This window comes from Nicotiana tomentosiformis, chromosome 10 (genome assembly GCF_000390325.3).
Source record: "Nicotiana tomentosiformis chromosome 10, ASM39032v3, whole genome shotgun sequence".
NCBI lineage: Eukaryota > Viridiplantae > Streptophyta > Magnoliopsida > Solanales > Solanaceae > Nicotiana > Nicotiana tomentosiformis.
The window spans coordinates 14,693,877-14,765,965 of NC_090821.1; the positions used below are offsets into that span (position 1 = coordinate 14,693,877).

General features: G+C 39.4%; 1 non-coding gene across 1 annotated transcript; it reads right to left on the reverse strand.

Annotated features, from left to right (window-relative positions):
• Positions 1 to 25,868: 25,868 nt before the first annotated feature.
• On the reverse strand, positions 25,869 to 25,975 carry LOC117275748 (small nucleolar RNA R71). The gene has a single exon (XR_004505946.1). It is a non-coding gene; the product is annotated as a small nucleolar RNA R71 (small nucleolar RNA).
• Between the last annotated feature and the right edge of the window lie 46,114 nt (positions 25,976 to 72,089).

Here is a 72,089-nt window from a genome sequence, read left to right on the forward strand (position 1 = left end):
TTGGGGAATCTAAATTTATACATTGTAATTGATTTCTTTAGCAATATTTGATATTATTGAGTCGTTTGTGGATAGATATGAGTGGTTTGGAGGTGGATTATAGAGGAAAGGCGGTAATTGAGCATTGAGTGGCCTTTGGAGCGAGGTAAGTGTTGTGTCTAATCCTGACTTGAGGGAATATGACTTGTTTGTCTATTTGCTACATGTTTAGATGTTGGGGAACAACGTATATGTGAGGTTACGAGTACTTATGCGTTATAGTCGGGTTAAAGCATGCAGGTGGGGGCTTGATTTCTTGCAATTATAGCTTCCTTTATTCATATTATCCATGTTTAGACTAGTATTGTTAAATTGATCATTCTTATCATGTTTACGGATCTTCTGGTGATAATTGAGTATTGATTTCGAAGTTGAGGTTGGTATTGTGGAACCAAATATTGAAGTAAGGCTTGTACTTGTTATTCTATCTCCCTGTTGTTATTTGTTGATTGCATTATAGTAGGGGAGAGTGTTAATATACGAAGGGTGATGCCGTGCCATATTGTGAGTGTTAATGCACGAAGGGTGATGCCATGCCATGTTGTGAGTGTTAATGCACGAAGGGTGATGCCGTGCCATATTGTGAGTGTTAATGCACGAAGGGTGATGTCATGCCATATTATGAGTGTTAATGAACGAAGGGTGATGCCATGTCACGTTATGAGAGTTAATGCATAAAAGTTGATGCTGTGCCGTATCTATTGATTTATATTGTGAGGCTGAGAGTAAAAGCACGAAGGGTGATATCGTGCAATTTTCTTCATTGTGTTTAGTTGTTTTCACTGGTGAAAAGCATGTTGACTGTTCTGATTATCATTTCCACTGTATCTCATATATTTGTGTCCCTTTAGCATGTTCCCCCCCAATAGTACATGTTTAGCTGTTACTGTTGTTTTCTTGTACATATACTGTTATCTGTACAGGTTTATTATGTAGGTGTCTTGTCTTAGCCTCGTCACTACTTCGTCGAGGTTAGGCTCGCCACTTACCAATACATGGGGTCGGTTGTACTGATACTGCACTCTGCACTTCTTGTGCAGATTTTGGTACCGGTCCTATGTCACGACCCAAAATCCAACTAGTCGTGATGGCACCTAACCCAACCCGCTAGGAAAGCCAATTAACAACTATCCAATTCCAATATTATTAATAAGACAACTATTCAAAAGAAATTATATGAAACTAATACATTTTTTCCAAGAACTGATAGTACAAATCATGAGCTTCTAAGAATAGAGTTTACAAAGCGGAAATGAAATAAATACACCTTATGTTTGAAAAGTACATAAACAGAGTTTTTTATAAATCTAAGGCTACCATGAACAAGAGGCAGTTACAATAGGAACGCAGGTACATCCTCAAGTCCGGCAACCATCGAGCACAGCAACAACAATAGCCAACATCTGCACGCAATGTGCAGAAGTATAATATCAGTACATCCGACCCCATCTACTGAGTAAGTAACAAACCTAACCTTAGGTTGAAAGTAGTAACAAGCTTGTACCAAGGTCGGGTCCACACCAATAGCCAACAACAGTTCATAACAATGTAAGGCATATAAATAAGAAAGCAATTCAGAAATACAATGCTCAGCTTTATCACAATTTCCCCAAAATAGTTCCACTTTTCAAGAATAACAGTGAAAACCCAAATCCTTTACCGAAGTCGTCGAAAAGTATGAGATAGTTTGAAAACTGTAAATTTTTCCAAAACTCCTTTCCAAAATAAGTAAGATGTTTCATTTCCTTTCCAGATAGCAAGTGTGAAATACCTCTCTATGCTCACATATCAATGTGTGTAAAAGTCATAAATGATGTGATACCGTACAACATGAGAAAAAATGCATCTCTATGCCTGTATGTCATGTGTGCATGCCAATGCCATGTATTTTAGAAATGAATCATGTACTCACACTCTCAGAGTACTTAATCTCACTGTCTCACACTTTTCACTCATCATGCTCAACCACTCGGTACTATATATGGCCCATACGGCCCAAGGAAGATCCATCCCGGAATATATACATCACTGACCATCAGTCACTCAGTACCGAGGAAGGCCAATCCGGCCCCATGGAGAAGATCCATCTCCAAGTATATAATGCTTTGGATAAATCCATGTCCAGGGAAATCCATCCCTCAATAATATCATCCGCGCTCACTGGGGGTGTGTGCAGACTCCGGAGGGGCTCCTACAGCCTATGCGCTATCATAAGCCAGATCCAGGCATAAATCAATATAGCATGCTGCGACGTGTAGTCCGATCCCATAACTGTCACTCATAATCAGGCTCTCGACCTCACTCATTCATCAATCTCTCCAATCTCACTCACGTGCTCACAATCTCATAAAACTAGCCTAACAACAATGATATGATGTATTAATAAACAACAACTGAGACTGAGAAATGACATGAATACATGAATATGACTGAGTATGAAATATCAATGAAATCAGTGAAATGACAGCAAGAAACGACCATTATGGGTCCCAACAGTATCAGCATAAAGCCTAAACATGATATCTAGCATGAGTGACAGCTCAATTACTTTATCACATAGTGAAAACACGGATATCAATAAAATAAGACCACCATACAGTGCCATGGAAGCAACAGAGTCCCAATTCACATGGTGCACGCTCACACGCTCGTCACCTAGCATGTTCGTCACCTCAACACAAATCACATAACACGTATTTCAGGGTTTCATACCCTGAGCTCCAAGATTAGAAGAGTTACTTACCTCGAACAAGCCAATCCAATACCGAGCAAGCCAAGCGATGCTCCAAAATGCCATCCCGCACGTTCCGACCTCCGAACGGCTCAAAACAAACCAAAAATAACTCAAATACATCAGACAATGCTAAAGGAACTAATCCCAATCGAAAAAGTTTGAATCTTTAATCAAAAGCCAAAAATCGGCCAAAACTCATACCGAGGCCCACGCCTAGAAACTCGACAAAACTCATAAATTCTGACAACCCATTCAATTATGAATCCAACCATACTAGTTTCACTTAAATACGACTCCAAATCGGTGTTCAAAACTCAAAAATTCATATTATGAAACTTAGGCCAAAACCCCCAAATTTCCTCTTTAAATTCATCAACCAATTGCTAAAAACGAAGATGGATTCATGAAATGTAATCAAAACCGAGTAGAGAACACTTACCCCAATCCTTATGATGAAATTTGCTCCAAATATCGCCCCATTCCGAAGTCCATAGCTCAATATGTGATAAAAATGACCAACCCTCGAACCTATGACATTCCGCCCAGCGAATCCGCATTTGCGGATAGATCGTCGCATCTGCGACCTCTGCTTTTGCGGATGATGCCTCGCATCTGCGAAGCCCATGGAGACTAGACCTTCTGCACCTGCGGATAACCCTCACTTCTGCGCACGCGCAGGTGCGCCAACAACCTTCACTTTTGCGCCACTCGCTGCTTCTGTGGCCCCACTGTCGCTTCTGCGACACCGCACCTGTGCAAACCAGCCGCAAGTGCGGTCACACCAGAACCAACAGCAATGAACCTTAGCCAAAATTTCCAAAATGCTCCGAAATAAATTCGAAACACGCCCTCGCCCCTCGGGACCATGTCCAAATATACCAACAAGTCCCATAACATAACACGGACATACTCGAGGCCTTAAAACACACATAATAACAACGAAACGACGAATCATACCTCAATTCGAAATCATTGAACTTTGAACTTCAACTTCCATAACCGATGCCGAAACCTATCAAATCACGTCCGATTGACCTCATATTTTGCACACAAGTCACATTCAACATTACGGACTTGCTCCAACTTCCAAAATCGGAATCCGACCCCGATATCAAAAAGTCCTCTCCCAGTCAAACTTTCCAAAATTCCAACTTTCGCCATTTTGAGCCAAATTCAACCATGAACCTCCAAATCACAATCCGGACGGGCTCCTAAGTCCAAAATCACACAACCGAGCTAACGAAACCATCAAAATTCCAATCCGAGGTCAAATTCTAAAAAGTTAAACTTGGTGAACTCTCCCAATTTAAAGCTTTAACAATGAAATTCTTTCTTCCAATTCGATTCCGAATAACTTGAAAGTCAAAATCGATGATTCACACAAGTTAAAATACATCATACGGAGCTACTCATGCCCTCAAACAACCGAGCGAAGGGTAAATGCTCAAAATGACCGGTTGGGTCGTTACATCCTCCCCCACTTAAACATACGTTCGTCCTCGAACGTGCCCAGAGTTGTTCCAAAAGCCATCAAATCGTCATGTAACCTTCCATGCATATACCCCGGGGTAATCCCAAGTCACCCTATCCCATATAGGCCTGATAACACAACATCACTGAAATTTCATAATTCAACCTTGCCCATAAGCCTTAGAACCAAATTTCCACATCTGAAATTTTTGATAAGATCAGAATCTCGCATCTACACACTGTATAGGTCTGAACAAATTGAATCCGGTCATAGCCATAACTCAAGAAGAAATCACATGATATACCATATAACTCAAACACTCCTAGCAAAAATTTCAAATCACAGTAGCTGCTCAAAACAACCCAATGCCGGTAATAAACCTCTTATCAGACAAAGCCTCGTCCTAACACATTCATATACTGCCAACGATGAAAGAAATACGCAGAAACTCATAACCATTCGCCAGATCAACAAGTTGTGGAACTCCTTCTCCTTCGATAGGAACTATAGCAAATTTCTAAGCCGATCAACATCAATATCCTTCCAAATATTCCACAATCAGATCCGATAGCACCCATTCTAGTACGATGACCTCATCCCATCTAACATAATCACTCTAGTGACATGACACATCAACAGAATCTAAAGCCACAAACCATGAAATCCGTGCACCAATAAGCAACAATCCAAATGTACTCAAATCATGAAAAAATGACTCAAACGAGAGAACTGTCCCGCAAGCTTAACAAGTACTGCCACAACGAAATACTGAAAATCCATCACACCTCGTAGGACCATCATACGAATCTAACACAAAGGTTCATACCTCAACATAATTTCGCTGCAATGCATGCCCCATCCAAACACTGATCCATGGCATATACCTCAAGCCACCCTGCTCAAAATCAATAACCACGCGAAAGTCGACATTAAGTACCCAAAGTGCATTACCATAACCACAAAGAGCAAATAACCTAATACCACAATCCGGAAAGAACATAGCCAACGCGCAATCAATCATGTAATACCCAAATACTCATCTCGCTCGAATTCTGCTATAAAGCTCAAATAGAACCGCACCATATGTGCGTATAACCAACAAATCACAACTCCTCGTGGCATAGAAGAGTAATTCACAAGTCATTTCATAACACGAATAAGCTTAACAATAACCGAATGGAACATCCCTCAACAATGGCAGTATGGAGCCAACCAATCCGACTCGGTGCAGAACACACATCCATACTGGCCTATCGATGAACCCCAAATCAACTCTCGTCAATCACAATAGATAAATAACCCTCTGAACATCCACAATAACTGAATCACAACACATACTATCCTCTGACTAACATTGGCTACGTTTTCACAGTCCACAACCACGAAACAATCTACTCATGAGAACTCCCAGTCTCCAAATCCATAGAACGCATGAATCACCATATCTGATCTCAACTCCACCACCTGAATGTATAACACTTCTTCAATACACGATCATCCCACGAGGAATACTTCTATAATTCTTTTGTGCCACAAAGAAAAATTTGAACATCATTAGTCGATCAAACAAGAAAAGTGCCATAATACCAATGAAGTATCCATAAATCAAAACACATTGCCCCTTCTGGAATGTATACCCTCATCAAGCCATACCAGATAGTAATATCATTTGCCTAGTCGTCCGAAACTGTCCATGCTGCCTAAGGAATCATGATATTCCCTTCAAAATTGAATAGTGACCTTACACATACAATTCTCAATCCTACACAACACACCGCACATACCATGCCACCATTCAAAAAAATATGAGAGCTTCGTAATCCACTCCGAGTCACAAGCAACTGCATGCTTAATTATCCAAGAACTTTCCATTTGATCCCATCCAGGAGAAAATCACTATACATCACATGCTCCTCACGCCAGTAGGAAATATACATCTCTAACCGTGGTAGAAACCATCAAGAACTCTCCAAATTCCATTTGCACAAAACCAAACTGTCAGGACTGAACCCCTCTAACTCAACCAGGTTACGCAGGCCGTCAAAACCCAAGAGTATCGCCACAAAACACCTGTAGAAACTCACTACATCATAAGCACCAAAAGAGCCAATCACATCCGTTACCATGCTGATCCAACCCGTTACTAAACTGTACTAATTCTCCGAGTTCCTTCTGAATTACCTTTAAATTGATACTCCTCATTGCCATAATACTTAAATCTTCAACCCATGACTCACCACACGAGACCCTAGCATAAAAACACACCGCCCTAAGGCTCATAAGTCGCTGAATGCTCTCTCAAGCACCACAAAAGTACCACAATCAAGATACCCACTCTGAAGAGACCTTCTGTGAATTTCAAGCTATTCATCTTACCTTCCTGATACTGAAATATAGAATCCACAATGATGTAGAAATACTGCGAGTCTCGACACCATCCAGTGTAACCCTCTGATCTTAGCCATGCACAAATCCGCAAAATTCTCAACTGCCACATTTAAACCTTATATCCATTAGAACCATTATTGAGAGTCTTCCACTCTACTCAGGTCTCAATTAAACCGACCAAAATGACCGAACGTGTCACGCCCCAAAATCGAGGAGCCCGACCGACGCTCAACCGAGTGAACCTGACCGAGCAAGCCTGTTAGATTTTCTTCTACCCAAACTCATCCACAAATGGAGATAATGTATATTTTCATTAATTAGACACAACATGACCATGTCTACAATACAAATTCATTACCAATAGTTTTCATCATTTTTAAAGTCTCAAATGGAACAAGTAAATCAACCACAATATAACATAGTTTGTCTTTCCCAGCACTAATACACAACCCACACTATATCTACGAAACCTCTATAGATAAGGAAGAGTACAATGATAATGCCGGCAACAAGGCCCCGGCTATACCTCAAACAGTATACACAAGGAACAAATAATACATGACTCCGTAATGAAGTAGGGCTCACCAAGTTAGCTGGGAAGAAGGTGTGCTGCTATCACTGATTAATACCTCATACTATGGAACCACCTGCATCCATTTAAAGATGCAGCGCCACCGTCAAAAGGGATGTTAGTACCGTCGAATAGTACTAGTATGAAAACCAAACACCAATTTAAGAATTTAGAAATACAATATGAATATGATGAATTAGGGCGACAATAACATGATATAGCTAACCGTTTAAACCAGAGCAAGCTTATTAAGAGCTATCAATATCATTTATAGGATTTAAGATGAGATCCTCTGTAACCATCCTCATACAAAGAGGCCCCGCCGCCTCACCCGATGTATGCAGGTGGAGGTGTAAGTACAATATCACAACTCTACTCAAGCGGCCATGCCGCCTCACCCCAATATATGCGGGTGGATGTATAACCACAGTACCAAGAACCTATACAAAGAGGCTATACCGCCTCACCCCAATGTATGCGGGTGAAAATACATCAACGATACCAATACCAACACAAAGCGGCTATGCCGCCTCACCCCAATGTATGCGGGTGGTGGTGCCATAACAATACCAAAACTATATACAAAGCGGTCGTACCGCCTCACCCCAATGTATGCGGGTGGAGGTGTATCATAATAACCATCTCTATACCATAATCCCCACACAAAACGGTCATGCCGCCTCACCCCAATATATATATGCGGGTGGAGGTGTATCACAATCACAATCTCTACACAACTTGGCATAATAACTTTCACATAATTCACGACTTGAAATTATAACATGTGGATACACAATCTATAGTTTGAAACACATCCTCAATTTATAATGCAATATGATAAAAGCATTTGAAACACAAATTGAACACATATCTTTATAACAAAACTTATCGGAATACTCGATTTGTAATCAACATCTTGGAACTTACAAGGATAATGGGAATTCTAATTCTTAAAGAAGAGTTTAGCCAACATATCTCACTTGAGCTTCCTTACACTCTAAATATTCCGGAATTCTTAGCAACTTTAATCTATTTTAGAAATATAATAAATTGAACAAAAATTAGGAATATGATCATGGTTCTAACTCATTTGAGCATTTTATCAAACACTAGGTGTGCATAAGGTTTCAAGGTCCTTTCATGGAGGATTCCATCATCCCACAACCCAATCTTTACCATGCTTAGTTTAACAATCTTTCTGCACCCCGTGATATCACATGCATGCAAAATAAACAACTCTCATGCCCAAAAATTATCTTGCTAATTATCCATTTCTAGACAAAATTTGAAATTAATGGTTAGGGTATAGAATCTTACCTCTAGGATGAAGACCTAGTGAGTTTCCCTCCTTAATCTTCCAAAACTTGAGCAAGATTTGAAGAACAATTATTGAAGAATACCTTCTCACTCTAGGGCACTCTCTCTCACTCTAAAATGTCAGATTATAGCTCAAAAATGGCCCAAAGAGTGTATTTAACGAAATAGGGTCGGGTTTTAAAAACTCAAAATGGAGCTCCGGAACATGGTCTGCGATTGCATATGCGATCGCATAATCGTTATGCAGACCACATATCGGTTGCATAATCGGTGACCAAAACAGCCAAAAATACTGTCCATGTCTGCGGTCACTATGCGGCCTACAGACCTGTTCTGCAGTCACATAATGCACCACAGAACAGTTATGCGGTCGCATAGTCGACCTCATAATTGCATCCAAATTGGCCCAATCAACTACCTTACTCTGCGGCCATTATGCGGTCCGCAGAGTGATTCTGCGGTCGCATAATGGATCGCAGAAACGCACTTCACTGCCAAAAATTTTCCTTTAATTTCCCGTGCATTGTTCAACCCAAAAAGTCCGAGCCGCTCGCCGCAAAGAATTTCTATAATACTCAACATGTAAAACCAATTCGGCACCACGAAACATTATTTTCTTTTGCAAAATTTTACAGGGCCTTACAGAACGACCGTGCCCCATTAGCACACCAACACCCAAGGGAAATAAGAGTAACCCACACTCCTAAGCAACCGAGCAAACTCCTACTCCATGTAAACTACATCCTTTGCGAATAACCACTCAATTATTTTATGATTCCCATATACCCATAGAGTGTAATACAACCCGTATCCAAAATTTCCTTTACTCGAGTCACCCTCGATCTCAACCTCTGTAAGCCATAACTGATTCACCAATATATCCCAAACTAAAATCAATACAACACATAATTGTGCAATCAACTCGTCGATAGCAGACTCCCCCACTTGGCTCAAATCCATGGAATAAAACATCCGACTACTTACAATAACCATACCCCATTACTACCATAATACCACAGTGAGATTCAACTAAATCCTTCCTGAGCTACTGAATGCAAACCATATTATACTTCAAATTATCTGCAAATCTCACATTCACCCTTGTAATAGTCAAGCCAACTTCCACAAGTGATCCAAACTCAAATTGAAACATATATCATTCACTGGTAAAAGGGAACTCTCTACAAAACATCTTAGGGATCACACAACCTCATGACACTTCACAGGGGATAACCCACCTACTTTGCCTCAAACTGACATCTCTCTACATCCTTCCACAATCACGACTACTATGCAATCACTTAATCTTCTCGATTTTGAACTCATCAACAAGACATGAGAATCTACTTCACTCCACAACTAAACAACATGAGAGATCCCTCAACACACCTATAACTCGAGACCACATGCCAAATCAAGACAGAAATCAATCACCCAATAGTCATTGCTACATCTCAAGTAAACTCTTCTCGTCACATTCGAACAATTTGAACACATCCCGCAATCACATCATACTCACCACATAGCCATTCTACCACTCATCGATCCATAAATTCCACTCATAGGGACACTACCAGACGTATAAGTCCAATAGCACATGCTCACACAATCAAAATCTCCGTGCTCAAGCTACAGTCAAAACCCAGCCTCAAGTCCTCCAGACTGGCCCATCATCAGCACGCCAAAATCACATCTCGCACCTCAACCATTGAATCACAATCAGTCGTTGCACAACTGATACCGAGCACTTATGTGCACATACGAATACGTGAAAGGAATTCAAAGAGTTACGCTTCAAGATGAATTAATGCCTCACGATAAGGAAAGAAAGATGGGAAGTATATTTTAAATGTCTTGTAGCCTCACGAATATAGGTATGGACGTCATCATACCGATCCGCAAGACTCTACTAGACACTTGCTCATGACTTTTAGAACCTATGAACCTAGAGCTCTGATACCAATCTGTCACGACCCAAAATCCAACTAGTCGTGATGGCACCTAACCCAACCCGCTAGGTAAGCCAATTAACAACTATCCAATTCCAATAATATTAATAAGACAATTATTCAAAAGAAATTATATGAAACTAATACATTTTCCCAAGAACTGGTAGTACAAATCACGAGCTTTTAAGAATAGAGTTTACAAAGCGGAAATGAAATAAATACACCTTATGTTTGAAAAGTACATAAATAGAGTTTTTATAAATCTAAGGCTACCATGAACAAGAGGCAACTACAATAGGAATGCAGGTATATCTTCAAGTCCGGCAACCATCGAGCACAACAACAACACCAGCCAACATCTGTACGCAATGTGCAGAAGTGTAGTATCAGTACAACCGACCCCATGTACTGAGTAAGTAACAAACCTAACCTTAGGTTGAAAGTAGTGACGAGCTTGTACCAAGATCGGGTCCGCACCCGTAGCCAACAACAGTTCATAACAACATAGGACATATAAATAAGAAAGCAATTCAGAAATAAAATACTCAGCGTTATCACAATTTTCCGAAAATAGTTTCGCTTTTCAAGAATAATAGTGAAAACCCAAATCCTTTACCGAAATCGTTGAAAAGTATGAGATAGTTTGAAAACTGTAAAATTTTCCAAAAATCCTTTCCAAAGTAAGTAAGATGTTTTACAGGGAAATCCATCCCTCAATAATACCATCCGCGCTCACTGGGGGTGTGCACAAACTCCGGAGGGGCTCCTACAATCAAAGCGCTATCATAAGCCAGATCCAGGCATAAATCAATATAGCATGCTGCGGCATGCAACCCGATCCCATAACTGTCACTCATAATCAGCCTCTCGGCCTTACTCAGTCATCAATCTCTCCAGTCTCACTCACAGGCTCACAATATCATGAAACTAGCTCGACAACAATGATATGATGTATCAATAAACAACTACTGAGACTGAGATATGATATGAATGCATGAATATGATTGAGTAAGAAATATCAATGAAATCAGCGAAATGACAGCAAGAAACGACCACTATGGGTCCCAACAGTTTCAGCATAAAGCCTAAACATGATATCTAGCATGATTGACAACTAAATTACTTTATCACATGGTGAAAACACGGATATCAACAAAATAAGGCTACTATACAGTGCCATGGAAGCAACAAAGTCCCAATTCACATGGTGCACGCCCACATGCCTGTCACCTAGTATGTGTGGCACCTCAACACAAATCACATAACACGTATTTCAGGATTTCATACCCTCAGCTCCAAGATTAGAAGAATTATTTACCTCGAACAAGCCAATTCCAATACCGAGCAAGCCAAACGATACTCCAAAATGCCATCCCGTGTGTTCCGACCTCCGAACGGCTCGAAACTAACCAAAAGCAACTCAAATATGTCAAACAATGCTAAAGGAACCAATCCCAATCGAAAAAGGTCGAATCTTTAATTAAAAGTCCAAAATCGGCCAAAATCATACCGGGGCCCACGCCTCAAAACTCAACAAAACCCGCAAAATCTGACAACCCATTCAATTATGAGTCCAACCATACTAGTTTCATTCAAATCCGACTCTAAATCGATGTTCAAAACTAAAAAATTCATATTATGAAACTTTAGGCCAACACCCCCAAATTTCCTATTTAAATTCATCAACCAATTGCTAAAAACGAAGATGGATTCATGAAATGTAATCAAAATCGAGTAGAGAAGACTTAACCCAAAAATCGCTCCATTCCGAAGTCCATAACTCAATATGTGATAAAAATGACCAACCCTCAAACCTATAACATTCTGCCCAGCGAATCCGCATTCGCGGACAGATCGTCGCATCTGCGACCTCCGCTTTTGCGGATGATGCCTCACATCTGCAAAGCCCATAGAGACTGGACCTTTTGCACCTGCGGATAACCCTCGCTTCTGCGCACGCACAGGTGTGCCAACAACTTTCGCTTCTGCGCCACTCGCCGCTTCTGCGGCCCCACTGTCGCTTTTGCGACCACCGTACCTGCACAAACCAGCCGCAGGTGCGGTCACACCAGAACCAGCAGCAATGGACCTTAGCCAAAATTTCCAAAATGCTCCGAAATCAATCTGAAACACGCCCGAGCCCCTCGGGACCATGTCCAAATATACCAACAAGTCCCATAGCATAACACGGACATACTCGAGGCCTCAAAATACACATAACAATATCGTAACGATGAATCACACCTCAATTCGAAATCATTGAACTTTGAAACTTCAACTTCCACAACCGATACCGAAACCTATCAAATCACGTCCGATTGACCTCAAATTTTGCACACAAGTCACATTTGACATTACGAACCTGCTCTAACTTCCGGAATCAGAATTCGACCCCGATATCAAAAAGTCCACTCCCGGTCAAACTTTTCAAAATTCCAACTTTCGCTATTTCGAGCCAAATTCAACCACGGACCTCCAAATCACAATCCGGATGTGAATTACCCAACGGAGCTAACAGAACCATCAAAATTCCAATCCGAGGTCAAATGATAAAAAGTCAAACTTGGTCAACTCTCCCAATTTAAAGCTTCAACAATAAAATTCTTTCTTCCAATTCGATTCCGAATAACCTGAAAGTCAAAACTAATGATTCACACAAGTCAAAATACATCATACAGAGCTACTCATACCCTCAAACAACCGAGCGAAGGGTAAATGCTCAAAATGACCGGTTGGATCGTTACATCCTAGCTGATCGTGAGGCTTAGCAGCTTGGATTTGCTGTAAGGAGAACCAAGGTAGACCTGCTGGCGTCCGCAGACCCTAGAGTCTCTTCCTAGTTTTATCATTTACCATTTCCTTACTCCAAAATAATGTATTTTTCCTTTTCATACTCTGTTTGTAGTAAATCATAGTAGCTCGTGAGTTGTGACTCCTGATCCGAGTGGTAGTAATTAATGAAGTTTTTATATTATTCCGCACTCGCTGTATTCAATTTTAGCTTATTTGTTGTTATTTTTTGAATTGAATAAGAATTGGCTTAATAATTCTCTAATGTCGGCTTGCCTAGCAAGTGGAATGTTAGGCGTCATCATGGTCCCGACGGTGGGAATTCCGGGTCGTGACACCATTATTCTATTTTTTACTCCAAAAAAGAATATTCCATTTTATATTCTTCTCTCTCTTCAATAATATATTATTATTTTTATTTAAATTTTATTTTCTTATTTCTATTAAAGAAATTCTATCTTTTTTTCTTTTTTACATATTCATCACATATAATTTAATATGAAATTATTTTATACCATAAATCTTTAAATAATATAATTTGTAAGAAAATATTATAGATTATATATATTAATGGATAATTCAAATAAAAGTAAAATCATTGAGACACAAGATAATTAAATACATATTACATTATGGTAAAATTTATATTAAATATTACATAAATATTCAACTTCCATTTCTAGTATGCTCCCATAAATGATCTATTAATGCATTACGAAGTGCAAAATGAGCATCTTTGTCCTTAATTTTTTTGTGTTGAGCCAAAAATTGCTCAAAATGGTGATTTTCATCTACTACCATTTCTATCATTGGAGGTGGACATTTTCAATCATCTTAAATTGGTGCATTAAGATCACGTTCATCCTCAATTATCATATTGTGCAGTATAATACATGTAGTTATTTTCAATTTTCATGTATTTCTAATTTTAATGTATTTTCATTTAATGTATTTTTAATTTTCACTTTTTAATTTTAGCAACATCTAATATTTTATATTCGCTCCTTTTAATTTTAGCAACATCTAATATTTTATATTTGCACCATTCATTTTTTGAGATGATTATATATTTTTTGTACAATTATAACTTATAATAAAATTAACTTACAATTTTACATAAAAATAATAAATATAAAAAAATTAATTTATCAAAATTATATACCAAAGTTAAGATGTAAAATTAATATTATAAATATATTACATAAACATAATTAAATATATATAAAGAGATAAATTAAAAGAGCTAAATAATAAAAATAATAATAAAATAAGGATGAATAGTAATGGAGGAGATGAATAGTGTCACTCCATATTTGAGGTAACACTATTCATCCTCCATTTTGGGGGCAAAAATGGGGGAGCATTGGAGCCCCATTATGGCAAAAAATGCCCCCATTATAGAGAAATGGGGGAGGGTTGGAGATGCCCTTAGATCACCGGTAAGTTGGTGCCCCTGTGGTCCCCCAAGTCAAGAGTTCGATTCCCGATCTCTATACGTTTTTTTTAATTAAGTTTTTTTAATATTTGAAAGTCCCTTTGGCTGAAAAATAAGAATATATCCCACGTTTTGAGAGAAAATTTGGGTATAATCGATCAAATCCCTAAAAATAAAATACAGTGTCTCCCTTTTTTTAATTATTTTTTTAATATTTAAAAGTCCCTTTTGGCTAAACAGTAAGAACATATCCCACGTTTTGAGGGAAAATTTGGGTATAATCGATCAAATCCCTAAAAATAAAATACAATGTCTCCCTCTGAACTCTCTCTCTATTGGCTCTATGTGACTGTGGAATGTGGATTCTTCAAGAAAGTAGCAATTTCTTCTCCATCACTCCATGTTCCTTAAAAATTCTCAGGTATGTAACTACTCTCTCTTTCCTTGAAGTTTGAAGTCTTGAATTTTGATAGTTTATTGCATTTTGTGCACATATTGTGTTTGAGAAAATGCTTGGCCGAGTCAAAGATTGAAATCCATGGGAAAAAGGATTTATGCGAAGGAATTTTGGCTTCTGTTACTTGGGACCTTAGTCCAAGTTTCAGTTTTGTTTTTTAAGTTGAACGTATCATTGAGTTGGTAAATAAAATTTGTTTTAGTTACAAAAAACAAATTGAACAAGGAACTGCATATACTATCTTAAAGATAATGGTGCACCCATGTTCTCAAAATCCTGGATACGCCTCTGTGCACGCCCCCAACTAGGATGTTATCTAAGTGAAAACATACATTAAACTTGTGAAGAAATATTGTACTAGCAATTTGAAGGGAATTAAAAGCTACACTTATCCAACAAGGGGAAGGAACGTAGGTGCAAGAAAATTAAGTACAAAAACTCGGCTTCGGTTTCTACTTTCTGTAAGCAAGAGAACGAGCTTTTTCGAGTTGCACTATAGAATATCTTGTTGAAAAGAGGTCCAAAGTGTAAAATCCTATAAATTTGACATTTCTTAGTACAATCTTCAAGATAACACATGATTATAAGGAAAGAAAGTAAAAGATAACAAGAAAAATGAATAAAATAAAATACAAAAGCTGCTACTATTTGGTTGAGAAGAGGTCCAGCTTGTAAGCCTATATATCTGGAATTTCTTTGTACAATGTTTCAGATCAAGTGTCATAAGCTAATTTTCTATGCTTCTTTTTAAAAGCAGCCGATATGAAAAATCTGAGTAGAATCCACACTTTGGTTCTCTTTTGAGACAGATTTCAAGAATTTCCTATTTTTTATTTGGACACTCCAATTTCAATAATGACTTCTTGAACACTTTATGTTAGACAGTAAGTAATGTGTGTAGTGAAAACTTTTGACCGCAAGATCACTTGCGTGAACCACACTCGTTGCTGACATGTCAAATAAACAAAAGAAATAATAACATATGCAATTTTTAATAAAATAATATTCACATTTAGTTGAAAGAAAAAACAATAATTATAAAAAGAAACCTTCCCCCAACTTTTCCCCCAATGGATACCCCCTTCTCTATAATAAAACTATTTTGCAATCCCCAAAATAGACATTGCAGCAGCCAGAAGGAAAATAAACCTCTCCAATGTTTTCCTGGCCATTTTTCTACACTATTCCCCAAATCTTTACATCTATCTCATCCTTTGAATAACCTCAACTTGGGTATTATTGTCCTCCAACATAAAGCTGCAAACCTTCAACCTTGGCCTTCTTAGAGACCTGATCAGAGTTGCGCAAAAGCGGCGAGTTAATGGAGTGGAGCTATTATTATTGAGGTGGGGTTTAGGCCAAGAAACTGCTGGTACTGAAAACAGAATGTTTGAGAGCTAGCAACAACAAAATTCCGGTGGCCACGGATGATGAGGACTACAAGACTCTATGATAAAGCTGTGATAGTATTTCAATATTTTTGTGATCAAGTGGCTACATAAATAGTTACGTGGCTTGATCTCTTTGATGCTATGGCCAAGTGTATAGAGCCCCAACCAAATGTCACTTTGCATGGAAAATCTTTAACAAGTAGATGAACATTTGTCATTTTTTTACGCAATTCTTACAACTATAAATATCCACTTCCTATACCATCCGAAGACACTAACAAATATTTTGTACTCTCATGATTGCTAATGATTAGTAATTATCACTACAAGCCTTCTCATTCTCAATTACGCCTATCTTTTTGTATGTTCCAATTTCTTTTATAACCTATGTTTATTTCATCATTCCAAACTTACTGGTATTATTTAATTTTGATGATTCTTGTATTCTCTAAATAAATAGAGGTAAGCTTGTTTAATCCTGAAAAAATATTTCACATTGTTGAAATAATTTCTTAGGACAGTGCCCAGCACAACTCAAGCCAATTCGTGTATTTTTGCTCACAAATATTATTGCAGTATTATTGTCATTTTTCTACAATCTAAGAAACTATGACAAGTAATACCACTACGAAATTTTTTGTTGGTGCTACCAATTTTGGTGTTGTCTCCGCTGCTACTGTTCCAGCTGTCCTGCCAGATATCTACGGTATTGCAAATATGTTATTGCATCCACAACTTTGGCAGACACTAATGTCAAAATACAGGTATGTGAATAGACATGATTACATATCCAATGCTAATATTAAAACCTTTAAGAAAAATGCACCTCAATGCAAGAAAAGAGTTGGGATAAATGACAATCTCGCTAAGTCAAAATTAAATTTGACTAAAGCGGATAATATAATTGTTGCGGTCATTTTTCAAATAAATAATGTGGCAAATGTGAGAGATTGAGTGATAGACTCTGGTGCTACTAAGCAAATTTGTCAAACAAAAATGAATTTTTGTCTTACACCCAAATTGAGGAAGGAGAGGAAACTATTTATCTTGGTGACTCAAGAACAACTCGCGTTCTTGGGAAAGGAAAAATTCTTCTCAAACTCACATCTGGTAAAACTCTAGCATTGAGTGATGTGTTACATGTATCTAATATCCAAACCAATTTGATTTATGTGGGATTATTAGGAAAGGTTGGAGTGAAGGTTTTCTTTGAAAATGATGAGGTCGTACTGACCAAAAATAATATTTTTGTGGGCAATGGATATTGTAATCATGGTTTATTTATACTTAATATTTCTTATACTAGTAATGAAAATTCATCTTCTTCTGCTTATATGGTTAAGTCTGTTTCTTTATGGCATGCTAGACTATACATGTTAATGTCGTGTATATAAAGAAAATGCAGTCACTAGGATTAATATATGGTTTAGACTCAAATAATATTAATAAGTGTGAAATATGTGCTGAAACTAAAAGTACTAGAAAGACTTATTTTTCTGTAAATAGGGAAACTGAATTGTTATCCTTGATTCACACTGATTTAGACGATTTAAAGCAGACTATGACTAGAGGTGGTAAAAGATATTATGTGACTTTTATTGATGATTTTTCTAGATATACTAAGTTGTATTTGCTTAGAAATAAAGATGATACTTTTAATACTTTTATTTCTTATAAAATTGAGGTTAAAAATCAACTTAGTAGAAAAATCAAGAGAATTAGATCTAATAGAGGAGGAGAATATTTATCTTTAAATGATTTTTGTGAAAAGAATGGAATTATTCATGAAGTAACTTCGCCTTATTCACCTGATTTAAATGGAATAGCTGAAAGGAAAAATAAAATATTGAAAGAGATGATGAACTCTATGTTAGTTAGTTCTAATGCTCCTAATAATTTGTGGGGTGAAGCTATTTTATTTGCATGTCACTAACAAAATAGAATACCATATAGAAGAACTGGCCAAACTCCTTATGAATTGTGGAAGGGTTATAAATCTAACTTAAAATATTTAAAAGTGTGGGGGTGCCTTGCTAAAGTTCTGTTGCTTGAACCCAAAAAGAGAAAAATAGGTTCTAAAATAGCTGACTGTATGCTTATTGGATATGCTGAACATAATGCTGCATATAGATTTCTTGTTTTAAAAAGTGATGTGATTGATTGTAATACTATAATTGAGACAAAGAATGCTGAGTTCTTTGAATATATTTATCCACTGTCTGATAAAATTTCTCATACACCTGTAGAAACAAATAATAAAATTACTTCTAACGAGGAACTGAGAAGGAGCAAAAGGCCCAGGAAGGAATATTTTTCTTATGAAAATTATTTTCAAACTTTTCTTGTTGATAATGAACCATCGAATTATTTTGAAGCTATATCTTCTTCTGATGTTGATTATTGGAAAGAGGCAATAAAAGTTGAAATCGATTCTATCATAAAAAATAATACATGGATTTTAACTGATTTACCTCCAGGTGCAAAACCTATTGGTTGTAATTGAATTTTCAAAAAGAAATTTAATCCTAATAGATTTTTAGGTAAATATAAAGCTCGGTTAGTAGCAAAAGGATTTTCTCAAAAGCAAAATATAGATTATTTTGATACATTTGCACCAGTGACTAGAATATCTTCTATTCGAGTTTTAGTTGCCTTAGCTTCAATCCGTAAGTTTTTTATCCATCAAATGGATGTCAAAAAAACTTTTTTAAATGGTGATTTAGAAGAAGAGATTTATATGGTCCAACCTGAAGGCTATGTCATTCATGGACAAGAAAATAAAGTTTGTAAATTAATTAAATCTCTTTATGGTCTTAAACAAGCTCCCAAGCAGTGGAATGAGAAATTTGAACAAGTCTTACTGAGAGACGGTTTTTCTTCAGTTGAGGTGGATAAATGTGTTTATACTAAAGTGGTAGACAATGATTGTGTGATAATATGTCTATATGTTGATGACATGCTTATATTTAGTACAAGTTTAAATATTGTGCAAAGTACTAAATTATTTTTGTTTGCTAATTTTGATATGAAAGATATGGGTGAAGTAAATACAATATTGGGAGTTAAAGTTATAAGGAGTGAAGATGGAATAATGTTGTCACAACATTATGTTGAGAGACTTCTTAAAAAGTATGAATATTTTAATGTCATACCTGTGAGCATTGCTTTTGATGATAACTCTCAGTTGAAAAAGAATAATGGTGACCTAGTTGCTCAGTCTAAATATGCGCAGATTATTGGGAGTCTGATGCATTTAATAAATTTTACAATGTCTGATATAGCCTATGTTGTGTGTAGACTGAGTAGATATACTCATAATCCCAACAGAGAGTATTGATCTGCATTGGATAGGCTAATGAAATATCTGAGAGGAACCATAAATTATGGTATCTTATATAGTGGATTTCCTTCTAGTTTAGAAGGGTACAGTGATGCAAACTGGATCTCTGATTCAGATGAAACAAAATTAACTATTGGTTATGTATTCACCCTTGGTGGTGGTGCAATATCGTAAAAATCAGCTAAACAGACGATCATTGCTAGATCGACTATGGAATCAGAGTTTGTAGCTCTGGAGTTAGCTGGTTCTGAGGCTAAGTGGCTAAGAATCTTCTTAGTATCCCTTTAATAAAGGACGTATTGCCTCCTGTGTCTATACATTGTGATTGCCAAGCGGTAATAGCTATAGCAAAGAATAAATTTTATAATTGTAAAAGTAGACACATGAAATTGAGACATGATGTCATAAAGCAGCTGCTGAGAGATGGAATAATTTTCATTGATTATGTGAAGTCAGAAGTAAATTTGGCCGATCCTCTAACTAAACCTATGGGAAGAAAATTAATTCTTCAAACCTCAAAAGAGATGGGGTAAAGGCCGACATATTGTCAATAAAGATGGTAACCCAACCTATGTGATTGGAGATCCCATGAAGTAGGTTCATATGGGTAATACCAAGTCAATATTGACACTGGAGCACTAAAAGAGAGTGCTTGACTGCTACTAATTGAGAGGCTGAGCTATAACTCTTAATGAATTCATATTCCTTATGGATGGTGTATTTAAAAGCAGTATACACTTGATGAATTCACCTATATGAGAGTGTAGTGGGCCTCTCCCATGAGATTTTGGCCTAGTCTCTAGAGCTCTCATGAATAACCAGGCACGCGCATGGTCTATTGGGCACAAAACTGCGCTGAACAGCAAAATTATGAGGGTCAAAATATGATTGATAGAATCTCTGACTTACAATAAGAATTATTGGTTCATAGAAATATTACATTACCAGTAATTATGTAAGTTAAATTTTATTGGTCTAAGTTTGGTTCATAGTCCCGAAGACACCAAACTTATTAAATTTAGACCATGCAAATCCAGCAAGTTTTACTCTTCTATCCATTACTTTTATTTGTACAAAAAAAATTGAAATAGTGGGGGACTGTGATAGTATTTCAATATTTTTTGCGGACAAATGGCTACATAAATAGTTATGTGGCTTGATCTCCTTAATGCTATGGCCAAATATATAGAGCCCCTACCAAATGTCTCTTTGTATGGAAAGTTTTTGACAAGTAGATGAATACTTGTCATTTTCATACACAATTCTTACAACTATAAATATCCACTTCCTATATCATCCGAAGACACTAACAAATATTTTGTACTCTCATGATTGCTAATGATTAGTAATCATCACTACAAGCCTTCTCATTCTCAATTACGCCTATCTTTTTGTGTGTTTCAATTTCCTTTATAACATGTGTTTATTTCATCATTCCATACTTACTGGTATTATTTAATTTTATTGATTCCTGTATCCTCTAAATAAATAGAGGTATGCTTGTTTAAACCTGGGAAAATATTTTATATTGCTGAAATAGTTTCTTAGTATAGTGCCCAACACGACTCAAGCCAATTCGTATATTTTCGCTTAAAAATATATTAAAAATCTATAGCAATCTGTCTTATTATATTAAAAATAACATGTTTAATCCCGAACACACAATAATTGAAAAAATAATCATATAAACAAATATGATGTTTGGTGAGATAACAGCTTCGACACTAAATAAAAAATAAATTATGCGCAAGTATTAACCTATAATGCAAGCAACCAGTACTAAAACAAAGAACACTAATGATGGGAAAAAGTAGGAGGGAACATTCAGGACGTTGACCCATCCAATGATACTTATCGTAGAATTTCACATAATTTATAACTTTCTAGCGTTATGGTAAGAAAATCAGGACAATCCCTAACAATTCTCCCCCTTGATCTGAATTTTCTGACAAAATAAATTTGATCCACCTTCTTCACATAGACTTCAACAGGTCGCATCTCCAAATCTCCACCACAAAGTTTGTCTCAACGTGAGTAGTACTCCAATCAAATTTCTCAGACAAAATCATGCTTACCGTCAAATATGTTGCGGCTAGAACTAAACCCGCCAAGATGAGCTTGTCTTGAACCTTGCTCTGATATCAGTTGTTAGGACTAAAATAATCAAGTGTCATGTGGGAGCTAGTAAATCAAACCTTGAACGGCGATAAATCAGACAGTAAAAGAAAAATCTACCAAAAGAGACACAAATATTTCACGTAGTTCGGTTAATTGACCTACGTCCACGACGGAGATGAGCAATCCACTATAATAAAAGAAAGTATAAAATATCGAGAGAACAACCTCACGAAGAGACAAATACAAGTGACACATTAACACTTGTCCCGTAAAATTCTCCCCTTAAACACGACTCTCAAACCCCATATGGCTATATTATGGATGCTACTGAATGAAAAGGAAGGATCTTCAATTTATAGAAGTCCAAACCTTTTCCTACAAGAAAAAGGACTAACCAAACATGAAAGAATTATAATTTTCTTCTACAAAAAAAAAAATCCAATTATGGTAAATATATTGTCCTTTCCTTCGAGAAATAGAAAAATCAAATATGGTAAGAAAATCAGGACAACCCCTAACACTTAGCATTAGCATAATCCTGGAATAAACAATTTCTCGTTACCCAAAAAAGAAAATAAATAACAAAGAAGCACCATTCCTAATGAAAAACAACTAGGAATGTATTGTAACCAAACAATTTTCATAAACAAAGATTCTCATTTATGGCACTAACTATGGAGATATATGTAACTATAGAATTAGCACTAACACTCATAAAAACTAATAGGAAAAGAAAATAAATTACCCGATTTGACTTGTAGATGGGTTGTTCAAATGGTGAGCAGATTAGCCAAATTAAGAAAATCAAAATCTTTAATGAATCAAAAAGGATTTTTCCAATTGACAATGGTTTGATGGGGAAGAATTGTTTAATTGACTTAGGTTGTCCAATTGAATAAAGTTAAGAAAATAATGAGAAAAGGATAAATCTATAATAATGTTTAGAAGCTGAATAAACAAACATTGAATGGGCATGCTAAAGGTTGAGAGGGTTTGTACATTTGCAATAATGTAAGGGAAGATGAAAATGACACCAAGGCTTTTAATAGGCTTCACTAAGTTATTGCATGGATCTACACGCCTCTCTTCTCATTTATCATGGTCATGATACAAATTTATTATTTCTTGGAAGGTAATATTAATTTTTAGTCCAAGAATATTATAATGTAGTATTTAAGTCAAGGTTAATTTGGTCATTTAGTTTTTAAAGGATATTTTAGTAAAATACTTTCACCTAAAAGTCTTTTCACTTATAATATAGTATGATATGATGATATAATATGATGATTATAGAAAATTTTGAATCTAATAAAGAAGGAGAGAACTTCACCTTCAAATTTTCGATAACAAAGTCTGGTAGCTACAGATCCTGAGCTAGAAGAAGCCCAAAATGTTCAAGTTACTTGGCCAGTCTTTGAACTTCCGAAAGTGCACTAGAGTAAAGCAAAAAGAATTGCAAACAGAATCTCAAGGACAAAGAACAATACTAGCAGAGAAAGCAAGGTTGTCTGGGTACCGACACCGATGAAATTTTGTAAAGCCATAGCAGCTTGCTCAGTTGCTCCTGCAATAGGCAAATGATAATAATATATGTTGTAGAGAGTCATCCCAAGCCAACCTTCTCTTTCACCAGACTTAACAAATTACTAAAATAAGATGACCATTTACCATGATGTGCCTAAATACACGAGGAACTGAAAATCCCCTTGCATGTACATAGCTTACACCCTAGCTATTGAAAAACAATAAGTAACATACAATTAGTCATAAATAACAAAGTACATTAGATTGGACCAGTATGTAAGTTTAGAAAATAATCTTATATAACCTCATGAATGGGAGAAAAATATGATTCAAGCATGAATGAGAGCTCGAAATTAGGGTAAAATCGAAACATAATCACCTTGTCTGGGGAGAAGTAATGTTTGGCTATAAATGTATATTTTTAGTGCATTGTGTACCTTATATTTTAGTATTTAATATTAATATGTGTGATGTTTGAGCTTAATTAAGTTGTTTTTACGTGAATGATAATTGGAGTGTGAAAAGGAATGAGGTTGCATAAAGGGATGTTGAAGACATACAAAAAAAGCTCGAAAAGGCGAAAACTGGATGGAGCCCAGGACCAGGAGCCAGACCAGGCGACACCTGGCTCCGGGCGACCAAATATTCGCGCTCAGCCTGGCCTTGCGAGGCTCCAGGCACGCCCCAGACCTGGCTCCACGAGGTCATACGCCTAGTCCCCCCTCCCCCAGTCCACAAATTAAATATTTCCTACTTAGTTTTGGACTTGAAGACTCCGACTCTAGCCTATAAATACTTTCTAAACGTGATTAGTGAGGGGTTGGACAATATTTTAAGGCAAATAGGGATTAGGAACGCAACAGAGCACAAATTTCTTTGATTCTTCCATCATCCACCTCAGATCCATAACTTTTATTTTTAAAAATAATATTTTGATTATTGTTACGAACTTGAGTGGCTAGAAACCCCTGTGTTATGGGGTTATGTGTTGTTATTGAATATTGTTGTTTGACTACTGACGATATTGTTCGCTTTTATCATATTAATTTATTTATTCAATCTCGTACTTAATTATTTTAATGCATAGCTAACAGTAGAATACTATCTATGAATTTATAGTTGAACTCGAAAGTAGGAATTATAGATTGCATATAAGATTGAATAGAGTAAGTTCTTGAATCCGGGCATCAGAGAATAGATTGTCGATTAGGATAGACATATTCTAGTTGCCTTATTCGGTTATTATTGCAGGCGGTGCATATTCGTTCTAGTTAATTCCAATTATATAGATGTATAGTATAAGTTTGGCTTGAAGAGGCGAGCAAAGCCTTGAAAGAACTTCGTGAGCATTATAAATCTTGTTAATCAACAAATTAGATAGATCAAGTAATTGAATCAACCGAAAAGACGCAATAAGAGAGACATTAATCCCTTAACCCCGGAATATTCTCATATTATTGAATTTTCTTCTAAGTGTCTATTTGCTCTATTTGCATCCTCGTTAGTTTAACTGTTCCTTAGTTTTTGTAGTAATTTTAGATAATAAAAATCACAACAATATTCTTCAAAACCGCTTGAACAATTAACTCATAAGTAGTTTATTTTAGACAACAATTGATCATAAATTCTCGTGAGATGATACTTTCTCATCACTTTATTATTTGTCGACCACATATACTTGCGTGTGCATTTGGCCCCAACAAGTTTTTGACTTTATTACTGGGGATTTAGAAATTAGCTACTTGTCTGAATAAGCTTTTATTCATTGTTTGTTCGAGTTTTAATTTGTTTACTGTTTCTACTTCTACATGTGTTTACACTGAACGCTAAGAAGAAGTAACGGCCTGAACGATCTTCCTCCTTACGAACCTAACTGAAAGACTTTCCCAACTTAAGGAGGGAGGATGAAGTAAGAGTTAGAACTGCATAGTTAAGCATCGTAGTCCAACCACAATCAATAGAGATGGCAAAAAATGACGAGAGGCCGGTGATAGAGGCTGCAAGGCCTAATCTCGCCAATATGACTCAGTTTATCGTGAAGCCTGACATAACTGGTCAGTTTGAGTTGAAGCAATACATGATGGAACTAATTCAGTCCATACGGCAATTTGTAGATCTATTTCATGAAGATCCACAAAGGCACATACAGAAATTTTTGGAGATTACGGATACTTACAACTATCTGAACGTCTCCAAGGATTAAGTCAGACTGAATTTGTTTCCGTTTTCTCTGTTGGAGGAAGCAGAGGAATAGATGCAAAAAGAGCCAGCAAATTCACTCTGTACGTGGGATGATCTAGCATGTAAATTTATGATCAAGTTTTTCCCCACGAAGAAAACTAAGTCACCGAGAAGCCAAATTCTTGGGTTTCAACAAAAAAATAATGAGACTCTTCGTCAAGCTTGGAAAAGATACAAAAAGCTACTCAGAGATTGCCCATATCATTGTCAGACTGATGAGGTATTAGGACATACTTTTGTGAATGGGTTAGACGAGACCTCCAAATTGAATCTCGACTCAGACTATGGAGAAAGTTGCATGCAAAAACCATATAGTAAAATCTAGACTCTTTAGAACAACTTCACCGCAAATAATCATAATTGGCAAGGTGAGGGTGAACCAAGGAGAATGATAAAATAGAGAGCACCAGGTACACTCGAGCTGGATGAGATTTTATCAATGCAGGCAAAGATCGCTAAATTGACTATCAGATGACGAAAGTGGCAATGGGACAGGCACATCAGATCCATCATATTCAACAAATAGCCACATATTGTGAAATTTGTAGAGATGGTTACACGAGTGATCAATGCCCAGTGAATCCTGAATATATTTACTATGTGGGGGCCAACAAGGTCGAGGTTCAATAAACCAGAATGGGCTATATGGGAACACTTATAATCCCAATAAGAGGAATCACGCAAACTTCTTATGGGGGTGAAAATCAAGCAAATCAAAATCAATAAAGATCTCAAGAAAACTACAATCAACCGCAGAAATCGCCACAAAAAAGATCACCAACGATTTGTTGAAAAAACTGTTGCTTGATAACCAGCAACTTAGAATTGATAACCAACAAATTAGAATTGATACCCATCAACTTAGGACTGATTTTTGAAATCTAGAGAGGCAGATTGGGAAGTAGGCGCATACCAAAGTACCCGACCTATGGGAGCTCTCCCGAGTGAGATGAAAAAGAATCCCATAGAATAAATGCAAGCAATTAATCCGAGAAGTGGGAATGTAATGACCCGATCGATCGTTTTGAGCATTTGAATTCAGTTTGGTATTTTGAAGTCATGAATAGCTTTATATGGTGTATTATGACTTGCGAGTATCGTCGGTTTTGGTCTTCGAGTTGTTTGGAATTGATTTGGAAGAATGATTTTTAAATAGGAAGCTTTAAGTTGGAAGAGTTGGCCAAGTTTGACTTTTGTGTATTTGACCGCAGATTGGAATTGTCATGGTTCCGTTAGGTCTAGATGGTAATTTTGGACTTGGACATATGCCGGAATTTGCATTTGGATATTTCTAGAAGATTTCGGCACTATTTGGCAAAAGTTGACAATTTAAAGGTTTGAAAAGTTCATAGATTTGATTGAGAGTTGACTTATGTGTCATGGGGTTCGAATTGTTGTTCCGAGAATTAGAATAGTATGTCATTTGAAACTTGTGTGCAAAATTTGAGGTGGTCAAGCCGTTTTGACGTGTTCAACGTAAATTTGGAATTTGAAAATTTGAAATAGTTCATTAAGCTTAATTTGAGGTACGATTCGTGATTTTGATGTTGTTATATGTGATTTGAGCTCTCAAATGCTTCTCATGATCCTCCCGGCTGTGAGAATACACCAATATATAATCAATGAACATGATGATGAAAGAGTCAAGATACGGTTGGAACACAATGTTCATCAAGTGCATAAAGGCTAATGGGGCATTGGTCAGTCCAAAATAGATCACCAGAAACTCATAGTGACCATAGTGGGTCCTGAAAGCCGTCTTCAGAATGTCTGAAGCCCGGATCTTCAACTAATGGTACCCCGATCTCAAGTCAATTTTTGAGAATACCTTAGCACCCTGAAGCTGATCGAACAATCATCAATACGCAGTAGTGGGTACTTGTTCTTGACTGTAACCCTGTTCAGCTGCTTGTAGTCAATACATATCCTCGTGGAGATGTCTTTCTTCTTCACAAAAGAACTGGAGCACCCCAAGGCAAGATACTCGGTTTGATTAAACCCTTATCAAGCAACTCCTGAACATGTTCCTTTAATTCCTTCAACTCCACTGGTGCCATGTGATATGGTAGAATAGAGATGGATTGAGTGCCCAACACCAAGTCAATACCAAGATTAATATCCCTATCGGGTGGCATGCCCGGTAGGTCTGCTGAAAACACGTATGGAAACTCTCTCACTACCGAAACTGACTCAACGGTAGGAGTATCAACACTGAAATCCCTCACAAAGGCTAAATATGCCAAGCACCCCTTCTCAACCATCCGCCGTGCCTTTAAAAAGGACACCCTCTACTAGGAACATGACCCAATGTACCTCTCCATGCTAACCTCGGTAATCCTGACATGACCAACATCACAGTCTTAGCATGCCAATCCAAAATAGTGTGATATGGTGACAACCAGTCCATGCCCAAAATCACGTCAAAGTCCACCATATTGAGTAGAAGAAGGTCAACCCTAGTCTCAGAACCCCCGATAGTGACCAAACACGACCGATAGACACAGTGTACCGCAATAGAATCCCTATCAGCGTAGACACATAAATAGGGGTATCTAAAGAATCACGAGACAAATTCAAATATGAAGCAAATAGGATGACACATACGAATAAGTGGAACCCAGATCAAATAAAATTGATGCATCCCTATGATAGACTGGAACAATACCTTTGATGATAACATCTGATGCCACAACCTGAGTCCCACCAGAAAAAAAGCATAACAACGGGCCTGGCCTCCCCCTCTAGGATGACATCTACCCGCATGTCCTCCACTTCTAGTTGGTTATGCAGGTAGAGTAGCAACTAGAGCAACAACCATGGCCTGTGTACCCTGTGGAGATCCACCTCCTAATTCTGGGACAATCCCTCATAATGTGCCTAGTATTACCACACATGAAATAACTTTTCGGCGGGCGTGGCTGCTGGTACGTAGTCTGACCCGGTCGGCTAGAGTAGCCATTGTAGGAACCCCGTGTGGAAGGTGCACTAAAGGATGGCTATCCTATATGCATACCCTTGAGGTCCCTGACTAGCTGGAGCACCAGGAGTAACCTGAAGTGCCGATTGAACTGATCGACTGATAAAACCTCTGCCATGACGGATCTTGCCCCAAAAGTAAGAGTCCCCAAATCCTCCAGAACAACGAGGCCTCTTAGCCTCCCTATCCTCCCTCTCCTGATCACGAATACGTACTAACCTCCTTGCAATTTCCATAACCTGCTGGAATGGGGTATCCGTCTCCAGCTCCCATGCCATCCCAAATCTGAGACCATAGTTGAGCTCCTTGATAAATCTGTGGACTCTCTCTGTGATTGTAGAAACCAAAAAAGGTGCATGACAAAACAACTCACTCAACCTCATAGCATACTCAGACACGGTTAGTCCCCTGGTGCAACTCCTCGAACTCTGTGCGCCGCACATTCTTGAAGGTCCGAGGGACGAACTCCCTCAAAAAGAGATTAGAGAACTGAGCCCAAGTAAGTGGTGCCGTATTTTGGCCTACTCTCTTTATAAGCATGCCACCATCTATATGATGACCCAATCAGCTAGAAAGTAGTAAGAATAACCCCGATCACCTCAACTATGCCCATAGTGCACAGAATATGGTGACACTGATATAGAAAATCCTGTGCATCCTTAGAAGATGCACCGCTGAAAGTAAGGGAAAAATACTTCTTGAACCTCTCAATCCTCTTCTGCTCCTCCTCTGATGCCACTAGCCTAACCTCAGGCTGAACCATGATCACAGGCTGTACCGATATAACACCCGGAACCTAATCAACATGGGCCCGCTGCTCTGGAGTACGGGTGGCTGGAGTCTGAGCTCCTCCCCCAGCCTGAGAAGTAGCTGGTACAACTGGGATCAATCCCGCCCGAGCCAAAGTACCAAACATGCTCAGAAAATGTTCCAAAGTCTCCTGAATACTAGGGGTAGCAACAGGCGCCTCAGGTACCTGCTCCCCAACCGGAGCTACTGGTGGCTCCTCAGCTACTGCTCTGCCAGGTGCTCTAGCTGTAGCACGTGCCCCTCCTCGGCCTCTACCTTGACCTAGGCCTTTCGCAGCACTAGCAGATGGGGCACATGTGTCTGCTTAGCTGATCCGGTAGTGCGTGTCCACACCATCTGTGAGAGAAAAGATAAATGCTCAAGCTCCGAAATCAATAAATCTGCATGAAAAGGAATGAAACAAGTGAAATTTCTTAATAGTTCCATAGCCTCATGATGATAAGTAGAGACGTCTATGTACCGATCCGCAAGATTCTACTAAACTTGCTCGTGACTCCTAGAACCTATGAACCTAAAGCTCTAATACAAACTTGTCACGATCCGAAATCCCACTTTAAGAATCGTGATGGCACTTAGTCTCCTAACTAGGTAAGCCGGTCAATTAACATTAATTAAAACAATAAAAGCATGGTATAACAAAAATATAGTTTAACATAAATACGGAAATAGGAGTAATACAGGCCAAAGTGGCAATACTCAACATAAGTTCCCAGAACTAGGTGGTACAGAGTCACAAACTCTAACTGAATACACGAGAACATCTCAAAAATATAGTACTGTCTAAGATATATAAACAGTAAAAATGAAACAAGAGGGTGACTCCGAGGCCTGCGGTCGGATCATGCAGGGATACCTTGAAGTCTCCGGTGTATGAAATGCCTCACTGCCGATCAGACCGGTCAGAAGTATCTGAATCTACAAAAACATGTGCAGAAGCATAGTATGAGTACACCACAATCGGTACCCAGTAAGTATCAAGACTTACCTTGGTAGAGTAGTGACAAGGTACAAGTCGTTTGATACTCACTAGACAAATAACGTGTACAATGAATATATCAAAGAAAACTGATAATTGAAATACAACTGAAGACAATAATCACAATTCCCTTAGAACATGTAATAACAACTATGTGTGATAAAACCTATCTTTAATCACGAAATATCAAATAGAGGTAAGGCATGTGATGAAATGTCAAATACATCCATTAACTTAGGTAAGTGCAGAACATAAGCTTTTAGAAATAATTATGAGAATGAAATATCAACCCCATATCAACACAATCACAACAACAAGAAGACACCCTGAAATATCACATAACATTATCAAAATGCCACCCTTATTATGTCGCATGTGCACATAAAAATGATATGCCACCTTTAGTTTGCCACATGCGCATATAGCCACCCTTATTTCGTCATGTGGGCAGCCCAAGATAACGCCACCCTTATTTCGCCCCACGCGCACAACAATAGACATAATCACATGGAAAAAACCTTGTGCTAACACCCCCAATCAATCCACTCAACATGTCCACAAGTGCCACGATACCACAAAACCAAATTACCAAGTGCCACAATATCACAACAATGATACTACGTCATATCGAGATATAATCTTACAACTTCCGACAATAGTGCACAAGGACGCAATAAATAATCATAACAACGGAGGGGTGTTCAATTAAATAAAACATGATTATGGCCGAATTAATGTAATGATCATGATCAAGTAGCCATAAAGTGATTTCAACATGTTTTATATAAAGTTTACTATCACATAAAGGCATATTAATAGCCTACAGTCTAATCCGGTCAAAATCACACATAGTACCCGTATACACGCTCGTCACCTCATGTACACGTTACTTTTCACATTATAGAAGTCAAAACAATAAGGCTAGAACCTAAGGGTTATTCCATTACACAAGGTTAGGCAAGATAGTTACCTTAAACAAGCTAAATCAATCCACTAATAAGCCCTTCCCTCGCGAATCCACCTCCCGACGGCTCGAATCTAGCCAAAATAACTTAATACATAAATAAAATCCATACGAAATGAATCCGAATAATAAAGCTTCGATCTTTAACTAAAATCAAAAAGTCAACCCCATGCCGGCACCTTGGAACCCGACAAAACTCACAAATTCCGAACACCCATTCTGATACGAGTCCAACCATTCCAAAATCATCCAATTTCGGCCTCAAATCATCAATTTATGTTTTAGAATAGTTTTTACTAAAATTCCCAATTTCCTCAATTTGATTAATCAAACAATCACTAAATTCAAGATTAGAATCATGAAATATAAAACAATTCGAGTAAAAAATACTTACCCCAATCCAAATCGTAAAAATCCCCCCCCCAAAGTCGCCCAAAACCGAGCTCTCTAACTCAAAATGTGATAAATAACAAAAGCCCATGAAATAGAGTATTAAATAGTCTGCCCAGGTATACTCATCGCAATCGCGGCACAATCCTCGTGATCGCGAAGTACAAACTCACCCCCAGCTGTAGCCCTTTCTTCACGAATGCGACACACTAGCCGCGAACGCATTGACCAACTCCACAGTACCTACGCGAATGCGATGCCTCACTCGCGTAATGCGGAGGCCAATTACCTGATGCCCCTTCCAGCCTTCCCTTCTACGCGATCGCGAAAGCCACAACCTCCCAAGCTTCGCGAACGCGGTCGTCACTTCGCAACTGCGATTAACAAAATGCCTACGACCAAAATTACCCTATGGAAAGCGACTCCTTTGTCGTGGTCGCGAAGAAGAAAACCATATATCAGTCATCACCAATCCAAAACATGAGGAAATGGCCCGTAGCCCATCCGAAACACACCTGATGCCCCCGCGACACCGTCCAATCATACCAACTAGTCCTATAACATAACACGAACGTCCTCGAGGCCTTAAATCATACCACACAATATCAAAACTACTAATCACACCTCAATTCAAACGTAATGAACAAATAAACTTCCAACTTCTTAAGCTCATCCCGAACCATGTCAAATCAACTCAGAATGACCTAAAATTTTGCATGCAAAATCCAAATGACACAACGGACCTATACCAACTCTCAAAATCACAATCCGAATCCGATATTAACAAAGTCAACCCTTGGTCAAACCTATCAACCTTCCAATTCTTCAACTTTCCAACTTTCACTAGTTCAAGTCAAAACAACCTAGGAACCTCCAAACCCAAGTCCGGACGTACGCCTAAGTCCAAAATTACCATACAAAGCTATTGGAATCATCAAAATATAATTCCAGAGTCATCTACAAAAAAGTCAAACTTCGATCACTCTTACCACTTAAGCCTACAACCAAGAGACTAAGTGTCCCAAATCAATCCAAAACTCTCCTGAAACCATACCAATCAACCCTGCAAGTCACATAACCATAAATACACATATGTAAAGCATCCAATAGTAAAAATTAGGCTAAAATACTCAAAATAACTGGCCGGATCATTACACGTGGTCTTTGTACCTTATAGGCTATAGTTTTAAAGCATGGCATCTAAAGCAACACTTCAAAAGCGTGGCCTTAGGGCAAAGGTTACACCAATTTAGGTCACCCACTAAAAAACGTTGCCTAAAGTCAAAATGTGTTTCTTTTTCTCAAATGCCACACTTTTTGCTAGTTTAGGCCACACATTTCAAGGGTAGTTGAAGGCCTAAAATATTGTAGTCTAACAAACAGTACGACACCAAAGAAATATTTACTCAGTGATAATACCTGAAAGGAAGTGGTTTCCTATCTAAACTATAATAAAATCAGCGCCCACTATGATTTTATACCCCCCAAAACGCCTGTACCCGCTATGAATCAAATGGTAATAGTTTTTCATGGAAATAGCACTTGAGCTTTGAACAAAATAACTACTCTCTTCAGCAAATTTGCCTTGGCAATTATAACTCCTAATACTTAAACATTGGTTCCAAAAGAAAGAATACTCAAATTTAAAGTTTATAGGAAACAAAATTTTTAAGACACAAATCAAAATTTAGAATTTAGAGTTGGAAGATAATTAGATGAAGATAAGACACTAAGTCCACCTTAACCGAGAACTTAGCATCGATAGAATTCAGACAGCACAAGCATCAACAATAAATTTTCACATTGCTTTTCCCACACATCTAAGACTCAGGTGAGGACTGTGGGGGGGGGGGGGGGACTCGATATACTTTCCAGTTGTGATGGAGCTGCACCAGGGATCGACTCATAGCCCATTTTTATTTTCTTTGGCAATGGACATGCTGATGTGGCACATTCAAGGTGAGGTTCCGTGATGTATGTTATTTGTCGATGCCCAATGACATAGTGTTGTTTGACGAGACGCGAGGTGGGGTTAACACAAGACAAGAGGTTTGGAGATAGACTCTAGAGGCTAAAGATTTTAAGTTGGGTCGGACAAGAACATAATACTTGGTGTGCAAATTCAGTGACGGGACCCATGAAACGGACGTGTATGTGAAGCTTGATACTCAAGTTATCCCCAAGAGAGGTAGTTTCAAGTATGTTGAGTCTATAATATAAGGTATTAGAGAGATTGAAAAGGATATCACACATCGTATTGGAGCGGGATGGATGAAATAGAGGCTCGCATCCGGTGTTCTATGTGATAGGAATGTGCCATCAAGACCTAAGGGTAAATTATATAGAGTGGTGATTAGACCAACTATGCCGTGTGGGGCTAAGTGTTGGCCAGTCTGGAACTCTCATGTTCAGAAGAAGAAAGTAGCAAAAATGAGGATGTTGAGATGGATGTGTAGGTATATCAGGAGGGATAAGATTATGAATGATGTTATTCGGGATAAATTGAGAGTGGCCTCCGTGGAGGACAAGATGTGGGAGTTGAGACTGAGATCGTTCGGGCACATTAAGAGGAGAAGCATTGATGCTCCCATTAGGAGGTGTGAGAGGTTGGCTATGTCGGGTTTGAGAAGAGGTAGAGGTGTCACGACCCAAAATCCCTCCGTAGGAGTCGTGATGATACCTAGTCCCTAAGATTAGGTAAGCCTAACGCATAGTGAGTTATTAATAGATTTAAACCAGTTAAATTTTAACATGAACCGGTAATTGCTATACATAGCCAACAACTATCAATAGATGTACAATATCCCATGACCGGCAGCACAAGTCATACGCCTTTCTAAGAGTAACTAAGAATATCAAATACATCAATGTTTGTAATAAAAGTAAACATTAACAATGTAAAACTCCAGAAGGTGACTCCGAGGCCTACGAACGTGACGACAGGTATACCATGAAGTCTCCACAGCAATACCCGATCAACTATCTAATGACCAGCACACTCTGAGGTACCTGGATCTGCACAAAAATGTGCAGCAAGCGCAACATGAGTACACCATAGCGGTACCCAGTAAGTATCAAGACTAACCTCGGTGGAGTACTGACGAGTAACAGTCAAGACACCTACTAGATATAATAACCTATACATGTATCAATATAAAAATAACAGATGAACAAATATCAATATAAAGCCAAACATGGAAATAACAACAATATAACACTAGCAAATGGAAAGTAGAAGCAGCAGATAGAAAGAAGGAGTAAACAAGTACAAATGCCGTAAAGTAATCGAAACATAGTTAAAGTACCAGTAAAACCCAGTAAGGAAAACAAGTACACGTACATGATCAATGGACATCAAGATTTTTACTCTTGACCAACATAGGTGACAGATTATGGTGTATGGTTGTGCAATTGTACTAGCACACATCGAGCCAACAAGTAAGATTAGAGACACCGAATAGCATATTGGAAACAACACAACAACACAACAAAAATCCATAATATGCATGACTCACACAAGATAGTCACACCACCACACAAATATCATAAATGATAATGCCCCATAGGCCATCACAAATCCTTCCCAACATAGCCCCCCTTGTCGCGCCACACACATATAGATAATTATCCCTCATGTCTCACCAAATGCGTAAACCCAATATATATAGCCTGCCTTGTCACGTCGCATGCGCAAATATCAATAATATCCCCGACAATCCTCACAACAATCTCACATGTGCCAAAAATATAACAACACAATATAACCACCCGAACCATATGTGCCCATATACCACAACGTTTCCATAACAACAATTCCAATACCACAACCACACATAGCCCACAACTGAACAACACCGAGTACAACAATAACAACAGTAACACGAGGGTATGACAAGTAAATCAACACAAGAATTACAACAATACAATGAAATGGAAAAATAAGCTCAACAATGAAAGACATAACAAGAAATAATGACTTCAAATAAGAGTATTTCAATAAATAGAGAGATACCATGTAACATCGACTTCAAATACGAATAAAAGAGGCAACAACTCCAATTATAGCATATATGAGTATATTTGGAAATAAAAGATAGAACATGAACTAACAACTTCAAATAAAACATATAAGAGTAAATTTAATAATGGAGTATAAAACATAATAGGGCATCTTCAATTTAATGTACATAAGAAACCTAAGAGTCTAATCCGGTCAAATTTCCATATATAGGGCCACGTACACACTCGTCAGCTCGAGTAGGCGTCTTTCACATAATTCAAATAGTGCGATCAAACCAATTCCTATGGGGTAGTTCTCCCACACAAAGTTAGGCAAGATACTTACCTCAATTAGGCCAAATCAACACTCAAAAATAGTTTTTTCTTTAAAATTCACCTCCGCTAGACTCAAATCTAGCAAAAAATGACTTAATAATATCAAACAATGCAGGAGAAACCAATTCCAATTAATAAAGCTATAATCTTTATACAATTTCCCAAAAGCCGAAAAAAGTCAACTCCGGGACCGCCCGATCAAAACTCAGGTCCAAGGGTAAATTTTGACTACCCATAACCCCACAAGTCCATATATATGTTTTATTTTCAAATCCGAATCCAAATCGACTCTCAAAACCCAAATTCTTTTTTTTTTTCAAAACTTAGATAAAATTTCTAAAAATTGCACTTTGATTCTCACAAATTTGATGTTAAATCTCATATATAATCATGTAAAACAGTGAAAAATTTATCAGAATCACTTACCCAATGATTGTAGATGAAAATACCTCCTCAAAATCGCCTCCTACCCAGCTTAGGGCTCCAAAATATGATAAAATGAATCTAAGTTCCGTAATACTCAGCTATAGACAAGATTCAGATGTCGCATATACGTCCTGGGGTTCGCAAATGCGACACTTGCAAAAGAAAAGAAATGTCTGCAAAAGCGAACACTAAGAAGTATTGCTAAAGTCACATTTGCGACATACTTCTTCGCAAATGTGAAGATCACTGGTCATCGCAAAAGCGACAACTTGCTCGTAAAAGCGCACTGCCAGTTTTCAGAAAAGTGATGATTTCCTCGCAAAAGCGGGGTCCCTCCCCAGCAACCCTGAGTTGCAAATGCGAATGAAACTCCGCAAAAGCGATGGTCGCATTTGCGACGTTTTCATTGCAAATGCGAATCCCCTGTTCCCAGCCCAACATCATAAAAAGCGATGAAAACCTCGCAAATGTGAGAATAGAGCACTAATAACAGCTGAACCTTCTAAAACTCTCAAGAACGCGTCCGAAACTCACCTGAGCCCTCGGGGATCCACACCAAACATCAACACAAGTCTAAAAACATAACATGAACTTGCTCGCATTATCAAATCATCAAAATAACATTCGAAACCATGAACCGGACCTCCAAAACACATGAAATTTACATGAGACTCAAGAACTTCTAAAAACACAACCGTGCATCCGATTCCTATCAAATCAACTCGGAATGTTGCCAAACTTTGCATACAATTTCCAAATAACAAAATGGACTTATTCCAAGTCCCAAAATCAAAATCCGAACCCGATAGACATGAAGTCAACCTACAATCAAAATTCTAAACCTTTAAATTGCCAACTTTCAACAAAAAAAGTCAAATCAGACTAGAGACCTACGAATTCGATTCTGGGTATATGTCCAAGTCCAAAATATCGATAAAACCCTACCAGAGTGATCAAAACATAGTTCCGGGGTCGTTTTCACAAAAGTCAAATCTCGATCAATATTTTCAATTTAAGCTCCTAAAATGAGAGTCACTCATCCAAATAAATCCTGAAATATCCGAAAATCAAATCCGACCATGCACGCAAGTCACATTACACAATATGAAGCCACTCAAGACCTCTAACCACTGAATGGAATGCCAAAGCTCAAAATGACCGGTCGGGTCGTTACATTCTCCCCCTCTTAAACAAACGTTCGTCCTTGAACGTGCCAAGAGTCCTCAAACCATGCACATACCCACATTTGATCCTACATCACCCCAATCCACATAAACCCGACAACATCATCGCAGCCGAACATTATTCCTTCCACTCATGCCGATAAGCCTTAGAACCAAATTTCAACACCATCAAGCACTCGATCCTCACATAAACATAATGTATAATCCTCAAATAGCTGTAACCACCCATTAATACATCCACAAGATACAACCACACGACATAACACACCACCCATATGCCCATAACAACAACTTGGACCACAATAGCTGCCCATTACCAAACCCGGTACCGGTAATTAGCCTCATATCGACTAAAACCTTTCCAAACCTTCACAACACTAACAATGATGCAAGAAACATGTGAAACTCATAACTACTCTCCCGATCAACAAGCCACATCAAACTCCACTTGGGCACACATATCACAATCCAATCCCCAACAAGCACCACCCGAATATGACTGAACATGGAAGAAGAAACATATGAGAGAACTATCAAACAAGTCCAATAGGTACAACTTCCCATCGACATCATGCTACGGATCCAATCCACAAAAAAGAAGCAAGACATACACTACAACTACAATAAACCTTACCCTAACATAACCTCATCGCGACACAAAGCCTGATACAAACACACTTATCCACAAGGAACACCAGGTTCCTATCCTCCACTCGGAATCGCAAGTAAGATGAACATCTCAACAACTAAACATTCTACTAACTCTATCCCGTAGAACTAAAACCACAACACGTAGCAGACCTCCCATACCCATAGAACACCCTAATCACAAGTCATGGCCAAACCACCCTGAAATCACTTCAAAACCCACTGTATTAGCTAATAGAAAGTTCACCCAAGCCTCATGACCCTCAATGAATATATGAAAAGAGTACAAGAATCACAAAACACAACCATATCTAAAGCAAGGTATGATGAATCTTACCAATAAATGGGACTAGATCGAAATAATACTAATGCATCTCTATAACCAACTGAAACTATACCTGTAATGAGATCATCTGGTGCATCATCCTTTGTCCAACAAGGAAAAGCATAACAATGGGCCTGTTCTCCCTCTCCAGGATGACCTCTACCCGCCTGACCTCCACCTCTAGCTGGCGGTGGAGGTATAACAACAACTGTAGCGGAACCCATAACCTTAATACCCTGCTGTGGCACACCCATCTATAGTCTGGGATAATCTTTCACCTTGTGGATGGTATCACCACACTCGAAGCAGCCTCTCCTCTGACGTGGCTGTGGAAGCTATCCGGAAAGGGTACTATGGAACCCATGGATATATGAAGCACCACGTGAAACCTGAAGTGCAAACTGAACTGCTGACCCAAAAAACCTCTACCTATAAAGTAGGCATCAGTAGATCCTCCCGATCCACGAGGCCTCTTAGACTCCCTCTCCTCTCTCTCCTTGCCATGCATACACTCCAACCTACAAGCGATCTCCACCACTTGCTGAAACAAAGTATCCGTCTCCAACTCCCGAGCCATGCTGAATCTGATACCGTAACTGAGCCCCTTGATGAAGTTATATAACTGTAGAAACCAAAGCAGGTGCATGTCGGGACAACTCGCTGAATCTGATGGCGTACTTCGATACTGCCATAGTGCCCTGGCACAGCTGTTCGAACTCTACGCGCCACGCATCCCGAAGGGTCTGGGGAAAAAACTCCCTAAAAAACATCTCTGAAAACTGAGTCCAAGTATATGGCGCTGCATACGCTGGCCTACCCTCCTCAAAAGCCTATGAACTAAAAGCAACTCCACTCACCTCCGCAATGCCCATGGTGTGGAGAATATAGTGGCACTTGTCTAGAAAACCGTGTGCATCCTCAGTAACTGCACCACTATAAGTAGGAGGGTGATACTTCTTGAACCTCTCAAGTCTCAGATGCTCCTCCTTAGATGCCTCTGGCCTGACCTCAGGCTGAACCGAAATAACAGGCTCTGCTGGCATAACACTTGGAACCTGATCAATATGGACCCGCTGCTCTGTAGTACGGGCGGCGGGAGTCAGAGCTCCTCCCTCGGTCTGTGAAGTAGCTGGTGCAGCTGGAATCAATCCCGCCTGAGCCAATGTACCAAACATGCTCAGAAACTGCGGTAAAGTTTCTTGAAGTCCAGGGGTGACCATAGGTGCCTCCCGTATCTATCCCCCAGTCGGAGCTACTAGTAGCTCTTCAGTTGCTGCTCTGACAGGTGCTCTAGCTGTAGCACGTTCTCCTTCTCAGCCTCTACCTTGGCCCCTAACAACACCGATTCTGGGGTAGCATCATGGGTAACCGCAGCTTGTGTCCTCACCAACTATGAGAGACTACAATGACAAAGGCTCAAACTCCGAAATCAATAATCTCGCATGATAGGAATGAATGAAGTGAAATTTCCTAATAGTTCCGCAACCTCTCGAACATACGTAAAGACGTCTGCGTACCGATCTGAATGACTTTACTAAACTTGCTTATGACCCGTAGTACCTATGAACCTAGATCTCAGATACAAACTTGTCATGACCAAAAATCCCTCCCTAGGAGTCATGATGACACTTAGTCCCTAGGACTAGTTAAGCCTAATACATAGTGAGTTACTAACAAATTTAAACCAGTTAATCATTAAACATGAACCGGTAATTGCTATACATAACCAATAACCATCAATAGATGTACAATATCTCAAGACCGGTAGTACAAGTCATAAGCCTTTCTAAGAGTAACTAAGAATATCAAATACATTAATGTTTTGAATAGAAGTAAACAGTAACAATGTAAAACTTCAAAAAGTGACTCCAAGGCTCACGAACACTACAGAATATATACCTTGATGTCTCCGCAGCAATACACGATCAACTATCTAATGACCAGCACGTTCCGAAGTACCTGGATATGCACAAAAATGTGCAGCAAGCATAGCAAGAGTACACCACAATGGTACCTAGTACGTATCAGGACTAAACTCATTGGAGTAGTGGCGAGGAACAATCAAGACACCTACTAAACATAATAACCTGTACAAGTATCGATATAAAACTAATAGAGGAACGGATATCAATATAAAGCCAAACATGGAAAGAATAACAATATAACAATAGCAAATGTAAAGTAGAAGCAGCAAATAGAAACAAGGAGTAAATAGGTACAAATGCCGTAAAGTAATCAACACACAGTTAAAGTACCAGTAACCCCAGTATGGAAAACAAGTAACATCCAATAATCAACCGTTCTTACACAAGGTTTACACAAGAATCACCTCGAGGTACCACACCTCATAATCAAAATCTCGAGTCTAATATCACGAATCATGATCGCTTGACATCTCGTGCCCACATAATCAAGCACAACCGCACCGACAACTCACGTGCTAATTTCATTAATAATAACCTCTTACCCGCACAGACAACTCACATGCCAATAGTGACAATTTCTCATGTCCGCAAGGACAACTCACATGCCAACAATAACTATATCTCATTTCCGCACGAATAACTCACATGACAACAGTAACAATATGTTACACAGAAGGCAGATATACCGGAGTACATGTACATGATCAATGGACATCAAGAATTTTACTCTTGACCGATATAGGTGACATATTATGGTGTATGCTTGTGCAAGTGTACTACCATAGCTTGAGCCAACAAGTAAGATCAGAGACACCGAATAACTCATTGGAAACAACACAACAAAAACTCGTAATATGCATGACTCACACAAGATAGTCACTCCACCACACAAATATCATAAATGACAATGCCCCCAGGCCATCACAAATCATTCCCGACATAGCCTCCCTTGTCTCGTCACGTGCATAACAATAAAGTAAATGTACGCCTTGTCTCGCCACACGTGCATAGATAATTATCCCACCTTGTCTCGCCACATGCGAAAATCCAACATATATAGCCCGTCTTGTCACGCCACATGTGCAAATATCAATAATAACAATAACATGGACAACTCATGTGTAAACACCCCGGCAATCCTCTCAACAATCCCATATGTGCCAAAAACATAACAACACAATATAACAACCCGCATGACATGTGCCCAAATACCACAACATTTCCATAACAACAATTCCAATACCACAACCACACATAGACGACTCAACAACACCGAATACTACAAGAGCAACAATTACACGAGGGTACGGCAAGTAAATCAACACAAGAATTACAACAATACAATGAAACGAATAAATAAGCTCAACAATGAAAGATATAACAAGTAATAACGACTTCAATTAAGAGTATTTCAACAACTAGAGAGATAACATGTAATATCAACTTCAAATACAATTAAATCAACTATGAAAGAGATAACATGACAATAAAAGAGGCAGCAACTCCAATTAAAATATATATCAGTATATTTGGGAATAAAAGATAGAACATGAACTAACAACTTCAAATAAAGCATATAAGAGTAAATTTAATAATGGAGGATATAACATAATAGGACAGCTTCAATTTAATGTACATAAGAAACCTAAGAGTCTAAAAAGTAGGAAAGCTGTCCAGAAAGGGTACTATGGAACCCATAGATATATGAAACACCACGTGAAACCTGAAGTGCAAACTGAACCAGCTGACCCATAAAACCTCTACTTATAAAGTAGGGATCAGTAGATCCTCCCGATCCATGAGGTCTCTTCGACTCCCTGTCCCCTCTCTCCTCGCTGCGCATACCCTCCAACCTGCAAGCGACATCCACCACCAGCTGAAACAGAGTATCCATCTCTAACTCTCGAGCCATGCTGAATCTAATGCCGTAACTGTGCCCCTTAATGAATTTGCCGACTCGTTCTATAACTATAGAAACCAAAGTAGGTGCATGTCAGGACAACTCACTGAATCTGATGGCGTACTCCGACAACGCCATAGTGCCCTGATACAGCTGCGCGAACTATGTGCGCCATGCATCCCGAAGGGTCTGGGGAACAAACTGTCTAAAGAATATCTCTGAAAACTAAGTTCAAGTGTGTGGCACTGCATCTGCTGGCCTACCCTCCTCAAAAGCCTGCCACCACCGATATGCTGCTCCAAAGAACTGAAATGTACTAAAGGCAACTCCGCTCACCTCCGCAATGCCCATGGTGTGGAGAATATAGTGGCACTTGTCTAGAAAACCATGTGCATCCTCAGTAACCACGCCACTATAAGTGGGAGGGTGATACTTATTAAACCTCTCAAGTCTCAGGTGCTCCTCCTCAGATGCCTCTGGCCTGACCTCAGACTGAACCGAAATAATAGGCTCTGCTGGCATAACACCTGAAACTTGATCAATATGGACTCGTTGCTTTGGAGTACGGGCGGCAGGAGTCAGAGCTCCACCCTCGGTCTGTGAAGTAGCTGGTGCAGCTAGAATCAATCCCGCCTGAGCCAATGTACCAAATATGCTCAGAAACTACGGTAAAGTCTCTTGAAGTGTAGGGGTGACCACAGGTGCCTCCGGTATCTGTCCCCCAGTCGGAGCTACTAGTAGCTCTTCAGTTGCTGCTCTAACAGGTGCTCTAACTGTAGCACGTTCTCTTCCTTAGCCTCTGCCTTGGCCCCTAGCAACATCGACTATGGGGGCAGCATCATGGGTAACCGTAGCTTGTGTCCTCACTAGCTGTGAGAGACTAGAATGACAAAGGCTTAAACTCCGAAATCAATAAACTCGCACGATAGGAGTGAAAGAAGTGAAGTTTCCTAATAATTCCATAGCGTCTCAAAGATACGTAAAGATGTCTCCGTACCGATTTGTAAGACTCTACTAAACTTGCTTATGACCCGTAGCACCTATGAACCTAAATCTCAGATATAAACTTGTCACGACAAAAAATCCCTCCTTAGGAGTCGTGATGACACCTAGTCCCTAGGACTACGTAAGCCTAACACATAGTGAGTTACTAACAGATTTAAACTAGTTAATCATTAAACATGAACCGGTAATTGCTATACATAACCAACAACCATTAATATATGTACAATATCTCAAGACTGGTAGTACAAGTCATAAGCCTTTCTAAGAGTAACTAAGAATATCAAATATATTAATGTTTGGAATAGAAGTAAACAGTAACAATGTAAGACTTCAAAAGGTGACTCCGAGGCCCGCAGACACGACGACATGCATACCTTGATGTGTTCGCAGCAATACACGATCAACTATCTAATGACCAGCACACTCCGAAGTACCTGGATCTGCACAAAAATGTGCAGTAAGCGTAGCATGAGTACACCACAATGGTATCCAGTAAGTATCAAAACAACTCATTGGAGTAGTGACGAGGAACAATCAAGACACATACTAGACATAATAACCTGTACAAGTATCGATATAAAACTTACAGTGGAACGAATATCAATATAAATCCAAACATGGAAAGAATAACAATATAACAGTAGCAAATGGAAAGTAGAAGCAACAAATAGAAACAAGGAGTAAATAGGTACAAACACCGTAAAGTAATCAACACACAGTTAAAGTACCAGTAAACCCTAGTAAGGAAAACAAGTAACATACAATAATCAACCGTTCTTATACAAGAATCACCTCGAGGAACCACACCTCCTAATCAAAATCTCGGGTCTAAAATCACAAATCACGATCGCTTGACATCTCGTGCCCACATAATCAATCACAACCGCACTGACAACTCATGTGATAATTTCATTAATAATAACCTCATACCCGCACGGACAACTCACGTGACAATAGTGATAATATCTCATGCCCGCAAGGACAACTCACATTTCACACGGACAACTCGCATGCCAACAGAAACAATATGTTACACAGAAGGCAGATATACCCGAGTACACGTACATGATCAATAGACATCAAGAATTTTATTCTTGACCGATATAGGTGACATATTATAGTGTATGCTTGTGCAAGTGTACTACCATAGCTCGAGCCAACAAGTAAGATCAGAGACACCGAATAGCTCATCGGAAACAACACAACAAAAACCAGTAATATGCATGACTCACACAAAATAGTCACTCCACCACACAAATATCATAAATGACATTGCCCCCAGGCCATCACAAATCATTCCCCACATAGCCTCCCTTGTCTCGTCACGTACGCAACAATAAAGTAAATGTACGCCTTGTCTCGCCACATGCGCATAGATAATTATCCCACCTTGTCTCACCACATGTGAACATCCAACATATATAGCCCGCCTTGTCACACCGCATGTGCAAATATCAATAATAACAATAACATGGACAACTCATGTGTAAACACCCCGGCAATCCTCTCAACGATCCCATATGTGCCAAAAACATAACAACACAATATAACAACCCGCACGACATGTGCCCATATACCACAACGTTTCCATAACAACAATTCCAATACCACAATCACACATAGACGCCTCAACAACACCGAGTACTACAAGAACAATAATTATACGAGGGTACGACAAGTAAATCAACATAAGAATTACAACAATACAATGAAACGGAAGAATAAACTCAACAATGAAAGACATAACAAGTAATAATGACTTCAAGTAAGAGTATTTCAACAACTAGAGAGATAACATGTAACATCGATTTCAAATACGAATAAATTAACTATGAAAGAGATAACATGACAATAAAAGAGGCAATAACTCCAATTAAAACATATATGAGTATATTTGGCAATAGAAGATCGAACATGAACTGACAATTTCAAATAAAGCATATAAGAGTAAATTTAACAATGGAGGATATAACATAATAAGGCAGCTTCAATTTAATGTACATAAGAAACCTAAGAGTCTAAAAAGTAGGAAAGCTGTTCGGAAAGGTACTATGGAACCCATGGATATATGAAACACCACGTGAATCCTGAAGTGCAAACTGAACCGGCTGAACCATAAAGCATCTACCTATAAAGTAGGGATCAGTCGATCCTCCCGATCCACGAGGCCTCTTTGACTCCCTGTCCTCTCTCTCCTCGCCGCGCATACCTTCCAACCTACAAACTATCTCCACAACCAACTGAAATAGAGTATCCATCTCCAACTCCCGAGCCACGCTGAATCTGATACCGTAACTGAGCCCCTTGATGTATCTGCGGATTCATTCTATAACATTTGAAACCAAAGTAGGTGAATGTCAGGACAACTCACTGAATCTAATGGCGTACTCCGACACTGCCATAGTGTCTTGACGCGGCTGCTTGAACTCTGTGCGCCACGCATTCCGAAGGGTCTGGGGAACAAACTCCCTAAAAAAAATCTCTAATAATCGAGACCAAGTGTTTGGCACTGCATCTGCTGGCCTACCCTCCTCAAAAGCATGCCACAACCGATATGCTGCTCCAAACAACTGAAATGTACTAAAAGCAACTCCGCTCACCTCCGCAATGCCCATGGTATAGAAAATATAGAGGACTTGTCTAGAAAACCGTGTGCATCCTCAGTAACTACGCAACTATAAGTAGGAGGGTGATACTTCTTGAACCTCTCAGGTCTCAGGTGTTCCTCCCCAGATGCCTCTATCCTAACCTCAGGCTGAACCGAAATAACATGCTCTGCTGGCATAACACCCGGAACTTGATCAATATGGACCCGCTTCTTTGGAGTACGGGCGGCGGGAGTCAGAGATCCTCCCTCGGTCTGTGAAGTAGCTGGTGCAGCTAGAATCAATCCAGCCAGAGCCAATGTACCAAACATGCTCAGAAACTGCGGTAAAGTCTCTTGAAGTCCAGAGGGTGACCACAGGTGCCTCCGGTATCTGTCCCCTAGTCGGAGCTACTAGTAGTTCTTAAGTTGCTGCTCTGATAGGTTCTCTAGTTGTAGCACGTTCTCCTCCTCAGCCTCTTCCTCGGCCCCTAGCAACACCGACTCTGGGGGCAGTATAATGGGTAACCGCAACTTGAGTCCTCACCAGCTGTGAGAGACTAGAATGACAAAGGCTCAAACTCGGTAATCAATAAACTCGCACGATAGGAATGAAAGAAGTGATGTTTCCTAATAACTCCGTAGCCTCTCGAAGATACGTAAAGACATCTCCGTACCATCTGCAAGACTCTACTGAAATTGCTTATAACCCGTAGCACTTATGAACCTACATCTCATATACAAACCTTTCACGACCAAAAATCCCTCCTTAGGAGTTGTGATGACACCTAGTCCCTAGGACTAGGTAAGCCTAACACATAGTGAGTTACTAACTGATTTAAACCAGTTAATCATTAAACATGAACCAGTAATTGCTATACATAACCAACAACCATCAATAGATGTATAATATCCCAAGATCGGTAGTATAAGTCATAAGCCTTTCTATAAGTAACTAAGAATATCAAATACATTAATGTTTGGAATATAGTAAATAGTAACAATGTAAAACTTCAAAAGGTGAATCCGAGGCCCGCGGACGTGATGTCATGTATACCTTGATGTCTCCGCAGCAATACACGATCAACTATCTAACGGCCAGTACGCTCCGAAGTACCTGGATCTGCACAAAAATGTGCAGCAAGCGTAGCATGAGTACACTACAATGGTACCCCGTAAGTATCAAGACTAAACTCATTGGAGTAGTGACGAGGAATAATTAAGACACCTACTAGACATAATAACCTGTACAAATATCGATATAAAACTAATAGAGGAACGGATATCAATATAAAGCCAAACATGGAAAGAATAACAATATAACAATAGCAAATGTAAAGTAGAAGCAACAAATAGAAACAAGGAGTAAATAGGTACAAACGCCGTAAAGTAATCAACACACAGTTAAAGTACCAGTAAACCCCAGTAAGGAAAACAAGTAACATCCAATAAACAACCGTTCTTACACAAGGTTTACACAAGAATCACCTCGAGGTACCACACCTCATAATCAAAATCTCGGGTCTAAAATCACGAATCACGATCGCTTGACATCGCGTGCCCACATAATCAATCACAACTGCACCGATAAATCACGTGATAATTTCATTAATAATAACTTCAAACCCGCACGGACAACTCACGTACCAATAGTGATAATATCTCATGTCCGCAAGGACAACTCACATGCCAACAATAACAATATCTCATATCCGTACGGACAACTTACATGCCAACAGTAACAATATGTTACACAGAAGGTAGATATACCAAAGTACACGTACATGATCAATGGATATCAAGAATATTACTCTTGACCGATATAGGTGACATATTATGGTGTATGCTTGTGCAAGTGTACTACCATAGCTCGAGCCAACAAGTAAGATCAGAGACACCGAATAGCTCATTGGAAACAACACAACAAAAACCCGTAATATGTATGACTCACACAAGATAGTCACTCCACCACACAAATATCATAAATGACAATGCCCCCAGGCCATCACAAATCATTCCCGACATAGCCTCCCTTGTCTCGTCACGTACGCAACAATAAAGTAAATGTCCGCCTTGTCTCGCCACACGTGCATAGATAATTATCCTACCTTGTCTCGCCACATGCGAAAATCCAATATATATAGCCCGTCTTGTCACGCCGTATGTGCAAATATCAATAATAACAATAAAACGGACAACTAGAGAGATAACATGTATCAGGACTTCAAATACGAATAAATCAACTATGAAAGAGATAACATGACAATAAAAGAGGCAACGACTCCAATTAAAATATATATGAGTATATTTGGCAATAAAAGATAGAACATGAACTAACAACTTCAAATAAAGCATATAAGAGTAAATTTAATAGTGGAGGATATAACATAATATCGCAACTTCAATTTAATGTACATAAGAAACCTAAGAGTCTAATCTGGTCAAATTTCCATATATAGGGCAATGTACACACTTGTCCCCTCATGTATATGTCTTTCACGTAATTCAAATAGTGCAATCAAACCAATCCCTATGGGGTAGTTCCCCTACACAAAGTTAGGCAAGATACTTACCTCAATTAGACTAAATCAACACTCAAAAATAGCTTTTCCTTTAAAATTCACCTCCGCCCGGCTCAAATCCAGCCAAATATGACTTAATAATATCAAACAATGCAAGAGAAAGCAATTCCAATTAATAAAGCTATGATCTTTATACAATTCCCCAAATGTCAACAACAACCCCAGGCCCGCCCGGTCAAAACTCGGGTCCAAGGGTAGATTTCGACTACCCATAACCCCATAAGTCCATATATATGTTTTGTTTTCAAATCCGAATCCAAATTTATTCTCAAAATCCAAATTCTCATTTTTTCAAAACTTAGACAACATTTCTCAAAATTACACTTTGATTCCCCAAAATTGATGTTAAATCTCATATATAATCATGTAAAACAGTTGAAAATTTATCAGAATCACTTACCCAATGATTGTAGATGAAAATTCCTCCTCAAAATCGTCTCCTACCCAGTCTAGGGCTCCAAAATATGATAAAAGGAAGCTAAGTTCCGTAATACTCCGTTATAAACAAGATTCAAATGTCACATTTGCGTCCTGGGGTTCGCAAATGCGACACTTGCAAAAGAAAAGAAATGTCTGCAAAAGTGAACCCTAAGAAGTATTGCTAAAATCGCATTTGCGACATACTTCTTCGCAAATGCGTAGATCGCTGGTCATCGCAAAAGCGATAACTTGCTCGCAAAAGCGCACTGCCAGTTTTCGAAAAAGTGATGATTTCCTCCCAAAAGTGGGGTCCCTCCCCAGCAACCCTGAGTTTCAGATGCGACCGAAACTCTGCAAAAGAGATGGTCGCATTTGCGATGTTTGCATCACAAATGCAAATCCCCTGTTCCCAGCCCAACATCGCAAAAGAAAGAAGGATCTCACAAATGCGGTTATCACAAATGTGATGAAAACCTCGCAAATGCGATAATAGAGCACTAGTAACAGCTAAACCTGCTACAAACACTCTGGAACGTGTCCGAAACTCACCCGAGCCCTCGGGGCTCCACACCAAACATCAACACAAGTTCCAAATAATAAAACAGACTTATTCTAAGTCCCAAAATCAAAATCCGAATCCGATAGCCATGAAGTCAACATACAATCAAAATTCTAAACCTTTAAATTGTGAACTTTCGACAAAACAAGTCAAATCAGCCTAGGGACCTCCAAATTCAATTCTGGGAATACGCCCAAAGCCAAAATTATGATACGAACCTACCAGAGTCATCAAAACACCATTCCGGGGTTGTTTTCACAAAAGTCAAATCTCGATCAACATTTTTAATTTAAGCTTCTAAAATGAGAATCACTCATCCAAATAAATCCAGAAATATCCGAAAATAAAATCCGACCTTGCACGCAAGTCACATTACACAATATGAAGTCACTCAAGACCTCGAACCATTGAACAGAACGGTAAAGCTCAAAATGACCGGTCAGATCGTTCAAGAAGTAGGCGAAAGAAGTACTGGGGAGAGGTAATGTCACGACCCAAAACTCAACATGTCGTGATGATGCTTATCACAATGCTAGGCAAGTCGACAACCAAAAATAACTATTCACTTTTAAATTTAAAACAAGATGAAATAGGTCTAACAACAATAATTCTCATAAATAGTCGATAAGAAATACTGCGACTCAAATACAACATTCTTAAAATCCGGGTGTCACTGAGTACATGAGCTACTAAATATCAACATAGTCAAAACTTCTAATACAACTGTCTACATAGATAGAACAATGCTAAATAAAAGAAAAGAGAAGGAGAGTCGGGGTCTGCGGATGCCAAGGCAACTACCTCAAAAGTCTCCAAGACGGAAGTACTCTAAGTCTAGCAACTGCTGTGCCCAGAAGTACCAGGATCTACACACGAAGTGTAGATTGTAGTATAAGTACAATCGACCCAATGTACTCAACAAGTAACAGGACTAACCTTGGGCTAAAAGCAGTGACGAGCTCAGAAAGGTACAATCCAAATCCAGATTATAACAGTACAGATATGACAAGAAAAATGGTAGTAATAACTCAGAGAAATCTCATAATCATTTTGTACACAATACAGAAATATAGACATGCTTTCAAGTTTAATAGTTAAGTTCAACACGGATAAAATATGCCAAGTGTGACTGATATGAGGAATGTTACATCTCTATATCTACATGTTAAATGTAATGCAACACAATGATAAAGTCATATACATACTCTTGGAGTATTCAATCTCACTGAGCACTCTCAATCACTCAGTGCTCTCAATCACCCGGCACTCCCACTCACTAGGTACCTGGACTCACTGCTGGTATGTCAGACTCTGGAGGGGCGGATCCTGCCCAAGCGCTAATATTAGCCAATCATGGTATGAATCAATAAAGCCCGCTACGACGTGTAGCCCGATCCCATAAATATCACTCACAAACAGGCTCTCAGCCTCACTCAGGCATCAATCTCTACATTCTCTCGGGCTCAAAAATCTCATGACATTCAGCCCAAACAATGATAATATGATGTAACAGTCAATGGCAACGGAGATTGAGAGGTGATATACAAATGATAGATGTGACCGAGTGTATAGTTACAAATTAAGCAAATAATTCAACAACAAAATGACCTCTGTGGGTCCCAACAGTACCAGAATATAGCCTAAACATGATTTCTAACATGAATCACAGCTCAATTTCTCTAACATATAGACAATACATGAATAATAACAAGATTATATGACTACACAGTTCCACAGAATCAACCGAGTCACAATTACTACGGTGCACGCCCACACGCCCGTCACCTTGCATGTGCGTCACCTCAACACCAACCACATAATACGTATTTTAGGGATTCATACCCTCAAAACCAAGTTTAGAAGGGTTGCTTACATCAACCCGCGCAAATCTCTACTCTAACAAGCCTTTGCCTCGCGAATTGACCTCCAAATGACTTGAATCTAGCCGCAAACAACTTAATACAATCAACACAAGCTATAGGAATCAATTCCACACGATAAAGATAGGTTCTTTAACAAAAGTCAAAAAGTCAACCCAAAATGTTAACCTCAGGCCCACGTCTCGGAATCCGACAAAATTAATAAAATACGAACACCCTCCAACAACGAGTCCAACCATAGCAAAATTACTCAATTCCGATCTCAACTCGATCACAAAATTCTCAAATTAAAGTCTATGAAGTTTCTACAATTTTTCCCAATTTTTTCAACACAAAATACTAATTAAATGGTACAAATAATGATATATTCATGTAAATTAACCAAATCCGAATTCGAATCACTTACCCCAAACAATTCCTTGAAAATACCTTCAAGAATCGCCTCAATCCGAGCTCACAACGTCCAAATGTGAAATTACACTCTAACCCTCATTTTTGAAATTTATAATCTGCCCAGATGCTCCTCTTCGCGATCGCGGGAAATGCTACGCGATCGCGAGCCTCTTCATTCTATCGCGATGAACAAACACGTGGCTTCTAGCCACCCCTCCTTCCTTCTTCGCGAACGAGGTATAACCCTCGCGTTCGCATAGTACCACTGCCCAAAGCTCCGCGATTGCTGACTAACTTCCGCGAATGCGTAGAACATTTTCCTCCACTGCCAACAACAACTCTTCACGATCGCGTCCTCTTCTCCGCGATCGCGAAAGAGGAAACCAGAAGCAGAAAACAGCAGTTCCTCAAAGTCCAAAAGTGAGCCGAACATGATCCGAATCACCCCCGGGACCCCATCCAAATATACCAACATATCCTAAAATATCATACGAACATAGTCGAAGCTTCAAATCACATCACATAACATCAAAAATACGAATCGTACCCCAATTCATTATATTGAAACTAATGACTTTCCAACTTCTACAATCGATGCCGAAACCTATCAAACTAACTCTGATTGACTCAGATTTTGCACAAAAGTCATGAATGACACAACGGACCTATTCCAACTTCTGGAACTAAAATCCGAGACCGGTAACAACAAAGTCAACTCTTGGTCAAACTTCTCAACTCTCTAAATTTCAACTTTTCTAACTTTTGCCAATTCAAGCCAAAATCATCTACGGACCTCCAAATCAATATCCGGACACACTCCTAAGTCTAAAATCACCATATGGAGCTATCAGGACCATCAAAACTCTATTCCAGAGTCATTTACACATAAGTCAACATCCGGTCAACTTTTTCAACGTAGGCTTCAAACCTTGGGACTAAGTGTCCCAACTCATTCTGAAACATCCCCGAAACCAAACCAACCATCCTGGTAAGTCACATAATAACAAATGAGCACAGAATAAGAAATAAATGGGGGAACATGGCTATAATACTCAAAACAACCGGCCGAGTCGTTACATTCTCCCTCTCTTAAACAAACTTTCATTCTCGAACGAGTCTAGAATCATACATGGAGTCTCAAATAGGCATGGATATCTGCTCCATATCTCCCGCTCGGTCTCACAAGTAGCCTCCTCGACTGGCTGCCCTCTCCACCGTAGTTTCAGTGAAGCTATATTCTTTGACCTCAACTTTCGAACCTGCCGATCAAAATGGCCACCGACTCTACATCATAAGTCAAATCACCATCTAACTAAATCGTGCTGAAGTCTAAAACATGAGACGGATCACCGAAATACTTCCGAAGCATGGAGACATGAAATACTGGATGAACACTCGATAGACTAGGCGGCAATGTAAGCTTGTAAGCCACCTCTCCAATCCTCTCAGGCACCTCAAAAGGGCCAATATACCAAGGGCTCAACTTGCCCTTCTTCCTGATTTCATAACACCCTTCATGGGTGAAACTCTGAGCAATACCTTCTCCCCCACCATGTAGGCAACATCACAAAAGTTCTGATCGGCGTAACTCTTCTGTCTAGACTGTGCCGTGCGAAGCTGATACTGAATCAACTTAACTTTTTCCAAAGCATCCTGAACCAAGTCAGTACCCAATAGCCTAGCCTCGCCCAACTCAAACCAACCAACCAGAGACCGACAACGCCTCCCATACAAAGCCTTATACAGAGCCATCTGAATACTCGATTGTTAGCTGTTGTTGTAGGAAAACTCTGCAAGCGGCAGAAACAGATCCCAAGAATACCCGAAATCCATGACGCAATCACGTAGCATATCCTCCAATATCTGAATAGTTCGTTTGGACTGTTCGTCTATTTGAGGGTTGAATGCTATACTCAACTCAACTGTGTGCCTAACTCTCACTGCACTGCTCTCCAAAACTGCGATATGAACTGTGTGCCCCGATCTGAAATAATGGACACTGGCACACCATGAAGGCGAACAATCTTGTAGATATAGATCTCAGCCAACCGCTCCGAAGAATAGGTAGTCACAACTTGAATGAAATGCGTGGACTTAGTCAATCAGTCCACTATTACCCAAATAGCATCAAACTTCTTCAAAGTCCGTGGGATCCAACTACGAAGTCCATGGTGTTACACTCCCTATTCCACTCCGGAATCTCAAGCCTCTAAAGCAAACCGCCCGGCCTCTGGTGCTCGTACTTCACATGATGACAATTTAAGCACTGAGCTACAAACTCCACTATATCTTTCTTCATTATCCTCCACCAATAGTGCTGCCTCAAGTCCTGATACATCTTCGCGTCACCCAGATAAATGGAATACCGCGAACTATGGGCCTCCTCAAGAATCAACTCACATAACCCATCCACATTGGGCATACAATTCCGACCCTGTATCCGTAACACCCCATCATTCCCAATGAAAACCTCCTTGGCATCATCATGTTCTTAAGTACAAGCAAATGTGGGTCATCATATGGACGCTCTCTGATGCGATCATATAAGAAAGACTGAGAAACAACACAAGGTAGAATCCGACTAGGCTCCGAAACATCTAACCTCATGAACTAATTGGCCAAGACCTGAACATATGATGCAAGCAGTCTCTCACCAACAGGAATAAATGCAAGGCTACCCATACTCACCACCTTCCTACTCAAGGCATCCGCCACCATATTGGCCTTCCCGAGATGATACAAAATGGTAATATCATAGTCCTTTAGCAGCTCCAACCATCTCCACTGCCTCAAATTGAGATCCTTTGTTTTGAACAAGTGCTAAAGTCTGATGATCCGTAAATACCTCACATGACACGCCGTAGAGATAATGCCTCCAAATGTTTAATGTATGAACGATGGCTGCCAACTCTAAATCATGAATGGGGTAGTTCTTCTCATAAGGCTTCAACTAACATGAAGCATAAGCAATCACTCTATACTCTTGTATCAAGACACACCTAATACCAATCCGAAAAGCATCACAATACATTGTATAAGAACTCGATGCCGAAGGCAAGACTAGAACTGGATTTGTGGTCAAGGCAGTCTTGAGCTTCTGAAAGCTCTCTTCACACTCATCTGACCACCTGAATGGAGCACCCTTCTAGGTCAACCTAGTCAAAGGTGTTGTAATAGATGAGAAACCCTCAACGAAGCGATGATAATATCCGGCCAAGACGAGAAAACTCCGAATCTCAGTAGCTGAAGACGATATAGGCCAACTTTGAACCGCTTTGATCTTCTTCGGATCCACCTTAATCCCCTTACTTGACACCATGTGCCCCAAAAATGCCACTGAACTGAGCCAAAACTCACACTTGGAGAAATTGGCATAAAGCTTCTCCTCCCTCAACCTCTGTAGTACGATCCTCAGATGATGTGCATGCTCCTCTGGCTATGTGAGTACACCACGATATCATTAATAAATACTATGACAAACGAATCAAGATATGGATGGAACACATTGTTTATTGGATGCATGAATGTTGCTGGGGCATTAGTCATACAAAAAGATATCACAAGGAACTCATAGTGACCATAATGGATCCTGAATGCCGTCTTTAGAATATTCGAGTCCCGAATCTTCAAATGGTGATACCCAGACCTCAAATCAATCTTAGAGAACAATCTAGATCCCTGAAGCTGGTCAAATAAGTCATCAATGCGCGACAAAGGATACTTATTCTTAATTGTAACTTTGTTCAACTGCCTATAATTAATGCACATCTGCATAATACCATCATTTTTCTTCACAAACAGAACCGGTGCACCCCAAGGCGACATACTAGACCTAATATACCCCTTATCAAGAAGCTCTTGAAGATGCTCTTTCAATTCCTTCAACTCTGTTGGTGCCATACAGTACAAAGGAATAGAAATGGGCTGAGTGCCCGGCACCAAGTCAATACCAAAATCAATATCCCTGTCTGGTGGCATGCCCGACAGGTCTGCAGTAAATACATTCGAAAATTCTCGCACTACCGGAACAGAATCAATAGTAGAAGTATCAGCACCAACATCCCTCACAAAAGCCAAATATGACAAATACCCCTTCCCAATCATCTGTTGGGCCTTCAGATATGAAATCACCCTGCTCGGAACATATTCCAGAGAACCTCTCCACTTGATCCTAGGTAACCCTAGCATCTCCAATGTCACGGTCTTAGCGTGATAATACAGAATAGCATGATATAGGGAAAACTAATCCATTCCCAGAATCACGTCGAAGTTCAACCATGCTAAGCAATAAGAGATCAACTCTAATCTTAAATCCCTCAATAGCCACCACATATGACCGATACACATGGACTACAACAATAGAATCACCCATCGGTGTAGATACATGAACATGTGAAACTAAGGACTCATGGGACATATCCACATAATGATCAAAATATGATGATACATGCGAATAAGTGGAACCAGGGTAAAATAATATAAAAGCATCCCCGTGTCATACTGAGACAATACATGTGATCACTGCGTCTGAAGCAACGACCTCAGGCCTAGCAGGGAGAGCATAGCATCAAGCCTGACCGCCACCTAATCAGCCTCCCCCTCTAGGGTGACCTCTAGCTGCCTGAGCCCCACCCCGAGCTGGCTGGGCGGGTGGTGCAGTAACTGGTGGAGAAGTCATAACCTGAACCCTCTGCTGAACTGGAACTCTAAAACGACAGGGACACTGCCTCCACACATGTCCAAACTCCTCGCACTCGAACCAACTCCCCGATGGTGGTAGAGATTGAATCTGTCCTCGAGAGCTAGAATAGCTACTAGAAGAACCTGGTACAGACGAACCCTGAACTGATGGAGCACGAGATGAACTCTAATCCGGGAGGGCACTAAGAGATAACTGACCTGGACGAGCACTGTATGAACCATGGCTAGCTGATGTACCACGATGAACCAGATAAGTCATCTGAGCGAGCCTATAAGGACGACCCCTTCTGTGGTGGAACTGACCCCTAGAAGAAACACCATTGAAACCACTGAACCACGAGGCCTCTTGGCCTCCCTCTCATCACGATCCTAACTACGAACCTGCTCTTGTCGTCTAGCAATATCAACCACCTCATAGAACGTAGCACCTGATACGATCTTCCGAGTAATGGCGAAGCGTAGTATATAGTTGAGGCCATCAATGAACCACCTAATCCTCTCCCTCTATGTGGAAACCAATAAGATCACGTGATGAGCCAACTCTGAAAATCTCATCTCGTACTGGGTCACGGACATACCTTCCTGGCATAGCTGCTCAAATTGCCTACACAATGCCTCCCTGTGGGTCTGTGGCACAAACTTCTACAAGAAGAGAACGGAGAACTCGTGCCACGTAAGTGGTGCAACACCGATTGGACTACTTAACTCATAGGCCTCCCACCATCTGAAGACTGCCCCCGATAACTAAAAAGTAGTAAATGAGACTTCGCTACTCTCCAGAATACCCGCTGTGCGAAGAATCCGCTGGCACCTGTCCAAGAATTCTCCTTTGACTCAGCCCCACTAAATGATAAAGTCCTGAACCACCTACTCTGGAGTACGAGCGGTAGGAGTCTGAGCACCTCCCCCGGCCTGAGAAGTGGCTGTCGCGGCCAGAACTAAAACCGCTTGAGCAAGGCTAGTGCATACAGTCAATATCTGGACCAAAGCCTCCCAAAGGCCTGGAATCACAATGGGCATAACTGGTGCCTGAGCTGGTCCCACCGGCTCAACCACATCTGGAATCTCCTCCAGAGATGGAGCAACTGGTGGGTCTACAGGTGCTGCTCTAACTGCTGTACGAGCTACACCTCGGCCTCTAACGCAACCCCGGGCTCTCGTGGCCCTATCTAGTGATACAGATGGTCGTCTGCCTAATCTGGTAGCACGTGTCCTCACCACCTGTGAGAGAATATAATAATAAAAGTTTAGTTTCCGGGATCAACAAATCCGCAAGACAAGAATACAAGAAAGTGAAGTTTTCCTAATGGTTCGGTAGCCTCTGGAAGATAAGTACAGACGTCTCCATACTGATCCGCAAGACTCTACTAAACCTGCTCATGACTCATGAGACCTATGTAACCTAGGCTATGATACCAACTTGTCACGACCCAAAACTCAACATGTCGTGATGGCGCCTATCACAGTACTAGGCAAACCGACAACCATAAATAACTACACATTTTTAAATTGAAAACAAGATGAAACAGGTTTAACAGTAATAACTCTCATAAATAGTCGATAAGAAATACTGCTACTCAAATACAACATTCCCAAAATCCGGGTGTCACTAAGTACATGAGCTACTAAATATCAACATAGTCAAAACTTCTAATACAACTATCTAGATAAATAGAACAATGCTAAATAAAAGAAAAGAGAAGGAGAGTCGAGGTCGAATGCCAAGGCAGCTACCTCAAATGTCTCCAAGCCGGAAGTACTCCAAGTCTAGCAACAGCCGTGCCCATAAGTACCTGGATCTGCACACGAAGTGCAGAGTGTAGTATGAGTACAACCGACCCAATGTACTAAATAAGTAACAGGATTAACCTTGGGTTGAAAGTAATGACGAGCTCAGAAAGGTACAATCTAAATCCATATTATATCAGTACATATATGACAGGAAAAATGACAGTAATAACTAGAGAAATCTCATAATCAGTTTGTACACAATACAGAAAAGTAGACATGCATTCAAGTTTAACAGTTAACTTCAACACATACGGATAAAATATGTCAAGTGTGACTGATATGAGGAATGTTATATCTCTATATCTACATGTCAAATATGCATGTCAACTGTAATGCAACACATTGATAAAGTCATATACATACTCTCGGAGTATTCAATCTCACTCAACACGCTCAATCACTTAGTACTCCAGTCACTCAGTACTCATAGTCGCTCAACACGGTCAATCACTCAGCGGTCTTAATCACTCGGCACTCGCACTCTGCACTCGCACTCAGTAGGTACCTGCGCTCACTGCTGGTATGTCAGACTCCAAGGGGCGGATCCTGCCCAAGCGCTAATGTAAGCCAATCATGGAATAAATCAATAAAGCCTGTTGTGGCGTGTTGTCCGATCCCATAAATATTACTCACAATCAAGCTCTTGACCTCACTCAGTCATCAATCTCTCCAGTCCCTCGGGCTCACAAATCTCATGACATTCAGCCCAAACAATGATACTATGATGTAACAATAAATGGCAACGGAGACCGAGAAGTGATATGCAAATGATAGATGTGATTGAGTGTATAATTGCAAATTAAGCAAATAATTCAATAACAAAACGACCTATGTGGGTCCTAACAACACCATCATATAGCCTAAACATGACTTCTAACATAAATCACAGCTCAATTTCTCTAACACGTGGAGAATACATGAATAATAACAAGATTAGATGACTTCACAGTTCCATAGAATCAACCGAGTCACAATTACTATAGTGCACACCCACACGCCCATTACCTAGCATGTGCGTCACTTCAACAACAATCACATAACATGTATTCCAGGGATCCATACCCTCATAACCAACTTTAGAAGGGTTACTTACCTCAACCTGCACAAATCTCTACTCCAACAAGCCCTTGCCTTATGAATCGGCCTCTGAACAACTCGAATCTAGCCGCAAATAACTTAATACAATCAATACAAGCTATAAGAATTAATTCCATATGATAAAGCTAGGTTCTTTAACCCAAAAAGTCAACCTTGGGCCCACATCTCGGAATATGACAAAATCAACAAAATCCGAACACTCTCCAACAACGAGTCCAACTATACCAAAATTACTCAATTCCGATCTCAACTCGACCTTCAAATTCTCAAATTAAAGTCTATGAAGTTTCTACAATTTCCCCCCAATTTTTCCAACCCTAAATACTAATTAAATGTTAAAAATAATGATATATTCATGTATATTAACCAAATCCGAGTTAAAATCACTTACCCCAATCAATTTCTTGAAAATCCCTCCAAGACTCGCCTCAATCCGAGCTCCCAAAGTCCAAATGTGAAATAACACTCTAACCCTCGTTTTTTGAAATTTATAATCTGCCCAGATGCTCCTTTGTGCGATCACGGGAAATGCTTCGCGATTGCGAAGCACAAAAATACAAGCTGCCAAATTAACCCTTCGCGAATGCAGAATTCCAAGCGCGAACGCGATGCACATGGACACAAAGCTATGCGATCGCGAGCTTCCTCACGCGATCTCAATGAACAAATGGGTGGCTTCCAGCCACCCCTCCTTCCTTCTTCGCGAACGCGGTATAACCCTCGCGTTCGCGTAGTACCACTGCCCAAAGCTCCACGATCGCTGACCAACTTTCGCGAACGCGTAGAACATTTTCCTCCGCTGCCAACAACAACTCTTCGCGATCACATCCTCTTCTCTGCGATCGCCAAAGAGGAAACCAGAAACAAAAATCAGTAGTTCCTCGAAGTTCAAAAGTGAGTCAAACATGATCCGAATCACCCCTAGGCCCCTGGAACCCCATCAAAACATACCAACATATCCTAAAACATCATACGAACTTAGTCGAGGCTTCAAATCAAATCACATAACATCAAAAACACGAATCACACCCCAATTCAATATATTGAAACTAATAAATTTCTAACTTCTACAATCAATGCCGAAACCTATCAAACTAACTCCGATTGACCTCAAATTTTGCACACAATAATGAATAACACAACGCACCAATTCCAACTTTCGAAACCAAAATTCGAGCTCGATAACAACAAAGGCAACTTTCGGTCAAACGTCTTAACTCTCCAAACTTTAACTTTTTCAACTTTCGCCAATTCAAGCCAAAATTATTTACGGACTTCCAATTCAATATCCGGATACACTCCTAAGTCCAAAATCACCATACGGACCTAGCGGGACCATCAAAACTCCATTACGAAGTCATTTACACATAAGTGAATATGCGGTCAACTCTTTCAACTTAAGCTTCCAACCTTGTGACTAAGTGTCCCAACTCATTTTGAAATATCACCGGAACCAAATCAACCACCCCCGCAAGTCACATAATAATAAATGAGCACATAATAAGAAATAAATGAAAGAACGGGGCTATAATACTCAAAACAACCGTCCGGGCCGTTACGGGTAATTAGGGAGGACATGATGCTGCTTCAACTTTTTGAGGACATGACCCTTGATAGAAGGGTGTGACGGTCGAGCATTAGGGTAGAAGGTTAGTAGATATTCAAAAATTTCTTTTATCTCACTAGTAGTATTAGTAGCACTCTTCTTTTTCTTTCTTTTTCTTCTTCCTCTTTTTCTCTTATCTTCTTTTTCTTTCTTTCTTTCTTCTTCTTCTTCTCGCCTTTTCTGAGCCGATCGTCTATTGAAAATATCTCTCTATTTTCATTAGGTAAGGTCAAGGTCTGGGTACACACTACCTTCCCCAAACCCCACCCGTAAAAATTGTTGTTGTTTTTCCCCACACATCCAACTAGTACCTTTATAGCTGGAACTGCTATAAAAAAACAAACAAAATATTACAGGAACCAAGAAAACATTAGTCTCAGCCAAGAAATGTCACGTTGTCACTAATTCCATAAGTTGATGGAACAAAACGCTCTAATAGGAATTTGATGCCATGTGTATTTATCAATAGATTACTTTGGAAAGGAGAGAAACCTACATCATTGAACTTGCATTTTGCCCATTTTTAACTCACCATCCCTGATCGACTGTCACTTTTTTATTAAGTTAATACAACACAATTTAGACCTCAAAGATAAACTACAAAAACAAGAATGCAAACTTAAGAAGGTTAAAGCTTACCTCTAAGGTTCAATTTTTGATAAATAATTGCTGATATTTCCATATATGTGATAAATATATGAGTAAAAAACCTTAGGTTGTGACATTTTGATAAAAGTCGTAAATAAATGTCACTAATTATTTGCAGGCATTGATCTAACAATCAGAAATTTTCTGATAACAAAATTTCAAGCGTAAAATAAATATAGTAAGGTTTTTATGATATTTACATGACTTGTTAATATCGTCTTATTCCTAATTCCTGGTTATGCTCTCCACTACTAGTACTTTTCTAGGAAAATCTATATCACCTTCATTCTTTTCGCCAATTCTCTGATGAAGGAATCAATCTTATGCACACAGCATAAGTGTGCCACCATTTTTATTATAAAAATTAAGGGGCTTTAATCATGATATGGCTAGGAGGCTAATTGTTATGCTTTTATCACACATTAACCTCAAATTTAAACATTGCGTGACAACTAAAAAATACACTCAATTGTTTTTAACTGGAAAAAAGCCCTAAATTTGAGCTGAAAAAATTAATTGATGGTATATTTACCAAGAGAGCAAAGGTCTTGCAGATGCTGTCTCATGGAAGCTTCTTCTTTGAGGATAAGACGTAAAGGTTTAGAAGGATGAGTCGCCGACACAAATAGGGCTTCCAGAAGCCGATCTATGTCAAGTCTGATTTTAGCTATCAGTCGACTCGCCTGCCCCAGCCGCTCCACTGCCATTGCCACCTGCTTCGGCGGCGCATCTCCATTGTTGGACTCCGCCGATGAACCTCCTTGTATCACTGCCATCTACGGTAGTGATTGTGTTGGTTGCTGCATTTTCTCTTATTTAGGAGGTTCGTAAGTTTTAACCTTGGCGGTCGACATCCACATGTGGTACAATAATCAAATATATATAAGAAATTAGATAGGTATGAGGCATGATAATTAGCAACAAACCAGATAAGTATATACAACATGCTTTTCAGTGAAAGAAGCAGATATAAATCCGTCAAGTACCAATTTCTACCTCAAATAGAGTTTATGCGATCAATATCAGGTACAAAATGCCAAAATCGAGTCAAGAAACTTATGTATGCACTGACTCTCTATCGAAATATTCTACATAATCCTGCCAAGGCGATCCCGTAAGAGTAGTATTGAGGCGATCATCCCGATCCCATAAGAGTATCACGGAGGTATTTTCATAAGAGTATTGCTGAGGCGAACAACCAGATCCCATAAGAATATTAAAACTATCGACATGTTACTAGCCCAACTCATGAGTATACGTGTGAATTAAATAATCATGAAATTTACATATAAATAAGTACAACACTGGAGCAAATTCGTAAGAGAAAGTATAATTTCCATGACTAATTAAGTAGCGCGCCAAGTCTCTAGAATAGCAAAGCTCGGTAAACTACGCAAGTCTAGTATCAAGTTAAATCATGAATTAAAGCATTTATACAGGCAAGGTTAACTCAAATACTACAGCTAAAGCATACGTATAAAAAATCTGGCATATGCACGTATGCTCATCACCTCGTAAGTACATAACTCCCATAATACATAGCACATAGCAGATAAGACACCTGCGGTGATAATATGGTGATAAGTTCCCTCTTATAAGGTTAGACAAGAGACTTAACTCAATCCAAAATCTGATGTCGGCTCCTACGCTGCTCTAATACCTCAACCAATGCCGAACAACCCGAAACTAATCAAAGAACGTGCAAACTAATCAAAACATACTTAAGAACCCATAATTTATCAATTATAAATAATTTCCAATCACGCACGAAAATTCAACAAAAATAAACATCTCGCCCGCGCACCCATATTCCGGAGATTCTCGAAAATAAATGTTACCCATAGCACCACGAACTCAAATATATAATTTGTTCTTAAATCCATGTCTAATTTCATGGTCAATTTTTCTTTTTACCAAATTCTAGGTTTCCAATAAAATCCCACAATATTCAGTAAATTTCTACCAATTCTTCAAGAATGACCCCAAACCGCCTTGCAATGAGAGAAATAAGGTAAAATGAGCTAAGTCCCGAAATTTTAACTTATAAGTTTGCGTAGGTAGTGCTCTTCGCAATCGCGACAGAGCTAACGCAATCACGACGACCAAACTTGACCAGCCAAAAAATACACCAAAGCGATCGCGTTTGAAGACCCACAATCGCGAAAATCAAGCAGTCCAACTCCTTCGCGAACACGGCATCACCTTCGCGAATGCAAAGGCCAAATTCTCCCTAGCTAGCTCCGTCTCCTCATGAACGCGATTGCTCCCATGCGAACCCAAAGGCCAGCCACATCCTGCCTTTATCTCTACGCGAACGCGGTCGACTCCAAGCGAACGCGATGCTTCTGGCCCCCAACTTTACACTAACGCAACACCTTATCCGCGACCACGAAGAACAAACCTCCAAACCACCAAGCACCCTACAAGAACGCGGTGCACCTCCCATGAACGCGAATCACAAACGCTTCCCAGCTCCACATCACTCTTCGCGATCGCGCCACACCTTCCGCGATCGTGATACATACCAATGACACCAGAGAAATAGCAATGCAAAAACTCATGGAATTAGTCAGAAACCATCCTGAATCACACCCGAGCCTCCCGAGCCAACTTCAAATCATCCGACTACCCATAACAAACTCGTTCGAGCTTCTAAAACACAAATCCAAGCCCAAATTCCCAAAATGCCACTTCAAAACAAATTTTCTAACACTTAAAACTTTTAAAATTGCCAACTTCTGACAAATAGAGCCAAAAGCATCTAAGAAGATCCAAATTCAAATGCGAATAGACGCCCAAGTCCAAATCACCATACGAACTTATTGGAATCTTCAAATCCCGATTCCGAAGTCGTTTAATCAAAAGTCAAACCTTGGTCAACTCTTCCAACTTAAAGCTTTCAAATTGAGAATCACTCTTCCAAATTAATCCAAAACCTCCCGAACATCGAAACCAAACATACACATAAGTCGTAATGCATCATATGAAGCTACTCAAAATCTCGAACTATCGAACAAAACTGTAAAGCTCAAAATGACCGGTCGGATGATTACACCTATCATACGCAGGTACAGTCCAATGAATCAACTCTGTCTTGATGCATTTTCATTCATATTGGGCTACTATGTTCATCTTGCCCAGGAGAGTACTAAAAAATATCACTGAAATCTCCCGGAACGTTCTCTGGGATGGAAAAGCAGACACAACAAAAGTACCTCTGATTGCCCGGACTTGGTATATACGCCTCGTCATGAAGGGGGATTAGGAATAACATAATGTATAGCTTGGAATGAAGCAGGGGTTAGGAAGTGCATGTGGAACACTACCCAAAAAATAGATAATTTTTGGATAAAATGGGTCAATCACATATATTTAAAGGGAAGAGATTGGTGGCAATATTCAACACCCCAAGATGTATGCTGGTATTGGAAGAAAATATGTGGAATTAGAGATAAACTTGCAGGGGCTTATATACAGAATGGCTGAGTAGCATGGAACGAAAAATACTCTATAAAGAGTGGGTATGAGGGGTTAAGAGGAAAACAAGAAGGTTGGCAAGGAAATAAATGGGTATGGAGTATGCAGAACATAGCCAAGCACAATTTAATATGTTGACTCACATTGCACAGGAGGTTGCAACAAAAAGATAGACTAGCCAGAATTGGAGCCATAGAAGATATCATATCATATGTATAGTTTGTGAGAGGTAGGAGGAATCAATCGGCCATCTGTTCGATGAATGTGAATTCTCAAAAACATGTCTGTAGGAGATACTCACATGATTGAAGATAAGAATACAAAATAGGGAGGTCCATTGCCTATGGATCGGAGAAGGCTAGCAAGAGGAATAAAAGGCAAAGTATGTAGAGAATTTATTATGGCAGCACTAACATATACCACCTGGAAGGAAAGAAATGATGCAATACGGAACAACATGGTACCTAGACCCCAAAATGTATGCAGCAGGATTAAATAGGAATGCAAACATAAAGTGATGGAAAGATTGAAACAAAAACATGTAAGTAGAGATAACACATGGATAGAAGAGTTGTATAGCTAGCAAAAGAACTAGAAATAGAATGAAAGAGGTGATGAGGAAGAGCAAGAAATGAGGGGGTCTGCTTGGCAGCAACCTCTAATCTAGCATGTATGGCGGGAGTTTTGAGTTTGCTTTGTCTTTGTTTAGTCGAAGACTGTAAAGCTTTATTTGAGGTGATTAATATTATTTTTTCTCTCACCAAAATAAAATAAAATAAAGGGATTTATTGCACATAATACAAAAATATATATTATTGAAAATATCGGTAGATTCTTTAACGGAAATAAAAAGTTTCTCACTTTATGTTTATTATATTATTTTTATTATAAATAAAATAATAAATATAAAACTAATAAAATATCACAATACAAATATACGAGAAGAGGGGAATAAAAATAATGCTAGGGTATTATATTTTAATTAATTGAAAATATAAAATAAAGTAAATAAATAACGCTCAAAAGATTATTGATAATTTATAAAATTGAAGAATTTTAAAAACATAAGTTTAAAATAAAAATAACTTTAGGAGTAAGAAAATATATACCTATATTATATTAAAAGAAAACTAATGGATAAGAGTTTAAGTCAAGTTACAAGTTAATAAAAAATTATATTAGCAATAAAATACTACTAAGTACTCCAACAACAAACCCAGTATAATCCCACAAGTGTGGTGTGAGGAGGGTAGATAGTATGTAGACCTCACCCCTACAGTGAATATAGATAGGGTGTTTCAAGTAGACCCTCGACACGAGGAAAAATGAGAAAAGAGCAGTAGCAACAAGCAATAACGAGAACTTTTAAAAGAAAATAAGGCGAAAGGAACAACATGAAGATAGAAATCTAAAATATTAGAATACAAGTCAGCCACTAATAACATTGAAAACGTCCGAAAAGCCGCACAACTACCTATTAACCTACAACCTTAATCCTCGATCTCCACACCTTCCCGTTAAGGGTCATATCCTCGGCCAGCTGAAGCAAAGTCATATCATGCCTAATCACCTCTCCCCAATAATTTTTTAGTCTACCTCTACCTCTTCTAATACCCATTAAGGACAACATCTCACACCTTCTTATCGGGGCATCTGTGCTTCTCATCTTCACATGCCCAAACCAGCTAAGTATCGCCTTCCCGCATTTTATCCTCCATGGGGGCCACTCCTACCTTGGCCCGAATATCTTCAGTCTTAATCTTATCAATCCTTGTATGTCCGCACATCCATGTCAACATCCTCATTTATGCTACTTTTATTTTCTGGACATGAGAATTCTTGACTGGCCAACACTCTGCCCATACAACATAGTCGGTCTAATTACTACTCTATAGAACTTACCTTTAAGTTTAGGAGGCATATTCTTATCGCATAAGACACCGGATGTGAGCCTCAATTTCACCCACCCCGCACCAATACGATGTGTAACATCCTCATCAATCTCACCATTACCTTTGATTATAGACCCCATGTACTTGAAACTATCTTTCTTGAGGACGAGTTGTGTATCAAGCTTCACGTCCACGTCCACTTCACTAGTCCCATCACTAAACTTATACTCCAAGTACTCTTTCTTAGTCCTACTTAATTTGAAACCTTTAGACTCTAGGGTCTATCTCTAATCTTCGAGTCTCGCGTTAACACCACTTCGAGTCTCGTCAATCAGTACTACAATATAATCTGCAGATAACATACACCATGACACATCCACTTGAATGTGATGCGTCAGTGTTTCCAACGCCAAAGCAAATAAAAATGGACTAAGAGTTGATCCCCGGTGCAACCCCATCACAACTAGAAAGTGGTCTGATTCCCCTCCCACTGTCCTCACCCGAGTTTTAGTTCCTTCATACATGTCCTTAATCACCCTAGTATACGCTACAGGAATATCTATTGCCTCCAAATATCTCCATAGAACCTTCCTTAGGACTTTGGTCGATGCTTTCTCTAGATCAATGAACAGCACGTACAACTCTTTCTTCCTTACAAGATGATGGCTTCCATAGTCGAACAACCCGACATGAATTCGAACTAATTTTCGGAAATAGACACACTCGTCCTCACCCTTGCTTCTACCACCCTTTCCCAAACTTTCATAGTGTGACTTAACAGCTTGATACCCTTGTAGTTATTGTAATTTTGAATTTCACCCTTGTTCTTGTATAACAAAATCATCATACTCCACCTCCATTTTTCAGGCATCTTCGTCATCCTAAAAATGGTGTTAAATAACCCAGTAAGCCATTCCTAGCATGTCGTGCTCACGCTTTTCCAAAATTCTACTAGAATTTTGCCTGACCCGATCGCTCTTCCCCTACTCATCTTACGCATAGCCCCCTTTACCTCCTTAATTTTAATATGACTACAATAACCAAAATATCGACGACTTTCGGAGTGCTCCAAGTCATCCAACATGATGTCCATGTCTCTTACTTTGTTTAGGTATAACGATCCGATCGATCATTTTGAGCTCTAGTGTGGTGCTTGGCAGTTTGAGGCCTTGAGAAAATTCACCTTATGTATTATGACTTGCACGTGGTTGGTTTCAGTTTTTGGGAAGTTCGGAGTTGATTTGGAAGAATAATTCTCAATTCGGAAGTTTTAAGATGGAAAAGTAGACCAAGGTTTGACTTCTGAGTTAATGACCTTAGAATCATGATTTGAAGGTTCCAACAGGTATGTATGATGATTTTGGACTTGGACGTATGTTCGGGTTGAGTATCAGACGGTTCAGGAGCGTTTCAACGCTTATCGTGGTTAGTTAGCATTTTAAAGATTTTAGAATTTCCTAAGTTTGATATGAAGTAGACTTTGATGGTATTGATGTCCGTTTGGGATTCTAAGCTTTGGAATAGGTTCGTACTGTGATTTGTGACTTGTATGCAAGGGTTGGCATCATTCGATAGTGCTTAAGTATGATTCGGACGTGTTCGATCAAGTTTGAATGTTTAAATGTCAAAAGAAGGATTTTGATCGTCAATTCATGGTTTTTATGTTAATTCGTGGCGTTTCAAGCCTTTTGATAAGTTCGGATAAGTTATTGGCCTTTGTTGGTGTGAGTGGACGGGGTTCGGGGGGCCTTGGGTGTGTTTTAGGATGGTTTCAGACCAAGTTTGGATGAATTGCTGCTGCTGGTTGCTGGTTTTGGTTTTGTTCTTCGCGAACACGGAAGGAAGCTCACGTCCGTGAAGAAGGAGTTGAGCTGGAGGATAGTTGTTTCATCGCATTCGCGATTGGTACCTCGTGTTTGCGAAGGCTTAGGCAGATGTGCATCGCATTCATGAAAGGATGTTAGCATTCACATAGGTGAAGCTGGGCCTAGAGGCTTGGCCTTTGCGTTCGTGGAATAGCAATCACGTTCGTGAAGAGCTGGCTGGGTATGCATTGCAATCGCGAGCTGTGTCTCACATTCGCAAAGAGTAAATTGGAGCTGGGCTGAGTTGTGCTTCGCGAACGCGAGGCACATGTCGTGTTCACGAAGAAGGGTTGACTCAGTAATGTTTAAGTTTGCAAAAGCGGGATTTGGCTCATTTCATCTAATTTCTTACATGGGAGCCGACTTATGGGCGATTTTGGAGTGCCATTTTTATCATCTATCATGAGGTAAGTGATTCCCACTTGTTGTATGTTAAATACCTGGTTTATATATGGATTTCAACATGAAAATTGGTGAAAATTGTGGGATTTTTAAAGAAAAAACTAGAAATGGTAAATTATGATTTTGATGACGAAATAGGACATGGAATTTTGATAAACTATATATTTGAGTTCATGGTGTTATGGGTAATGTTTATCTTCGAACATTTTCGGAATCCGAGCACATGAGACCGACATTTGACTTTGTTGACTTTTTGAGCGGGGTTGGAAATTGTTATAAATTGTTGAATTACAAGTATTGGAGTGTATTTTGATTGGCTTGCATATTGTTTGACTAGTTTCAGACCATTTAGCCATGATTTGAGGAATTTGAGTGGCGTTGGAGCCGGTTATCGGAATTTAGAGCGAGGTAAGTCTCCTGTCTAATCTTGTGAGGGAGAATCTACCTTGTAGGTGTTATAATTGCTATGTGCTATATGTTGTGGGGGCTATGCACATATGCGGTGACGAGTGTTCATGCGTATGCTAGAATTCATGATTAGGTCTGGTACACTTAGACTCACGCCTTGTCTTAAATTTAATATTTGAGTTATCGTTTACTGTTTAATTGCTTTAGTTTATTTTCTTGTCTGAGACTAAACTTGCTTAAACTATTGGACATTCGATTTGTGATATATGGTTAGCTACTTGAGTAACAGTAGAGATTACACTTCCTTTTACTGATTTCGCCCGTATTGTACATATTTGTCCGAATGTTTCTTGAATTTCACAACTCACACACATCCGTGAGTAGGGCCAGTGACCCGTCAAGTCATCACTATTCCTATGGGATCGGGCTGAATGCCTCAGCAGTATCATTATGGGATCGGGCCATTCACCTCGGCAGTATTATGGGATGCATCCCTGGATCGAGTCGTACGACCTCGGTAGTGTATATACAAGAGTATTGTGGGATCAGGTCGTACGCCACGACAGGAATTCGTGCCTTTACGATAGGAATTCGTGCCACGACCGTTGATTTGGTGTTGACCAGTACGTAATTTATTTTGAAGCATTTTTCGGTATTTGAGGACCTTGTGTTACTGTACAGTTGAGAATCGTATTATGTACCTATATCTATTTTCACTATTCACTTACCATGCTTCATGCCTATTTACTTTTATTACATATGATTTATTGGACCACTAGTAAGTGTCAATGTCGACCCCTCGTCACTACTTCTCTGGGGTTAGGCTAGATACTTACTGGGTACACATTGATTAACGTACTCATGCTACACTTCTGCACTGAGGGGACGTTATGGTGAGATGTATTTCATGCTACGATCCATAGCACACAAGGTCTCCATCATATTTAGTTACCTTATCCTGTCTATCTTGTATTATTATTGTATTTTCTTGTAGATGCTCATGCACTTGTGACACCAGGTTTGGGATGTTCTAGTAATTGTTTGTGGTTTTTCTTACTATTGTCACATTTTTATTTTATATCGTACTAAAATTGTGTGTATCCATGATTTTAATGCATTAACTTCTTTATCTAATAAAATTCAAGATCTTAAAAGTAATAAAATGAATATTAAGTTGATAGTTCACCATTGGCTTGCCTGACGACGACGTTGGGCGCCATCATGGCGTATAGTGGGAATTGGGCCATGACAGCTTGGTATTAGAGCACTAGGTTCAATTGGGTCTCACGAGTCATGAGCAAGTCTAGTAGAGTCTTGCGGATCGGTACAAAGACGTTTGTACTTATTTTTGAGAGGCTACATAGCTGTTAGGAGAACTTCCCTTCTTGATTTCTCGTCGTGCGATTCGATTTCATTGGAGCTTATGTCTTTATTTCCTTCCTATTTATTCCTACGCGATGTTGAGCGCTTGCTGTTAATTGGGCATCGAGGATTTTAGTGGTGCTGAGGTTGTGGTGCAGGATATTTTTCCCTGCGTACTCGGGCAGACTATTATCGTCGGTGCGTGGATGGGTGTTCAGTCATTTCGGTCCAATGTTTATGTTACCCATGAGTTCAGGGTTATACACGATGTATTATGATGTTCATGCGTTTTTATCGCACAGTGTTGGTGTAAACGATATGGTGCTTTTTTATATGTGCAGCAATGAATGATTGAGGAGGAGAATTATCCGGCTCATGATTGGGAAGTTTAGTATTCATTCCAGTATTGGAAAGGCAACTGGTCTATGAATGTTCAGGTTTTGGTTGACGAAGTAGCGAGATTTGATATTTCCAACTTGGTGAAATTCTTGTTTGTGCCGTGGAGTCGTCGTCCCTGTTTGAACATAGTAAGGCTCGTCGATATGATGGTTTTCATTTGTTTGCCTTAGGGGCATGGTGTTGTGAAATGATAGCCTAAGAAGCGGTTATCGGAGATGACGGTTTGTTGCGACTTCAGGGCCGAATATGCGTTTCTAGTGTTGATGGTTCAAATAAGATGATCCTTAAGGAGATTTAGAGTTGATGGCAATCAATTTGTTCAGATGCTACGGAGATGGATCACAATTTGGGGCGGCATGATTGGTGGTGGATGATGAGAAAGGACATGGTAG